Source organism: Colossoma macropomum, unplaced genomic scaffold, assembly GCF_904425465.1.
Source record: "Colossoma macropomum unplaced genomic scaffold, Colossoma_macropomum, whole genome shotgun sequence".
NCBI lineage: Eukaryota > Metazoa > Chordata > Actinopteri > Characiformes > Serrasalmidae > Colossoma > Colossoma macropomum.
The window spans coordinates 1-69,898 of NW_023495341.1; the positions used below are offsets into that span (position 1 = coordinate 1).

Here is a 69,898-nt window from a genome sequence, read left to right on the forward strand (position 1 = left end):
GGGTCACTCATGCTGGTGTTTGTGTCTCTGAGGCCTTGTCAGGTTTCAAGTCAGCGTTGCTCGGCCCCTCCCCCCAACATCAGCCACAACTGATACTATTATAGCTTCAAAATAGAGGCGTGGTCCACATAGATGTTCCACAATCATGAGATCACATCTCTTTACTATAAAGAGGCAAGAGAGAACAAGAAGCAACACCACAGAAAGGAGAGCTGATAGTTAAAAATAAACACAGAAGACACAGAAGAGGACATGTGATCAGAGCTGCCAGACGTGGTTTTAGTTCTCACGCTTTTAAACATCAAAGGGTAAGAACTGCTTTAACAGGTTTTTTTTTTTTTTACTACAATATTAAATCAGCATAACACTGCTGAGAGACGTCTACATAACCATATGTGTAGTGTTTGTATATATAATGTAATTTCTAATGCACAAAATTGATTGATCTGCCCAATACAAACAATCATACCTACATACGTACATACATACATACATGCCCCACACACACACACACACATACACATATAAAGCTGACTACACACTCTACATCATGGTCTGTCAGGCAGTAAGGAGGACTGAAAGAGAGCAGAGGAACCACCAGTAAAACATTCCTGGAACAGCTCTCCTAGAAAACCTGCAGAACTGGAAATTATAAAGGAAAAAATAGTAGATATGACACTTTTACACTTTTTCTTTTTGGATGCTGGTATGCTGGTCAACCAGCAGTACTGTAGTAGATGACTAGCTGATCCAGCATCAAACAGGCACTAGACCAGCATAAACCAGCTTAGACCATTCACGTTAGTCTGTGCTGACTTTTTCCTTTTTGTGAGAAAAAACAAACAGGTGTGTTTCTTTAGGACGTTTCTTTATTTGGCCACTTGTTGCTCTGCGAAATGAGGCACCACAAAACAGGAAACAGTAGGTGTTCTCAGAACTCAGAGACCCCTATGTCATTGTGTGGCTTTCCATTTCTGAAGAAGCTGCTGATAAAACCTCTAAAAGTCAGAAGAGTTCCGGTCTGATTTAAACACAGCTCCTGTGAGCTGCACGGACATTAGAGTGGGTTAGACTCCAGTGAAGAGCTGCTGAGAGAGCTGTGTACTCAGTGTGGTATACAGGGCTAGTGTAGTGCTGGGTGTGGAGCTGTCAGTGTGCTGTGAACTCAGTGTTGTTTTACTAGTGAGGATGTTGCTGACTTTTTATCTTCTCTTCATTGGGCTTCATGTCTCTGAAGGTGAGTGTCTTTTTTATTTATATATATATATATATATATATATATATATATATATATATATATATATATATATATATATATTATCTTGTTACTGAGTTGCTGATGTCATGCAAATCTAAATGTATATAGCAGTCAAAAATTACAATTTGCACAAGTTCAATTTTTGACAATAAACATGTCATATACTCCGCTACATACCCACTAAATTCTATAGTTCAGGGCAGTGAGCAGATTAAACTGATAGACTGATGTAGAACTGGAGGAACAGTGGTAGAACTGGTGAATGTGGAGTGACGGGCAGGATAAAAATGATTTGGGCAAGTCTTTATTCAAGACTCTCCGACTGATAAGGGTGTAATACTTACAAGCACAAACGGACAAACAAGCAGCACAACAGTCTAGTATTTAGGCTGGACTAATCTTACCTCAGAGAGACAACATGGACGGTACAAAGAAAAAAAAATCCAATTCCAAAACAAATAAAACTAAAAAAAATACCTTGAACTGTATTTGGGGTCTAGCTTAACTACCAAACACAGAAAGCAAAACTAACTAACTACACTAGGCTAATCAAAAACCTAGTGTGTCTAGACAGCAGAGTTTACCTACGTGGTGGAACGCAGGTGCACACAATCTAACCTGTTCTCAATCTGAGGGGATTAACATGAGAAAAGGGGAGAGCGAGAGAGCGAGAGAGAGAGAGAGAGAGAGAGAGAGAGAGATAGTGTTGTTGTGTCTCTGACCCCTTGTCATGTTTTGAGTAAACATAGTTTGGCCTCTCTCTCCAGCCACAGCTACACTTGATATTATTAAAGCTACCAGAAAATAGAGATGTAGACCACATAGATGTTTCACAAGCATGAGATCATCTCATTACCATAGAAAAAAGCCATTATATATATATATCCAGAAAAGAACATGTGATCAAAGCTGCCTGACATAATTTTAGTTCTCATGCCTTTAGCCACAAGCTCTCCCTGAATACCTGCAGGACTGGAGACTTTAAAGGAACAAGTGGTAAATGACAGTTCAAGGTAACCAAACATGAAAGCAAACAGGCAAAGACAAAAAAATCATTTCTGCTCTAATTTTGGAAGAACACATGAGAATAATGAAGACGTGTGTGTGACTTTTATATATTTGGCTGTTTCTCGTGTTTACTTGTGTGTACTATGAAATGATGCACCACAAAAGAGGAAACCGTAAGTCAGTGTCATGACTCAGAGACCACCATGTCATTGTCTAAGACAATGCTGGCCTAGCTTGGACATAGACATTAGTGCATGTGTGGGCCTGTCGCCCAGTTAAGCAAATGGTGTATTTGTTGGCCTGTTGTACAACAATCGTTGTACATGTATGTAGTGTGACCATGTATGTGGTGTGACCATATACATAGTGCATGTGTCTTCAGCCAGATGGCAAATAGGACACAGCCCTACTAGCTAATGTTTAAGTATAATTGTGCTGCTACTCCTTACTCATGGGCTAAGCATGGATTCATTGTTCTCAGCAAGCTCCTAGTGGTGTCTAGGCTACGGCCTGTAAGCACTTGTGTGCTTAGGGATCTCTCACCTGTAAAACTTGGAAACTATAAAGGAAAAGACTTAAGAGGCGAGCATGAAGCTAGAAAAAACTTTAACTTTCTCACACTCACTATCAAATCTCACACTCACCATCAAACTTCTCACACTCGCCATCAAACCTCTCACACTCACCATCAAACCCGCTCACACTCACCATCAAACCTTCTCACACTCCTATCAAACTCTCTCACGTTCACTATGAAACTCTCTCACACTCACCATCAAACCCTCTCACACTCGCCATCAAACCTCTGACACTCACCATTAAACCCTCTCACACTCACTATCAAACCCTCTCACACTCACCATCAAAGCTCTTACACTCACCATCAAACCTTTGACACTCACCATTAAACCCTCTCACACTCACTATCAAACCCTCTCACACTCACTCGGCATTTGGGGAGGCATCATTACGTTTTATAGGTGTTTGTATATTTGATGCAGCTTTTCTATCAGCAAAAAACTGAAGCGATACGGGAAAGAGACCCTACAGGACTCCCGCCATTTAACAGCGAAATCAAAGAGGAATGAAAGTCACTCTGCCCAATAATGATGAGAAAATTCACTGTAATGTCACATCGTCAGATGTGAACTTCGTTATAGTAATTGTGTTACAGCTCCAGACTTAAGAATTAAAGCTGTGAGCTCCTCACTGCCCTGTGTTCATATTGTTCATATAATACTGGGCGGCTCTGGTTTTGGGAAGGAGCTTTTGAGGCGCGTTATGCGGAGCTGCGCCGTGGTGTGTTGTGGTTTAATGATTATGTTATGTTAGTGTTAGTGTTGTTGTTCTGTTTAAATGTATGTGTGTGTGTTGTGTTATTATGTAGCTTCTCCCGTGTCTCCTTCTTCACCAACACACTCAACACTTATCTCCAAGTGAGGCACCAACAACCAGCGCCTTCAGTACATTAAATTAAACTCTCACTGCGAGACTCTGTGTTTGGCTTTAGGTCCTGATGTGCTGTTTGCTGTGAAGGAGAAGCAAAGATTAACCGTTAACCGTTAGGATTTACAACACAAACAACCGAATCGCGAGTATAATCTGAAGTGTCCGTATGCCTGCGAGAGGCGCGTGCACACGAAGGGGAGTAAGGATTCTGCACAACACCGAAAAACAGACCTGATTTCAGTGATTTCTGAGTTTCTGAGACCAGACATGCGCTCTGCACGTCTACTTCAGGTTAAAGTGATAGATTTTTAAAATTTGGATAAGTAATTTACAGGTCTTTATTCCATTGTCGTTTGTTTGTTATTATTATTATTATTATGCTTAGTTTGTGAAACAAAGCTATTTCGTGATTTTTCCACTGACAATAACAGAATAAAAGCCGAGAACACCCGGACCGCTACAGCACCAAAACGACTTCAGTCAGACCATCTACAGCACATTGTCTATCAATCTGAAGAACCATTTCACCAGGCAAAGAGCTCTTTAATCAGGCAAATGGTTCTTTTTGAGTTCCTAGTTCTACATAGAACCACCGTCTTTACTAAAGGACCTTTGAAGAACTATCTGTTTTTTAGAGTGAGCTACCGCACGTGGGGGACGGGCATATTTGACTATGAGCGACTCAGAAACTGCTAATTTAAATCATAACTCTCTAGGCCAATCAGAAAACGCAACCATCAAGTAGTTTCATACACTCTATCAAGTTCTCTCACACTCACTATCAAGAACGCCTTAGAGTTTCATAGTGAGTGTGAGAGAGTTTGATAGTGTGAGAGGGTTTGATGGTGACTGTGAGAGGGTTTGATAGTGAGTTTGAGAGGGTTTGATAGTAAGTTTGAGAGGGTTTGATGACGATTGTGAGAGGGTTTGTTGGCGAGTGTGAGAGAGTTTGATAGTGTGAGAGGGTTTGATGGCGAGTGTGAGAGAGTTTGATAGTGTGAGAGGGTTTGATGGCGATTGTGAGAGGGTTTGATGGCGAGTGTGAGAGGGTTTGATAGTGAGTGTGAGAGGTTTGATGGTGAGTGAGAGGTTTGATGGCGAGTGTGAGAGAGTTTATAAGTTTATTGATAGAGGTATATAAACACAAAGCAATCGATTACAAAGGTATATAGGCACTAAATATTGGATTACTAGTTATGGAAAGAAACCAGAGATATTGAATATACTGAACAAAAGTACTAAAATTAGCTGATTTTCCAAATTATGTGGCTTTTGAGCAGCACGCAGAACAACCCTAACACTAGTGTAAAGCTGGCCTAAGTGTCAATAAAGAAAAGCAAAATCACAGTGAGACTGAGACCACAAAAGGGCAGCGCGAGTGAATCTACGACCTGGATGCCTCAGAGCTGCGGGGATGGCGTGTCGCGTTGAGGGGAAGAGAGGCCGCTGCTGGCACGGGATGGAGCAGGGTCCGCAGGTCAAAGGTCAAAGCTGCTGGACGCCTCAGAGCCGTGTTGATGCGCGTGCCACGTTGAGGAAGAGAAGCCGCTGCTCACACAGGCTAGGAATGGTCTGCAGGTCAAAGGCAAGGCCTCTAGAGGTGCAAGCCCTTGGTCAATGCTTTGGACTGGACCCCACTGGCAAGGCAGGCTTCCGGCGACGAACAGTCTTTCTGTTTCTTCTTCTCGTTCTCCTGCCTGTTTCTTTTTCTTGCTGGCTTTAAAGAAAGAACTTTGAGGGGTGGACCTAAGGCAGAGCTAAGGCAGGGAAAAGGTTTTGGTTGGTTTGTTAGGTTACATATAATGAATATGCAATTTCTTTGAATGCTGCTCAAGTGTCACATAATCCTTTGGAGATTCTGGGTGTGGTTACACTTAAGTAAAAGAATCTCAGAAGCATGCAATTTCACATATAAAACATTATTGTTTCCACAGTGACTATTACAAATGACTATGGAGCTTACAGATCATTATCTCTTAACATATACCATGATATGGTTACATACAATAAGTTGAATCCTTAACCTTCTAGTCATATAAGAAATAGGAACTACTTAGACAAACGAATTAAATTGTTAAGAAAATTTCGAGGTTATACGTCACATTACTATTTCTAAACAATACTTACATGAACGGTTACATAATAACTCAGAGTAAAATAAGTGAGTACATAATCATCAATAATTCTGTAGATATGTTGGGAGAAACTCTATGATTAAAGTGTACATAGTCACACAAGCTACAAACTTTAGAATCCTACTTCGAATAACACTACAAGAAGACTTGCAAGAAAAGCAGATATATAAGATTAACAGTGATCACGAAACATATGGGTTGTTTCTCAAACAAAAGAAAAAGAAAAATTATATAATGGGTGAAATGAACATAGTTGTGAATGCTCAAAGATCAATACAATAACCTAGATCAGTGAAGAAGGGTTACAATTCAAGAATCAAAATAACCACTAATCAATTCACGTCTGACAATGCAACATGTTAACAGTAACAGAGGTGTTCTTCACAGTTTGATAAAGGAAAGGCATTTGATTGATACTTGATTAAAGATCACATTGTGAATAATTTGCCACAAAGCAGGGCTCTCAGGAGCCTAGCCTCTGCACAGACCCCAAATTTATGATACTGAAGGAATGCACTTAAGAGTATCTGGCCACACTGAGGGGTCTGCTCAGGGATTCATGAGGTCTCAACAGTCCCCTCACCCAGGGTTGATTGGTGGGCCATGTTTGGCCTTTGTTTTAGGTTAGATGTCTCTCTTTGAGGGGGAAGGTGAGATGTATGGGTGTGAGACAGAGGGAAGGGAATTTTCAAAAGTCACAATTTATCAGTATCCCAAAATTTACTTCAGTGATGTCCAAAGGTCTCTTCAGGATGTTTATAAAGGGGTGGCATGACGTTCCATTATGTTGGCCTTAAACTGTCAACAGAAAAAGAAAGTCTTCAGACCTCTGGGTCAAAGTAGGTCTGTTCTGAGGTGAGCCACCCCCCTCCCCACTTCTGCACCAGGTTGCCAAAGGTGGGGGGGCAAATGGGGGTTGTGAGATGTGTTTTTAGCAGTCAGCCATAAATTTACTATTTGTCCTTCTAAACATCCTGTCGCATGCAGATGCAGATCTCACTTTGCTTTAAAAAGTTCTGATCAGTTTATGAATTAAAAACAGCAAAGCACGCTACATGAATAATCTTTTTTTCTACTTTTAAAATTATTTTATGTGTGTATTTGTGTGAATTTTCTGTTTCATTTTACGTGCTTTTTTGCTCGTATTACTTGCATTATTGTTCTTTATTATAAGTATTTTTTTCTTTTGTTTTGTTTATTTTCTTGAATGTTTTGAATAACTTTGTAGCTTTTCTCTGGAAAAATGCTACAAAAATACAAATGTACTCAGTTATTATGTTACTGATGTCATTCAAATCATACATATCTAAATGTATATGCCAGTCAAAAATGGCAGTTAGTACAAGTTCAAGTTTTGTCATTGAACATGTAAAATACTTAAACACAGCATTAAATTTTCATGTCTTTACTGTCAAAAAAAAAGCATCTCCAAAATGGAAACTTTAAAAGAGAAATAAAAAAAACATTCTTTACTTTTACTTCTAATGTAAGTAATTATTATTTTTTACCTTATGACATTTCGGATCATTTTCTATTGGTCCACTTGTTATGAAATTCTGAGAAAAAATAAACAATGGCTACTGTGAGTAAATAATGCTGTAAAATAAATACTGAAAAAGGAAATCATGATACGGGGGGCGGGGTTTGGACAGCAACAATGTGCATCTGATATAAATATTATGTTTAGGGTTTTCTACCTTATTTATAAAGACATTTTTGCATTTTGATTGATATCAAAAAGTGATAATTGCTGTGGGTTGACATCAAATATTTAAAATAAAAACTGTAATTATGATGTCATACAAATAACCTGATCTTACTGATGTGTGTTTTAGAGAACCAGTAATGGACTTCTAGGTCTTTAGTGCCAAATATTTTTAAACCAGCCCTGAACCTTATAACGTTACACAGGGCACACTCACTCAATTCTCCAACTGAGAGAGAGAGAGAGAGAGAGAGAGAGAGAGAGAGAGAGAGAGAGAGAGAGAGAGGGAGGGAGAAATAGTGTTAGCCCATGATAATAATGCAAGAGAAAAAATATGCAAGTACTTGTAATCTACTACAGATTTGCCTGATTTGTAGAAATTAAAAATAGAAATTGTTTTATAGAAATAAAAAATATTAGAAACATTACAAGTACTTGCATATTTTTTCTCTTGCATTATTTTCACGCACTGACACTATCTCTCTCTCTCTCTCTCTCTCTCTCTCTCTCTCTCTCTCTCTCTCTCTCTCTCTCTCTCAGTTTGAGAATTGAGTGAGTGTGCCCTGTGTAACGTGATAAGGTTATAAGGACAGAGAGAGGAAACGTATGAAGGTTTATAAGAACAGCGCCTCTTTTTTGCCACATTTGTTTTTCTGTTACAAACAGTTTTGTCACTCTTGAATATTTATTTATTTATTTTTTGTCACTATGGGTTATTTTATGATTTTGTTTGTGAGACATGTCAGTCAACAGTTCTGAGTCCATGTCCATGTTGTTGATGTGTGAATCCTCACATTAAATAAAGTAGCAGCTGCACATTTTACAGGTTCAATTAAAAAATACTGCAGGAGGATGAAATCCAAAACTGTTCTGTAAAGAACTGAGTCCTGAATCTTTACATGTCCAGGAAACAGCCCTGAGTATTAGTCAGAGTGTATGTATTAGTCAGAGTGTATGTTCAACTGTTAGTGAAAATCAGAAAAAACAGGGAAGAAAATTAACATCAAGAAAACTTCCTGTTACACAAAGATACTGTACAAATACACTCACAGTATTAATAAGTGCTTGATTTGCAGTGACTATCAACATCATCAATCATGTCATTAATATTAATAAATACAGAAAATCACACTGATAAACAGAATGTACTCCAGAGTCCTGAACACCTAGTTATATAGATCATCTGGCCTCCAAAACAAAGTTAAAATAAAGAAGAGACCAGACTTTTACTGTCTAAACTCTGAACTCTCTTCTTCTGGACATTAGACTGTCTGTTCACTGCAGGTTATTAAGACTCGCCTAAACATGAATTTGTATTCTCTTACCTTCTTCGGTTTTCACTTATAAATAATCTTTTTTTTTTCTATTTTTAAAATTATTCTATGTGTATTTGTGTGAATTTTCTGTTTCATTTTATGCTTTTTTGCTCTTATTACTTTTATTATTGTTCTTTCTTATACGTATTTTTTTTCTTTTGTTTTGTTTATTTTCTTTAATGTTTTGAGCAACTTTGTAGCTTTTCTCTGGAAAAATAAAATAAATAAAAAACGTTCTTAACTTTTACTTTTAATGTATTTTATCCCATGACATTATGAAATTTTAAGAAAATATAAAGAACAGCTGTTGTATGCAAATAATGTAGTAAAATAAAAACTAAAAAGGAAATCATGATACATGGAGGGGTTTTTTGGACAGCAATAATAATAATAAATATTATGTTTAGGGTTTTCTCCCTTTTTTATAAAGACATTTTTGCATTTTGATTGATATCAAAAGGTGATAATTGCTGTGGGTTGACATCAAATATGTAAAATAAAAACTGTAATTATGATGTCATACAAAGAATAGATAAATAATCTGATCTTACAGATGTCTGTTTCTGCAGGCTGCACTCTGGTGAACAGCGAACAACTACTGAGTATCTCAGCATATCCAGGAGGGTCAGTACTGCTGCCCTGCTACTGCACTGACCTACACACCAAACCTGAGGGATTCAGCTGGAAGAAAGAAAACAGATACACACACACACGAGAAGAGATATCCAGTGAGAGTGGTCAGTACAGAAACAAAGTTCAGCTGGTTAATGGTCACTCTCCAGGAAATCTCTCTCTACTCATATCACACCTGACTGAAGAGGATGAAGGAGATTACTTCTGTGCTGTTAAAGGTGCACATTTAACAATCAGACTGACTGTAAAAGGTAAAACACTGTCTCACTTTTCATTTATAGAGAATTTCAAATCTTATAATTAAATGTATCTGCACAGAAAACCAGCTATGAGTTTGTAAACATTCCACTCCCTCATCACTCTTCACCCACAGTCATGTACAAAAATGTGTACACCCCATTCAAATGACAAGTTTTGTTAAGTTTCACTTATTATAATAATCCTCCACAGAGAACACATTTAATGTAAAGTTCCTGTTTTTTTCCTGATTTTAACATATTGAGAGGAAAAAAAAATAACATAAAATATGACCTGTGTAAGAGTTTGAACATTTCTGTTCAAAGTGTTTAATCTACACTTGTTTACTTTGTGATTTATTTGTTTGCTTGTTTCTTTGTTTGTTTGTTTTATCACTGCTGTGATGAACGGCCTTTCCAAATGTTCACACTTGTGGTTTGTGTTCATGTTCATGTGCTTCCTGAAAAATATTGGTGTGACGCCCCCTGTTTCTATAAACTTGCAATAGCACACTGTGACTAACTATAATAAATACATAATAAACACCTGCTGTTCTGAATAATGCACTGAAGGAGTATTAGTCGAAGTATGTGTCCCTTAGCTCGACGTTTAGTGCAAATCAGAAATAACAGGGAAGATAATTAATAAGAAAACTTCCTGTTACACAGATTCAGTACAAATACACACTCAATATTAACAAGTGCCTGATCAACATCAATCATGTCATTAATATTAACAAGTACAGAAAACCACACTAATAAACAGGATGTACTCCAGAGTCCTTATCGACTAGTTATCTAGATCATGTGGCCTCCAAAAACAAATTTAAAATAGAAGAGCCCAGTCTTTTACTGTCTAAACTCTGGACACTCTTCTTCTGGACATCAGACTGTCTGTTCACTGCATGTTAGTAAGACTCGTCTAAGCACGCATTTTTATTCTCTTACCTTATTTAGTTTTCTTATATGAATAGTCTTTGTTTTTATATATTTAGAAACTATTTATTTAGTATTTTTTATTATTTTATAATGATGTGTATGTGTGGATCTTATGTGTCATTTTAGGTGCATTTTTTGTTCCTATTACTCCCAGCTTTGTTTCTGGAAAAGTGCTACAAAAATGAAAATGTACTCACTCATTTAATTATGCTAAAATAGTAGATAATCCAGTTTGAGTTGTGTCAACACGTCAAGTTAAAAATAAAAGACATTTTCCAGACTTTATTAGTATTCCAGACTAATATTAATAAACTTATTAATCTTTCAATTGAGTTGAAAATTTAAATTTACAAACTCGAGTAGTGTTAAAAGTTTCATATTCCTTTGACTGTGTATCTACAGTGAGTTCTGTTCTGTTCCTGCACTGACTGTCAAACTCTTCTCTCTCTACAGAGGGTCCACCTAAAACTACAACACCTACTGCAGTGGTCAGTGTACACACCAGTCCAATCACTTCAACCAAACATTCATCTCAAACCTCTGACAGTACGTACAGCACACTGACTGATCAGGCATAACATTATGACCACCTCCTTGTTTCTAAGCTCATTGTCCATTTTATCAGCTCCACTTACTATATAGGAGCACTTTGTAGTTCTACAATTACAGACTGTAGTCCATCTGTTTCTCTGCATACTTTGTTAACCCCCTTTTACCCTGTTCTTCAGTGGTGAGGACCCCCATGGACCCTCACAGAGCAGGTTCTATTTGGGTGGTGGGTCATTCTCAGCACTGCAGTAACACTGAAGTGGTGGTGGTGTGTTAGTGTGTGTTGTGCTGGTATGAGTGGATCAGACACAGCAGTGCTGCTGGAGTTTTACAAAATTTACAAAATTTTCACACAGAAGATATCCTGTCAATGCATTTCATCAATGGTCATCTACAGTGTATGCAAAAGTTTGTGCACCCTAGTCAAATGACGTTTTGTTGATTTCCTATGTTAAAAGAACACATCCACTACAGATCAACAATAACCACACAACACTGTTTATTTACTACTGAAGCCCCAAAGAGTTATATGAAAAAAAAAGATAGACCCTTCCTTACTCTGTGTTCCACTTTATTTATTTTCTTTGCCTGTATGTCACACCAAAAACAGCCTTCCAACATCAGAAATATTTCTAACATAACATATAAAATTTCAGCTGATAGATGAACCTCAAAGACATGTTTTCTCTCACTTTTTTTCAATTACTGTATTCAAAATTATTTAAATAAATAAATAAATAAATAAATAAATACTGTTTCACCCGCTTTGGCCAGAAAGAGTGGCTGTTTTTTCCCCCTTACCCTTTGGGGACAACACAAAAAATACTTAGCATCAGCATCCTAATTTTTGGCAGGTTAGCTCCACAATATGTTTTTTTTCACCTGGTCCCCGAAGGATAAAAAGCTGGTGTAACATTAAAGTGTTTTTTCATATGCTCTTTATGGTGCATGTTGGTAGTGGAAAAAAAAAAATCATGAAAGGGAAGTGGAACAAACACACTTCCTTTTTTAACCCTTCTGGGCTTAAATAACTTTACTGAGGTAAACACATCACAAAAATCAATGTTTTTAAAAAAAAATTACTCCCTGTGAAACTAATGATATATTTTATATGTCTTTTTTTTCAACTAAACGTTGCAGAAAAAAAGTCATATTTAAGTTTGTAGAAAATGTGGTCACTTATTTTCCCTACTTGAAAATCAAGTAAGATTTGATCAGGAGTGTTCAAACTTTTACATATGATAATATCATATATTATATTATATTATATTATATATTTACATATCATAAATTTGTTGATTTGTTTGTTTATTATCTAGTATCTCTTCATTTCTGCTCCACCCCATTCTTTTTATTTGCTTATTGTTAAACATTTACTCCATATTTATTTAATTATTTATTTATTTACTTACTTATTTAGTTATTTAATCACTTCTGTGATGAACGCTCTGACAAACTTCACACTTGTGGGTTTTGTATACTTACATGCATGTTCCTGTACTTTCTAGTAAACGTCTAAGTGTATCTTATTTCTCAAACACACTCTGAGCAAAATCCTATTTAAAAATATATAATAAACAAATTACCACCAATGAACATTATGATCAAAACATTATGAACAAAAACAAAAACAAAAAATTATGAAGAAAACATTATGAGCCACTCACAGATGAAGTGAAGAACGCTAATTATCTCAGAAAAATGGTGCATGTAAGTTCTGGGATATATTAGCAGATAAGCGAACAGTCAGTTCTTGTGGTCAATTGTTGGATGTGGGAGAAATAAGCAGGTGTGAGACCTGAGTGACTGTAACAAGGGCTATTATGGCTGGATGACTGGGTGAGAGTATCCCTAAAATAGCAATGCTTGTGTGGAGCTTCTGGTCAGCAGTGGTGAGTACTTACCGACAAAGATCTGCAGAGGGACAAACCACAAACCGGTGACAGGGGGTTGGGCACCCACACCTCATGGATGCACAATGGCAACAAAAATCATCCCTTCTGGTCCAAACCAAACACCATCAGTTGCTGCACCCACTCCATTCGTAAGTCAGCTCATCTGAAATGGACTGATGAAAAGTGTAATCCAGATTATAACCAGTGCAAAGTTCAAAAGCCATTCTGCCTTTTCAAGGAATGTCCATTCTTACATTAGCATTGTTTATACTTTGTATATTATTTATTTATTTTCTATTTATTTATTTATTTATTTTTTTTTGTGTCAAATTTCCTCCTAAATTTTGTTGTGTACAGTTCCACCTACTAGTTAGGTCTCTCCCAATCACATGATACCACCAGGGCTAAGAGGGTGGAGGCAAACACAAGCTTCCTCCATGTCATATGCAGCCAGCCACCACATCTTTTTGAGCTGCTGCTAATACAATGGCATTAGACAGCTAAAGCGCTCTTAGAGGAGAACACTACCCACCATTTGTGTTGAATCTTCCAACAGATGCCACGCTAAGTCATGCGGGAAGAGGAAGGGACATCCTGATAATAGGGCCAACGTTTGGTCAGTTGTGCCACTCGAGATATTATTAGTACTGTGTATCTATAATGAGCTGCCCAGTGATAATCTGTTCCTGCACTGACTGTCAAACTCTTCTCTCTCTACAGAGGATCCACCTAAAACTACAACATCTACTGCAGTCGTAAACAGTCAAACCATGCTGAGGACTTCAACAGCAAGTTCCTCTCAAACACCTGATGGTAAGCACAGCACCCTGACTGCAGCTGAACCTCAGATTTTACAGCTTTATTTTATTTAAATAATCACATTTCATCAACATTTCTGAACATTCAGGGATTTTTTTTCACATTTACATACAGTACACTGGAGGAACATTTCAATGCGTAAACGTGATCTATTGTGAGATAATGCTGTATTTAAGATATATCCTACTTCCTCTCTCTCTCTCTCTCTCTCTCTCTCTCTCTCTCTCTCTCTCTCTCTCTCTCATATGCGCACACAAACACACATTGTATAGAAATATGTAAACATGTTCCCCTCTTGTTTCACATTTCTTTGACACAGATTATTCCTTGTCAGTGCATTTCTCCACTGTTCACATACAGTCGCATGCAAAAGTTTCAAGTGGTCAGAAGACATAGTGTTGGTTTCGTAAGTGATCAGATCATCTACATAAAACATACCTGTGCTCATTTTAATGCACAATTACCATTAATTGTTTAATTTAACATAGTAAGGAATTAAACACAAAATGTGTACATAAATGAGAAATTGCCATATTTTTGTTAGCTTTTTGTGTGTAGAGGATGTGTTCACTTATTTTCACCTTGTGTCTCTGCATTAGCCCTGACAATCATACATATAAATATGATTCACTCGAAAGAGGCCCTGAATATTCTGTTGTAACTCCCGTTAGGATGAAGCAATCTGAACCAAAAATCTGCTACATACCTTGATGTATGTGTAATCAATTGCATTACATGCCAGACACATGAAGAGGTATGGGGGTATGCACCCGGAAGTTGCAAATGGAGGTTAAACGTTGCAACGACTGTCCGGCGCCTACCTCATCACTCCGACGCAGGGTATCCCGAAGTTCCATTTACTGAAAAGCAGAATGCACATTGTTTCGTTCAGACTGATTCTTCTTAGTGAGAGTTTTCAAGTGAATATTCCTGTATACGTAGTTGGACCTTAAAACTATTGTTGTATTTTTGAGGTTACATTTACATTATCTGTTCTGTTCCTGCACTGTCAAACTCTTCTCTTTCAACAGAGGGTCCACCTAAAACTACAACACCTACTGCAGTGGTCAATGTACAGAGCAGTCCAACCACTTTAACCACACATTCCGCTCAAAAAAAAGCATGCTGATTGCTGCTAAAAGCAGAATGTCACAGCTTTGTGTATGATCCCTGTAAGAATAATTACAAATAAACACAAGTAATCGAAATAATCACATTTCATCACGTTTTCCAAATATGCGGTTCTCTTGCACACAGACGAACAGGGTAAACACTGTAAAGTTAAAAAATGTGATTTATTGTATTGCTGTATTAAAGAAAATTTTCTTCTTCTTTAAATTTCTTTCTCTCTCACACAAACATATGTAGAAGTATGCAAACTTTCTAATTTCTTTCTAGATACAGGTTATTCCATTTATTTCTCCATCACAATTCTTGTTCTTCTTCTCCTGCTGGGACTCGGAGGAGTCATCTACTGGAGATTCAGAGGTATAAACACACACACACACACACACACACACACACACACACACTATTGTAGGTATGTGCAGTGTCTGTGCATCACTTTGTATCATTTCATTCTGCAGGGACGGAGACGAGGACAGACAGAGAGCCGAGAGCAAAGAAGGATGAAGACGAGAACAGAAAACACAGGTGAGTTCATACATCACATCAATCTCATCAAGTATCTTACTATCCCATCACATTCCATCATATCCCATCACATATCATAACATCATATTCCATCATGTGACATCATAACTCATCATATTTTTCACATTCCATTAGTTCCCATCACATTCAATCTAAATATCACATTATTCCCATACTATCTTATATACACATCCTATCATATCCCATAATATCTCCAGATAGCCTTTCTTATGCCATGTTTCATTAGACAAAAATCTAGAAATCTAGAATCTAGAAATCTCTTTATAACGGTCACTAAACTAGCTCATGTTGTTCATGTTCAAATGAACACATAACTAATATGAGAAATGCTGGTCTGCCTGATTGAGTGAGTTTACCTAAACTGGCACTCAGTGCATATCTGTATATCCTATTCCTACTGAGGAAGAAGCTGCTCCTGGTAGTTTAAGTCAAACTTGAAGTGGTTTTAAAGGGTCAGTGTTTTGTGTTAATTATCTTTATGATCCTCTACAGGATGAAGTGATGTACTCTACTGTAGTCCACAGTAAAACACCCACAACAACAACCACAGTTACTCACACTGGAGAAAAGGCAGAATACGCCACCATCAGAGTGAAGTAGCAACACCACTCACCCTCTTAAAAATGTATTCTGTTTTGTTTTATGCTTTTTTCTTTTCTTTCTTTTCTCTTTTCATATTTGTAAATGCATATGTTTGTAAATAAATTAAGAGGTCTTTATAATGAAATTTCATAAATCATTTTGTTTTTCATATTTTTTTTATTTGTGCATTTCAGGTAGTATTTTGCAGTTGGGTTGTTTGATTAATTAAAACTAATTTAACAAAATATAGGTAACTTACAAAATGAGCTTATTTTAAAAATTGTTTTCATTTATATTTTGTTTTTTGGCAAAAGCAGATAACACAAATGGTCAGTTCATGTTTTAGATTTAAACAAAGCCATGCAATAGATAAAAATATCTTTTATATGCAATATTTAACATTTTAACATAAATCAAGCAGGTAAAGTGCTGAAAACTGCATAAAAGAATAATGGGCAATAGTAAACATTTATGATATCAGACCTCTGATGAGAAAATCCTAAGGCTGAATCTCAAATGGCTCACTGCTCCCTATATAGTGCATTACGGGAGTTATGAAATTTTGGCTTTCATACCCAAATACTGCACTTTATGTCCAGTATGAATTGTGCACACATGGCTGAATCCACAGTGGTTCTCTGTTAGACACACAGAGCTCTGTTTAGATACAGTAGCCGTTAGTTTAAGACATACTGTACATGCTGCACTTTGTAGGGAAAAGGGAGCCGTTTGAGATTCTGTCTGAAACAGTGTTGCATCACCTGACCTGAATGCTGCTCAAGAACAGTGCTGGAGTTTGACTGTTTCTGCTGTAAAATGTGAGCTTGCAATGCCTTGATAATGGACAGTAATGGCTTTTGTGACAAAACGTATTAGGGTTCAGAGAGTGATGTGTGTTAAGAATAACTCACGACCATCAGCTCATTTTTTTAAAGGATGCCGTTTATTGTTTGTGGTAAATGAATCTTTCAAATAAAGCTTTTAATGAATTTTATTTATTTGGTGAACTGAGGGCATTGTTCCTAACTCTGTCCAGGTTAAGCAAATTATTCAGTGTCATATACATTTCAGTTGTATATGAATGCAGTTCGACTTACCCAAAGACTTGTATTACTGCATGGCAGTTTTCCAAGAATGAGAGTCAAATCTTTCTAATCTTTTATATGCAGGGTGATTGTGTTACCCACTGTGTCATCCTTTACAGTCCCCTCACCTCTTCTGCACGTCTATAAGACCTCGTGATATCAAGCAGAAATTCCACAGTGTGGGCTTTTCCTGCTTGCAGCTTTACCAGCAAGCTGATTGGCTCTTTTTACTAAAGGGTGGGACTTTCTCCATGAACATATGCCATGTTGAGCATTACAAGCCTTTCTGTTCATTTCTCAGCCATTTAATTCTCCCCTGCTCCTTTATAATGTGTCTGCTCTGATCCTTTATTAGTTGATGAGGAACATTCTACTAGTTAGTGCTGTTGTGTTTGTTTGTGTCTCTCACCCTTCGTCATGTTTCCAGTAAACATAGTTTGGCCTTTGTCTCCGGCCACAGCTAGACTTGATATTCTTAAAGCTACCTGACAATAGAGACGTAGACCACATAGATGTTTCGCATCCATTAGATCACATCTCATCACAATAAAAAGACCAGAGAGAACAAATAGCCAGACCACAGAAAGGAGAGCTGATGGTTTAAATATAAACACAAGATGCAGAAAAGTACCTGAAGTCAGAGCTGCCAGACGTGGCTTTAGTTCTCACACTTTTGAGCATCAAAGTGTAAGAACTGCTTTATCACCATTTTGACAGACAAGATTATTCACTACAACAGCAAATTAATGTACTGCTACAGTGAAACGGCTACGTAGCCATATATGAAGAGTTTTGTGTATATATAAATCAGTTTCTAAAGCATGTAAATGTATTAATCTCCCCAAACATACATACTACATACATACATACATACAGATACACATATATGTAGTAACTACATCATGAAGTGCCAGGCAGTTTGCAGGACTGCAATAGAGCAGAGGAACTGCCAGTGGAACATAGCTGGAATCTCTCATCTGTAAAACCTGCAGGACTGGAAATTATAAAGGAAAAGACTTAAGAGGCGAGTATGAAGCTAGAAAAAACTTTAATCCTCCATAGGATTTTACAATTTGAAACTTGAAATTGAAATTCTTTGTTGCAGGCCCGACTGTTGGCCCAGGTCTGCTGTATAGGAATGGCATTAGCAAAGTCTGCTCCCTGGACAACAGGGTGAGGACCAAACCAGTGGTGTTGGGAATGAAGGAAGGGAACATCACAATGTCCACACCAGAAAGCAGCAAAACAGATGTGTAAGCAGAGTCATTTTAAAGACAGAAGGTGGCTAGTGCTTGGACAAAGTAATGAGTGGTGTAGCATTGGAGTTGCGAAGACATAACATGTAAAGCTAAAGACTGATGGCTGTAAAATGGGAAAATCATCCCTGCTAACAGCACTTAATGTGTTTTGGATGCTGCTCAGCATCAGGAATAGAAGTTTATATGCTGGTCACCAGCAAAATCAGCACATTTTCTGTTTTGGATACCAGTATGCTGGTCAACCAGCTTGAACATAGTGCTTGACTAGCTAATTCAGCAACAGAGCAGCATAAACCAGCTTCGACCAGCACTGAAGTCATGCTAGTCTGTGTTCTTTTTTCTTTTTTTTCTGCAAGGATGTGAGAATGAAGAGGTGTGCATTCTTTATTTGGCTGTTTCTTGTGTCCACTTGTGTGTACTGAGAAATGATGACAAAACAGGAAACAGGAGGTAGGTGTTCTCAGAACTCAGAGTCCACCACGTTGCTGTGTGTGGTTCCCATTTCTGAAGAAGCTGCTGCTAAAATCTCTAAAAGTCAGAAGAGTTCCGGTCTAGCTGATTTAAACACAGCTCCTGTGAGCTGCACGGACATTAGAGTGGGTTAGACTCCAGTGAAGAGCTGCTGAGAGAGCTGTGTACTCAGTGTGGTATACAGGGCTAGTGTAGTGCTGGGTGTGGAGCTGTCAGTGTGCTGTGAACTCAGTGTTGTTTTACTAGTGAGAATGTTGCTGACTTTTTATCTTCTCTTCATTGGGCTTCATGTCTCTGAAGGTAAGCATGTTTTACTGAGCTACTGATGTCATGCAAATCTATAGTTTGCCTTCGACATGTGGTGGTAGTATGCAAGAAGACTGATTGAGAGAGGCGGGGACAACTCTGAAAACTTGGGCTGTAGTTCCAGGCTGCTTCTGCATGTAGCTAGGAGAAATCTACTATAGCTGTAGCAGTACTGATACATCTGTGTTGATAAAGAATATTTGCTATTATTTCTACTAAAATGTATTAATCCAGAGATTTATGATGACATCACATACTTGTAAACCTGTAATGACAATGTCATACAACGAATACAGCGCTCTAAAACAGTATTTGCCCTTTCTTCCCAGTTTCTACTGTTTTTGTTAACTTGTCAGATTTAAATGTTTTAGATTATCCAACTAGTTTTAACAGATAAGATAAAGACAACACAAAACACAGACACAAAATGCAGAATTCTTTTAAATGATTATTCTATTACTAAAGATAAAGATTATTTAGAACCTATATCATCTATGTGAAAAAGTGATTGTCCCCGAACTCTAATAACTGGTTGTGCCACTCTTGGCAGTATCAACTGCAATCAATGTTTGCAACAACTTGCGATGAGTCTTTTATTTCGCTGTGGAGGAATTTGGGCCCACTCTTTTTTTTGGAACTCTTAATTTGGCTGAATTGGAGCATTTTTTAACATGAGCTCCCCATTCAAGGTCTTGCCACAACATCTTGATGGGATTCAAGTCATGACTTTGACTCAGCAAATCCAAAACTTTATTTTTTTGTTTCTTTGAGTCATTCAGAGGTAGACGTGCTTGTGCACTTCAGATTATTGTCATGCTGCATAGCCCAAATGTGCTTTAGGTCATAAACTGACAGGTGGACACTCTCATTCAGGATTTTCTGATAGAGAGCAGAATTCATGGTTCTATCATTTATGACAAGTCATCCAGGTCCTGCAGAAGCAAAGCAGCCCCAGACCATCATACTACCACCATCATGTTTTACTGTTGGCATGATGTTATGGTGGAATGTGATGTTAGCGTTATGACAGATGTCACAAGACCCATGTCTTCTTAAGTTCCACCTTTGACATTCCAAAGTCTTGGGGGTCATCTAGACGTTTTGGCAAATGCGAGATGAGCCTTTGTGTTCTTTTTGGTCAGCAGTGTTTTGCAGCTTGCAACTCTCCCACGGATGCCATTTTTACCCAGTGTCTTTCTTTTTGTGGAAATATGTACATTGACCTTAACTGAATCAGTGCACTCTTGATGAAATTTTGGTAGGCTGGTACTTTTCTCTATTTGTGAATAATGGAGTCCCAGAGCCTTAGCAATGGCTTTATAACCCTTTCCAGCCTGGTAGATTTTGATGACTTTGTTTCACATCAGTCTTTGACTCTCTTTAGAACGTAGCATCATGTGCTGCTTTTTTAGACCTTCTAGCTTCACATTGCCAGAGGGGTTGTATTTAAGTAATGTGTAGATTCAACAGGTCTAGCAGTAACCATACCTGGGAGTGGCTAGTGAAACTGAACTAAACAGTCAATTGAATTGTTTAACTGGTTGACTGAGTAGCTAAGGGGGCAATTCATTTTTCAAATAGGACCAGGTATGGCTGAACAGCATTTTTGAATCGACAAATCCATAAATTAAATCATCATTTAAAAACAGCATGTTGTGTTTACTTGGCTTGCCTTTGTCTAATATTAAAAGTAGTTTTATTATCTGAAACATTCAATTGTGACATGAATGTAAAAATAGATACATTTGGGAATGGGCAAATACTTTTTCACACTGTATATAATCTTTCTGATGTGTGTTTCTGCAGGCTGCACTCTGGTGAACAGCGAACAACTACTGAGTATCTCAGCACATATAGGAGGGTCAGTACTGCTGCCCTGCTACTGCACTGACCTACACACCAAACCAGAGGAATTCAGCTGGAAGAAAGACAACACAAAAACAAACACACGAGAAGAGATATCCATTGAGAACGGTCAGTACAGAAACAGAGTTCAGCTGGTTAATGGTCACTCTCCAGGAAATCTCTCTCTACTCATATCACAGCTGACTGAAGAGGATGATGATGGAGATTACTGGTGTGCTGTTAAAGGTTCACATTTGACCATCAGACTGACTGTAAAAGGTAAAACACTGTTTCAGTTTATATTCTTACTGCATTTCAAATCTGATAAACATATTTAACAATATACAGAACAAACTATGAGTTTTTATGCATTCCACCCCTCATCACTGTTCACCTACAGTCATGTGCAAAGGTTTGTGAACCTTGGGTCAATTTATTATTTTTTTTTAATTGAATGTTAAAATCGATTCACACATCCTCTGGCCTGTGGAAAAGCTGACATATTTTATATATTGTGCTTTATGTCTTTCCAATATGTTGAACTGTATACAGAAATAGTTTGTCCTGTGTAAAAGTAGCGTTCACGTATTTTTACTTTGAAAAATAAAAATGTCATTTGACCAAGAGTGTTCAAACTTGTGTATGGGACTGTATGAGCTGTTAGCTCTGTTAATTATCTTGTGTCTCAGTATTAGCTTAACCCTGTCATTATTAGGTTCATGTTTTATTATCAATCATTTATTTATTTATTGAAGAAAGTTCAATACACTTTTGTGTTTTTGCACTTATTTGTACAGTTATGTGTTTTCTGGTGAATGTCCAAAAGTGTGTCCGTTTGCTAAAACATGCAAAGGGAGAAACAGCAAATTAAACACATGAGAAACAAAGAATGTATCTCTCAGCTCAATGTGGTTGTGACAGTGTTTCAGAAATACCAGAAAAGAAAGTTGGGAAAGCTGCCTGCCCTACAAAGGTGGCATACGTGTTTGCTGACCTGCGGTTTTAATGAGTGCTTGATTTTTATATAAATCAGCATAATCAGTACCATCAATAATATCATTCACATTAATTATTACAGAAAACAATATTTGGATGCACTCAGAAGTCATTCTACTAAAAAAGTAGATAACTCAGGTTGAGTATTGTCAACCTGAAATTTGTAAATATTACAAATGATCCAGACACTTAAAGACATACTACACTTTACTTCTTCTTTCTATACTATTTTTACAATGAAAATACAAAATACAGCTTATATAGCGCAGTAAAAGCCATTTCATGTATTGTAATCATTTTTCTTAAGCAGTCAGTGAAAATGATCACGTTCTAGACATTATTTGTCCATGTAATATAAAAATAAGACATTTCGTGTGTCATACATAGTATTTATACACAATATGGCCAAAAGTATGTGGACTCCTCACTATCACACCTATGCGTGTTAATATGGAGGTCCCCCACCCTCTTTGCGGCAAAGCCTCCAGTCTTCTGAGAAGGCTTTTCTCTAGATTTTGCAATGTTTCTGTAGAAATTTTTGCACATTCAGACAAGAACATTTATTAAATCAGGCACTGATTTTGGATAAGAAGGCTTGGCTCATAATCAATATTCCAGTTATTCCAAAGGTTTTGAGTGGGTCGAGGTCAGGGCTCTGACCACTAGAGTTCCTCCACCCCAAATTCATCAAGACATTTTTATAGAGCTCACTTTGTGCACAGGGACAGTAATCATGCTGGAACAGGAAAGGGTCCTCCCTAAACTGTTTGCACAAAATTGGAAGCATATAAATGAGCCCAAACCCTGAAAACAGCCAGAGAACATAATTCCTACTTCACCAAACTCTACTGTTGGCACTGTGCGTTCCTGTTGGTAGAATTCTCCTGGCATCCGACAAACCCTGATTCATTCATCATACTGCCAGAAGTGTCATTCATCACTTAAGGGAACGTGTTTTCATTGCTCCAGAGTCCAGTGGTGCCATGCTTTACACTTGACAATGTGAAAAGTGGTCTTAGGCTTGCGTGCAGCTACTCATTTCATGAAGCTCCAGACACACAGTTCTTGTGCTGATATTACTTCCATTAGCAGTTTGGAATGATGTGGTGAGTGATGCAACACAGAATAGGCATTTTCCACTATGTGCTTTAGCTTAAACTCGGTGACTCTAGTCTGTGAGTTTGCATCATGTACTGCTTCATGGCCAAGCTGCTGTCGCTCTTTGATGCCTTCATTTCACAATAATTACACTTGCAGATCTAGCAGGGCAGAAATATCACAAATTGACTTGTGGCAGTGCCACATTTCAAGTCATTGATCTTTTGAATTATTATTATTATTTTATTTTTTTTTTATGGAGATTGCATGGCTTTGTGCTTGATGATATGTGAACTGAATAATTAGCAGGGATGTCCACATATTTCTTGCCATGTAGTGTATATGCTGACATGACAAAAGCTTCTCCCTAAAGTGTCTTTAACCCCTTAGAATCCCAGCCTTATCACAAACTAAAACTTATTATTCAGTAACTACAGGGACAATACCGCAAACTGAATGAGCTATTCTTAGGTCACAGAAGTGTGTAATAAAAGCTCTAAGTAAAAAAAGGCAAGCTACACCAATGGCTCCTCCAATATTCGGAGTGAGGCTTCAAGTTGAAGTATTCACTGAAGGATTTACTGAAACACTGCAGCATACAAAGTAAAACACATTACAAGCTTTAAATATCAAATTTAAAATAATGGTGCCATCAGTATTTTACCCAACATGGGAAAGTCAGTGTACACCACGGTTAGCTGTTAGTTATTCTGTTGTGTAGTGTAGTTATTACTGTAATGTGTAGTGATGTTTTGAAGTGAAGTAAGTGGTTAACATTAAAACCAGTGAGCCTCTCACTCTCTAGTCTTCACTGCACAGTAACATCATGCTCAGTGTGATGTCAGAGGGGGTAATAGTGGCGGTTCACGGAAGTGCATTGCACTAATAACTCTGAGCTGGACAACTTGTTTGGGGCCGGCATCTGAATTTTCAGGAATGAATCCCCAAAAGGTACAGCCTTAACAACACCTATGGTGAGAAATAAAATATTGGAAATGCCATGGCTTAAACAAACTTGTCTCACTTTACACTCTGTAGTCGGGGAATGATTTCATGACACTGACACTATAACATGTTATAACACTTCTTATATTGCATTATGTAGCAATTTATAATGCAGAATAAACATGGCTATAAAGTGTAATTAATTTTTCTAAATATTTATAGCCATGTTTATAATGCCTGATGATTATGTTAAGAAAAGTTATAAGCTACAGGCAGATACTGACTTTCATGTTGGAACCACATGGTTCCTGGGTTTGTAACAAATGCATTATAGCATGTTATGAATGGGTTTATAGATGCATATAGACACGGTATTCAAAGAAATTATTACCAAAATCTTGATCTTCACACTACATATAAAAAAGCTTTTGAAAACACTTTTTAAAAACACTTTTGAAGCACTGCCAGATACACCAAAGTCAGCCTTTAGTGTTTCACTCCATATATAATCTTCCCCCATGTCTCCCATAGCTTTTGGGGGCAGAATTGATTATATTCAACAAACATATACCTGGATGTGCTTGGTAATATACAAGATGTTCAGTACTTAATACTTAATACTCATTAGAAACTGAAAAAGTGTGTTGTAGTGCAAATATTAGAGCTAGATCCAGCAAATGTAATACACAACATGAAGACACTTAACACCTACTTAATACTGAAACTTTGTATAGGAGCTCTAGCTAGACGCTAATCAGATCATTATATAGTGAATTAAAAATGTTTATGCTTCAAATATTGCTTTGTAATGGCACACCGGAAAGTAAAGACATCTCTGGTCATTGATTTGATCAGGGTGGGCAGTTATGGCCTTGAGTCTAGGGAACCAGCCTTGTGACCGGAAGGTCGCTGGTTCGATCCCCTGAGCTGACAGTACGTGACTGAAGTACCCTTGAGCAAGTCACCTAACCCCCAACTGCTCCCCGGGCTGTGGATAGGGCTGCCCACCACTCCGGGCAAGTGTGCTCACTGCCCACTAGTGTGTATGTGGTGTTTCACTGCATGAATGGGTAAAATGCGGAGGTGAAATTTCCCTGTTGTGGGACTAATAAAAGTCACTTAATCTTAGTAACTTAATTCACAAAAACTGTGCATGCTTTTGCTGATTGAAACATTCAGGACTATCTAATGGAAGCCCAAATGAGAGAGGTCTGGCTGTAGGTTTTTGTAGCAGTTCAAAGAGATAACATTTCCCTTCACACTTCTTTTCTGATCTCACTTATCTGCTTGAAGTGGCCTTGTCCATCTACTCTGCTATTATGACTCCCTTAAGAGTTGTCAGATCTTTCATACTGATTATTGCAACTTCCCTTTCAATAGCCTCTTAATCCAAACAGTAGTTTACAAATCTGCACAAATCAATACTGTCCTATATCAGCTTCACTGGTTACCAATATCCCTATTTATCAAGTGCACTTCACTTTTAAAGCCTTTTATGGTCTGAACTCTACATACCTTATTGAGTGCCTTCATCACTGCAGTCCCTCTTAGAATCTGAGATTTTCTAGCACTAACTGTCTTGCAGATCCTTGCACAACTCTCATCAGTGGACAGCAGGTCATTCAATGCTAAAGCTCCCAAGTACACCCAAACCTTTTGTGTGTTGCAGCCTGCACTCTGGCAAACAGTGGAGAATCTTTGAATATCACAGTATATACAGGAGAGTCAGTACTGCTGCCCTGCTACTGCACAGACCCACAAACTAAACCTGAGAGTTTTACCTGGCGGAAAGTAAACAGCACAGAAGAGATATCCAGTAAGAGTGGTCAGTACAGAAACAGAGTTCAGCTGGTTAATGGTCACTCTCCAGCAAACCTCTCTCTACTCATATCAAACCTGACTGAAGAGGATGGAGGAGATTACAGGTGTGATGCTAAGAAGAGGGGATACAGAGACATCATGCTCACTGTTAAAGGTAAGTCACCCCTAAAGATTGAGCTCAAAGGCAAGATAAATCTCAATAAACTTAACTTTCTTAATTAGTCTTTTGGATCAAGATATTGATATTGAAAAACTTTTAAAACACTTGAAACTGACTTGTTTGAATGTTGGTGACACTATTTTGTGTGGTCCTTTTTAAATGAAACAAACACTAAACAGACTCTCAGTAACATGTCAAACACATATGAGGGTTAGGATTAGGTCCAGTGTGAATTAGGTTTGGATTAGGTTTTGAGTTGAGGTTAAGGTTAGGATTAGGGCCAGGGTTAGGGTTAGGTTTTGGGTAAAGTTTTGTGTAATGGAAGTAACATACTAACAATACATCTACTTAATGTAAGTAATGTATCAACAGAATATCTACAAGATATTTACTTCAATGTATTTAGATGCTTCACTACTGCTACTGTTATGTTATTGAAGTGTTACTGATAATCTGTTAAGAGTTTATTAATCATCTACAAAGGACCACTTCAAATACAGTGTTTGCTGTAATATATGATCTTTATCATATATTAAAAACTTAGCCATCAGTTTACAGTAGTGTAAAGAATAAAAATATATTGTGGTGTTGGAATGGCAAGGTAATTCTTTTGTTTTTGACGTGATGGTCAAAAGATGAAGATGATTGATCAGAATTTAGGTGAGCAAAAGTGTAGGAACAGATAGTCTTAAAGTAAATTAAGGTAAATTACACATGGTTGCGTATCCCTTGCTTGCAATAACTGCATCAAGCTGATGACTCACTGATGTTACCAGGATGTTTCATTCTTCTTTTGTGATACTTTTCTGAGCTTTTTAGCTCAGCTTCTTTCAGTTCTTGCCCAATCTATGACACTACCTCCACCATGCTTGACACATGAGCTTGAATGATTGGGATCATAGGCAGATTCTTTTTCTGCTCCACACTTTGGCCTTTCCATCACTTTGGTAGAGGTTAATCTTAGTCTCATCAGTCCATATAACTCTGTTCCAGAGTGTTTGTGGCTCAGCTCTGTATTTTTGTCTTTTTTTCATTCCACTCTGACCTTCTGATTCTTACTGCTGATGAAAAGTCTGAATCATATGATATGGCATCTATATTTCTGTTCTTGATGTCTTCTTCAGACAGTGGATCCTGATTCCTTCACTCCTGCCATGTGGAGGCTGATGATGATATCACTGACAGTAGTCTTTAGGTTTTTCTTCACAGCTTTCACAATATTTTGGTCACCAACTGCTGTTGTTTTCCTTTGCTAACCTGTTGAGTTTCTGGTTGTTAACACACCAGTGGTTGCTTTCCTTTTCAAGACATTCCAAATTGTTGTATTGATTGTGCCCACTACTTTTGTTAAGTCTTTGGGCTCGACCATGTGTATTTGGTTTCTCTCTTTCTCTCGTATGCCTCCTCTCCTGTCTGGTTGGTGTCTTTCATAGGTTGGTCAATGTATCAATCATTAGAGGCTCAACATCTACCATTTCAATAATCAGTCAACACACAGACTTCTGGCATGGGAGGAGGTGAGTTTTAAACAAAGCCCAGCAAGGTTCATTGAGGAGGTTGGAGCATTGATGGGCAGATATTCTCTTTCAGAACTTTCTGACAGAGAGTAGAATTCATGGTTTCATCAATTATGACAAGGCATCCAGGTCCTTAAAAGCAAAGCAGCCCCAGACCATCACACTACCACCACCATGTTTGACTGTTGGTATGATGTTCCTATGGTGGAATGCAGTGTTCGCTTTACACCACATGTAACGGGACCCATATCTACTAAATCTTTCCCCCTTTGACTCAGCAGACCACAGAATGTTATCCCAAAAGTCTTGGGGGTCGTCTAGATTTGTTTTGGCAAATGCAAGACAAGCCTTTGTGTTCCTTTTGGCCAGCAGTGGTTTGAGTTCTGCAACTCTCCCATGGATGCCATTTTTGCCCAGTGTACTTCTTATTGTGGAATCATATACATTCACCCTAACTAAGGCAAGTGAGGCCTGCAGTTCTTTAGATTCTCATCTGCATTCTTTTGTGATCTCCTGAAACAGTTGTCAATGTGCTTCTGGTGAAATTTTGGTAGGCCTCCCACTCCTGGGAAGGTTCTCCACTGTTCCAAGTTTTCTATATTTGTGGATGATGGCTCTCACTGTGGTTCACTGGAGTCCCAGAGTCTTAGCAATGACTTTGTAACCCTTTCTAGACTGGGAGGTTTCAATAATTTTATTTTGCATCTGTATTTGAATCTCTTCAGAATGTGCCATCATGTGCTGCTTTTGAAGACCTGCTTCACATTGCCATGCAGGTTCTATGGATGGGACGTTTAGATATAACAGGTCTTGCAGTAATCATGCCTGGGTGTGGCTAGTGAAATTGAACCCACAAATAGAGGTATTGGGAAGGGAGCAAATACTTTTTCACAGCACTGTAGCATGCTACAATACTTTGTTATTTGTACTTTTTTGTCCTTTTTACCCATGCTAGCACTGTACTCTCCTAACTTTAGTATCTCTGCCAGCTTTGTAGCCACATCAGCTTTGTAATCTGTTTTAGCCACATTAAGCTTTGTACTTCTTTTGCCTCCTGTATTCATAGTAGTCTTACTGTCTCACTGCTTTGCATCTCTCTCTCTCTCTCTCTCTCTCTCTCTCTCTCTCTCTCTCTCTCTCTCTTCCCTATATGCTTCCCTATATGTAAACAGCAGGCAATATGGCCTGTTTGTAAATATTGTTAAAAATGTAAATAATCATATTATTGATGGTCTCATTGTAGCATTATTGTAAGTCCACCATAGCATGTATTAAATGGTAAAAAAAAAAACTGGAGCTTTGTTTGTTTATTGTTACTTTGTCCATTCTGCACTTCACATTTATGCCACATGTTCTTGGCTCTACCTTACCCTAGACTGCCAATGGGATTTTAACACTTGTGCAAAGGTTTTGATTAATATTCTTTTTTTTTTTTTCTCAGCTTCAAAATGACCTCCTTTTCTTCTACAGACAGCCAAAATGTTGGCCTAAATGTTGGTTTATCCTTTTCAAACAACAAATGCAATATTCATAGGCAAAACCCAAGATGCAAACAATGAGTAGAAAACAGTTTGAGCTATTGAATTTTAAACAATCATTCTTACACACCTGGGCAACAGGAAACACCTGTCAATCACATGTTTCAATATTTTTGCTCACTTAAAAACCATAACCTTAACCCATGTTTAAAGTTAGTTAACACATCATCTTGCAAATATCAGGAAATTAAAGCTAAAATTCTGATTTATTGTCTCATATCTTTTCGTCTTAAACCAAAATCTCTTCTGTGTATAGCAAAAATGAAAGGATTGGCTCCTTAGATTGTATAAACATTGATAATGATTGGACCAATAGAAATGCCTCAAAATTGCTTGGAATAAAATGTATTTACATCAATTTACATTAAAATTTAATAATGATTTTGGCCTCAATTGTAAATGTACTATTTTGAAAATACTTGACAGAAGTCCTTTACCATTACATTAAACATTTAAATAAAACATTGCTTAAAAAAGTTCAGCTGGTTAATGGTCACTCTCCAGGAAATCTTTCTTTACTCATATCACACCTGACTGAAGAGGATGAAGGATGGTATAAATGTGATCTTGAAGGAAGTGAACACACAGTCATCAAAGTCACTGTTGTAGGTAAAAAAGTCTTCGGCTATTACTTAAAATGTATACTGTTTAGTAGAGATTATAGATTATAGATTATTACCATTATATGATGCTGCCTTCCAGCCACCCCCGTGACCCAGGAGGACAAGTGAGGATGATGATGATGATGATTATGTTGACGTTTTTTTTTGTTTTGTTTTGTTTTTCTTTTCAGTCCCTCCACAGTTTCTGCCCTTCGTCCCCTTTGCCTTGGTGACTGTGATCTTCCTCCACATTATAGTAGCTGTGGTTTATCACACCAAGAGAAACAAAGGTACAAACTACACAATCAAGCTGTTATAACCATAGTAATGTTCTTCTGTGTATTAATTAACATCTGTTTTGCAAACTTCTGTCAGATACAACTAGAGTTTGCTACAGCACTGCTGATGGAGATGGAGTGGTCAGTCTGGAGTAGTGCACATGCCCTTCAGTGGAAAAATGGAAGAATTACATGAGATTCTGTGCATATAAAGGTAAAACACATAATAAACAAATGTGTTGCCAATTTTCACTAAAGTTTGAAAGTTTGTAATTCATCTTTTCATCATTTATTTGATGTAGTATAAAGTGCTTTTATGTATCGCATGTATCGTATTAAAATATAGTTATTAGTAGCTCTCCCATTACATATTTTTTTTAAATAACTCATTAGTTGAATTTAAATTTTAAGCTGTTTTTAGTACTTTTAGTATTCTGATTACTCTTTCTTATTAAAACTATTTTATGTGCAGTACAGCTTATGTTCCAGTTGACAGAAATAATCAGTGTTAATATTGTACAATTTGTCTTTTTCTTTCATGTTATTGCTCCTAAAAGCACCACAGACCTCTAGACTAGTGTCACCCCACATTCATAGCCTGACTGTTATTCATCAAAGTTGTGTAAGATTAAATCTGAATATAAAATGTGTGTTATTCCTTATTCACCAATTTAAACTGATGGTGTATCTGGATGATCAGATTCACTTCTGTCCAGATGGTGTATATATGTAAGCATAATGTATTAACAACCTGAAAAATATTTAAATTCACTAATCATATCAGTAATAACAATAAAAATATAACACAACAATATGATGATGTTGATGCTGATGATGATGATGATGATTATGGTGATGATATTGATTGTGTACAATGGAATGCTTGTACTGAAATGACAAGTAATTCAATTTGAAATTAGTCAACATGTAATTTGTAAAGTCCTTCAGCAGCAGATCATGGAGCACAGTCAATGTTGACTCACTGTTTATTGACTCACATCAATTAATGCATTTCATGTAAAAAACATGTGCATGAAGATAAATTGAGGTGTGACATTTAGGGGACTAGTGGGCAGATTTGTTTCTATGCAGATGAAGTTGATATATCCACCAACTTGCACAGATATTACAGCTTGGACAATTTCCTGAATTAAATAAGGTGTACATGGTATGTTCTGGGCACTCAGATCTGCATTTGTTTCTACCCAGCTTAAATGAATAAGGGCAGATGCCATCAAAGCATTTTACTGCATTTTTCATTTTTCTCTGTGATATTTATTATTATTCTTTTTCATATTTGGAACATAGTTTGAACTCTCCATTTGCATCCGAACACTCTTGGTCTAGTGATGCAGCTGTGCATGAGGGAATATTCACACATTTATGCCAATACCAACAGGCTCTTCTGTAAATATATCCACATATTCTAAACACAAATGAAACACTAATGCAGATATAGAGCCAAGAGCACAAGCTACATTATGAAATTCCAGGTAGGCTGGAGAGCAGCAGGAGAGCAGAGGAGCTACCAGTAGAACATAGATCTCCTGAAACACAAGCAGGACTGGGGAATATTAAAGAATCATGACAACTAGTTTATGGCTAATGGCAACTTAAAGTGACCAAAAATTACACAAAGAAATTAATTAAACAAAAGTATAAAACAACAAGCCAAAAACAGACTTGTCTGAACTTTAGTTAGAGGATGAGAACAGATGGAGAGCCGCTGACCATGGTGTTGAAAATCCAGCTTCCAAATAGAATCGGTTCCGTTATTTTGGAAAGTTTGTGTCCATGTGGGACGAAGGGCAGAGCCTTCAGAGTTCACACAACTGGAGAAAGAAAATGAACAGAACCTCATTTTCACCAACACAGATGCCTTTTATTAATGCCTTGACTGTTCTGGGGGGGTGAGTGGAATCTCTCAGTGGCTTTTTTTTTCTGTTCATCCTTTCTCAAATCAAATGTTGCAAAATTTTAATTGTTTTGAAAAACACAAAAGTATGCCAACTCGAGTGTCCTTCTTCTTCTTCTGACCACAGGTGAGTTCACAATTCCCTTCACATCCCATCAAATCCTATGGCATCCATCATATCCCATCATATCCCATCATAACCTTTTGCCATCACATCCAATAATATGCCATCTGTGTATTCCTACATGTCCCATTATATCCTACTAATGTGGCTGAGGAAGAAAATAAAAATGAATCAGATTTCTCTGATTGGAACCAACATTTTAACAATTTTTTTCTTGTGTTCCAACCACAGCATAACATTTATAAAATATATAGCACAAAAATAAGAACAAGTTGATTATGTTACTGTTATATATAGCTTAATATATAAAGTTACATATACCGGTGAGGGAGGGCTATGTGTGTGAGTTTGTCCATCCTCCACGTGTGGCATGTCCTCCCTGTGTTTCATGTTGGGGTAGTGCTGGGCTGGGCATTTCTAGACTCGATGTTGAAGTAAAGAGCTGTTGCCCATACGTGCAATGTTTTCTGTGCCAAAGCGACACTATTCATTATGATAGCAAATAGGCCTGATATACATGGTTTAATGCAATAATGTTTATATATAAAGAGGAAATGTTTATAGTAAGTTGAATTTACCGTAACTGTGTTGTGACAGCAGTCAAAATGCTGCACACTCTAACATGGCTAGCTACCTCCAGTCATTTACTATCAGTTGCTGAGATGTAAAAACACAGCAAGACTATGCAACTACACATCAGACTTATACACAACCAGTAATTAACATTAAAGAATAAAAACTTCTTTAATGTTAATCAATATTTCTGGAATTAAGCACAAATATTTGCAGTATTTCTTAAAACAACTAAAATGATCTGGCAATGGAATAAAACACATTCAGTGGATAAAATGACTTACACAGAAATAAGTCAAATGATATAATATTCTTACAAAATATGATAAAGAGAAAAAGTCACTTGCTTGGATATCATTTTTTTGTGGTGTGCGCATACATCACATACACAACTTTTACTCCAATGAAGATGACAAAAGTTGAAAAAAAATTAGTTACAATCAAACAGCTGACAAATAAGACAGAAAAGGAGGAAAAAGAGGAAAAACAACAGCAAAACTCAAAACTTAAACACTCACTGAGCACTTTATTCAGGAACACTGCACTAATACTGGGTTTACTAATACCTTCCTTTGCTCTCAAACAGCCTCAATTCTTTATGGTATGACTTGCGGACCTCATGTAGACTATGACTGAATTTACTTCCTATTTTCTGTATTAAACTAAATTTCCTGTACTGCACTTCCTGTGCTGTATACTAGGGGTTGCTATTCTGGCAGGGCCAGAACTGTCATGTTCATGAAACCAGACTGAGATGAATTTTGCCTTGTGACATGGAGCACTATCATGCTGGAAGTAGCCATTAGAAATCAGAAGATGGTACATTTTGGCCATGAAGGGATGCACATGGTCAGCAACAATACTCAAATAGAATGCAATGATGTGAAAATCATGTAAATCATTTTTTTAAAGGAAAGTACTACAAAGACAACATATTGAAACTTAAAAAATGTATAATTAAATGCCCATTTTGAATTTGATGCCAACAACACCTTCCAAAATAGTTGGGACGGGGCATGTTTACCATTGTGTTTCATCACCTCTTTTTTAACAACACAAATGAAAACTGGCTTTTGAACTGTGCACTGCTAACAAGCTGAGTGGTCTTTAGCCTGGAGGACATAGTGTCCATGATTTCTAAAAGGAATTTCAAATGTTGATTTGTTGACTTTTCCACTTCACTTCAGTCCATTTTAAATGAGATGGTACCCAGAGAAGGAGGCAGCATTTCTGAATCCTGTTTATATATGGTTTTAACTTGCTTTTGTGGATGCAGCGACAAACTGTTTTAACAGACAGTGGTTTTCAGAAGTGTTTCTGAGCCCATGCAGTGATTTCCTCTACAGAATCATGTCTGTTTTTAATGCAGTGCTGCCTGAGGGCCCAAAGATCACAGCCACCATATATTGGTTTCTGGCCTTGTCCCTTGCATACAGAGATTTCTCCAGAGTCTCTGAATCTTAGAGTACTGAACCCCTCATCTTTACTTCTGAAAGACTCAGTGTTTGTTAACTGTAACCTACCATCCAAAAGACTGTCAGACACAGGTAGTCAATAGAGTGGAGACGTGTTCACCATCAGGAGGTGTATGTCTCATTAAGATAGGTCAGATATGCAGCAGGCAGGGGAGAAAGTGGCCGTGAAGTGCAGGAATAGTGGCCTCAGTGTCTGAGGCTCAGTAAGAAGACCAGTAAGCTTGAGGACAAATGACAGAATAGAAACTCCAAAACGACAGTAGTCCAGTTCCAAAGGTTAGTTCAAAACAGTCCATTTCAAAGTAGTCAAGAAGCAAAGGCAGAAAAAACCCTCCAGTGAGAAGTGGCAGCCAAACACGTTCAAAGTTCTCTCACAGGAAGTGAGATATTATCATGCATGTGTAAATAAAGCACTCTGGGTCGCTGGTGTGTGAGTGAGGCCTCATCAGGTTTCCTGTCAGTGTGGCTTGATACCTCCCATTGATTTATAGCATCATTTGATACTATTATAGCTACAGGAAAACAGAGACATAGACCATATAGATGTTTACCAGCATGAGTTCACATCTCATTCTCTTTCTCTAGATATAGCAATTCTTACGCTTCAAAATCGAATGATCTCCATAACGCATACATACATACATACATACATACATACATACATATGCAACACTACCCCACAAAACACACACACACACACACACACACACACACACACACACACATATACATACAAACAAGAGTGGATGTAAAGCTGACTAAACAGACTAAAAGCAGAAAGCAGAGAAACCACCAGTGGAACATACAGTGGGACATTTCAATGTAAAAAAAAACATGAAATCAAGCAAATTAAAGCATAAAATTAAAAGTTAAAGTTTAATACAGATGGCTATAATTTGGGCTATAATCTGTTTTGGATGCTGGTATGCTGGTTAACCAGCATAACCACAGTGGGTGACTAGCTAACACATCATCCTCCAGCAATAGGTCAGCAAAAAACAGCATAAACCAGCTTAGAACAGCGTGGAATTCATATTAGCCTGTGCGTCTTCTTTTCTTCAAGGAAGTGAGACACCAGAGAGTCTTTATTTGTCTATTTCTTGTGTCCAATTGGGTGAACTGCAGAAAAGGAAACAGTAAGTGTTCTCACGACGCAGACACCACCACGTCACTGTGTGTGGTTTCCGATTCTGAAGAAGCTGCTGATACAATCCCTAAAAGTCAGAAGAGTTCCGGTCTAGCTGATTTAAACACAGCTCCTGTGAGCTGCACGGACATTAGAGTGGGTTAGACTCCAGTGAAGAGCTGCTGAGAGAGCTGTGTACTCAGTGTGGTATACAGGGCTAGTGTAGTGCTGGGTGTGGAGCTGTCAGTGTGCTGTGAACTCAGTGTTGTTTTACTAGTGAGGATGTTGCTGACTTTTTATCTTCTCTTCATTGAGAAGAGCTTCATGTCTCTGAAGGTGAGTGTCATTCTTTACCTTGTTACTGAGTTACTGATATATATTAAATCTAAAAACAACCCAGTCAAAAACTACAATTAGCACAAATTCCATTTTTAATGTTCTGTAATGCACTCACACAGCATTATATGATCATATTGTTGCCAAAAAAATAAATAAATAAATAAATATATATACACATATATATATATATATATATATATATATATATATATATATATATATATATATATATATATATATATATGGCTCTCCAAGAGAAAGCAAAAATATTCTTTACTTTTAATGTAAGTCAAAAACAGTGTTTTAATTTAGCTAAATTGGAGGGTTTTCAAGCATGATCTGCCTGTGTAAGGTCTTGGGATTCAAGTCAGGACTTGACCAAAGAAACACCTTAAGTTTGGTACTTTTGAGTCATTCAGAGGTAGACTTGCTTATGTGCTTTGGCTCATTGTCCTGCCACATAATTTTACTGCGCTTGAGCTTTAGGTCACAAACTGATGGGCAGATATTCCCCCTTAGGATTTTTTTGTAGAGAGCAGAATTCATGGATCCATCAGTTATAACAAGTCATCCAGGTCCTGCAGAAGTATTGCAGCCTCAGACCATCAGACTATCACCACAGTGTTTAACTGTTGGTGTGATGTTTTTATGGTGGAATTTGGTGTTAGCTTTACAACAGATGTGGAGGGGACCCATGTCTTCCAAAAAGTTCCACCTTTGACTCACCAGTCCATGGAATACGATCCCAAAATTGGGTTATCTAGATGTTTTTTGGCAAATGGAGATAGACCTTTGTGTGCTTTTTGCCTTGCAACTCATGACATTTTTGCCCAGTGTCTTTCTTGTTGTGGAATCATGTACATTGATTCGCTCTTGGTGAAGTTTTGGTAAGCCAGCCTCTCCTGGTAAGGTTCACCACTGTTCCAAGTTTTCTCAATGTGTGGATAATGGCTCTCACTGTGGTTCACTGGAGTCCCAGAGCCTTAGCAATGGCTTTGTAACCCTTTCCACACTGGAAGATTTTATTGACTTTGTTTTGCATTGGTATTTAAATCTATTTAGAACGTGGCATCATGTGCTGCTTTTTCAGGCCTTCTAGCTGCTTGACATTGCCAGACAGGTTCTATTTAACTGATGTTTAGATGTAACAGCTCTGCCAGCAATCATGCCTGGGTGTGTCTGAAGAAATTGAACCCAATATCCAATTGAATTTCATTAACTGGCTGATTTGGTAGCTAAGGGGGCAATTACTTTTTCACATAGGGCTAGGTAGTGCTGAACAGCATTTTGTCTTCAATAAATGAAATCATCATTTAAAAACAGCATTTTGCGTTTTGGGTTATCTTTGTGTAATATTTAAAGTACTTTGATGATCTGAAACATTAAAGTGTGACAAATTTGCAAAATTAGAAGAAATTGGGGAGGGGCAAATACTTCTTCATGGCAATGTAATTAATCTGATCTTATTGATATTTTTATCTACAGGCTGCACTCTGGTGAACAGAGAACAACTACTGAGTATCATAGCACATACAGGAGGGTCAGTACTGCTGCCCTGCTACTGCACTGACCTACACACCACACCTGAGGGATTCAGCTGGAAGAAAGACAACAATTACACACAAGTACAGGAAGTGATATCCAGTGAGAGTGGTCAGTACAGAAACAGAGTTCAGCTGGTTAATGGTCACTCTCCAGGAAATCTCTCTCTACTCATCACACCTGACTGAAGAGGATGGAGGAGTTTATGTGGTGTGAAGTTAAAGGGTCACATCTGAAGATCAGACTCACTTTAAAAGGTAAATCACTGTCTCTCTTTTTAATATATTACAAATGACTGTTATATATTTAACAGTATATAGAAGCATTTCACCCCCATATCACTGTTTACCTGCAGAGGGTTTTACACCCTGGGTCAAATCATATTTTCTTGATTTTTAAGTTAAAATACATTCGCACATCCCCAGAGAACACACTTCTGCACAATAAACATTAAACAATTAGTGTTTTTTTTTTTGCTTGTTTTGCTAAATTTAATATTGGCCCAAAAATTTAACATAAATTGTTGCATGTTCAGAAGTGAAGACACATTTTATATTTCATGTTTTATTTGTTTGTAATAAGTTAAAATAGAATATGCAGAAAAAAAAAGATTGGTGTAGAGGTCATTTGATAAAGGGCATTAAAACTTTTATATCTGACTGTATGTCTCGTTACCCATGTTTATTTCCTTGTGTCTCTACAATAATTGAATATTTATTTATTTTTCATCACTGCTGTGAAGAATGGCCTGTTCACACTTTTGTTTACACTTTTGACTGTACTTTTTTGGTGTTGTGTATTTGTGTGTGTGTTCATGTGTATTCCAGTAAATGTGTTATCATCATATTTAAAAAAAAATAAAAATGTTTTAGAACTTACAGGCCATGGATTTGATTGCAGTGATAGTGTCTGAGAAATTTGAGCATGAATTTTATGCTCATACCTTTACCAGGCTCTGAGAATGTTTTCCTTCTTTCAGAAACAAAATTACATCCTTTTATAATGGACATAAAAACAGTGAAGGATAATATGATCAACACGCATGCAATTTCAAAGTTATACTAGACTGCTAAACACTCATAATAACGACTTCCTTCTTGCTTCCTACTATAATGACACACTGCTTACAAGAAGTTAAAACAGTTCTGTTATGTTGGAAAATATTATATATATATATATATATATATATATATATATATATATATATATATATATATATATATATATTATTAGGGGTGGGAATCTCTAGGCACCTTACGATTTGATTCACGATTCAATTCGATTACGATTCAGAGGCTGTGATATGATTATAAAACAATTATCAATGCATCTTGATGCATCTTTTTTTCTACACAGGATTTCTTTTTCTGTGACAACTTTGTACTTTTAAAGCAAAGTATTTGTAATTGTCTAATGAATTTACTTCTTTTATTAATAAAACAAATGGAAGTGGTTTGGCAGGTAAACTGGAAGGCTCTCATTCAATGCTTTTCTTTGGAGCACATGAGACGGTGCTGCCACTCATCTGCAATAAAATGCGCAGTCACGGTGACATAAGATCCTGTAGCAATGGATGTCCACGCAGCACATTACAGCCATCCTACCCGTTTAATTCAGTGATTTTTCAGTTTTGGTCTCGTTGTGGGGGGGATCGCTGAGCCAATAAAATATGTTCAAGACGGGACACTATCTCCAAAAAGCTCCAAAGTGGGCAGGATAGCAACTTCAGCCTCATAGAACAGTCGAACGTTGAGAGACATTTTACAAGAAACTATTCAACATTTAAGGAAAATTTTCCTGTCGGAAAGGGAAGGAAAGCGGCTATAACTAAAGCTTGAAGCAGAGCAAAGTCTACGTTTTCATTTATATTTTTTAGCCTATACTAGTACATCAGCACATGCTGAGACATACTGGACATTAAATGTTGTGGTTCCCAAGGTGGTTTGATTTTTGTTGAAAGGACAAAATGGCTCCTCTTAACATTTCTGTTGTGACTCCTGACCTAACTTGGCTTTTAATGCAGAGGGAGCTGGTTGGATTTCTCGCTCATCCAGTTGTGTTTTTGTTATGCACCGTCACAGACTGGGTGGCCACTGCACTCCTGCACTTCCAAGTTCCACCTTTCACGTTCCGTCAACATTACGTTATTGTTTTTTGACATCTGTGAATCGATTCAGAATCATCCACGTCTGCATCGTGATGCATCTAAGAATCGATATATATATATATATATATATATATATGTATATATATATATATATATATATATTGTTTTAAAGTTCATGAAATTCTGATTGGAGAAAAACTGGTTCAGAGAAAAGAATGTTTGTGGGGGTTTCAAGAGGGAACCAGATTTAACCCTTTTAGTAAACTAATGTCCATTACCTCTGGAGGCTGGAGCTGTTATCAACCTTTTTGAACTTTGGTTACCAAACCTGGAGTTGGCTGAAAACCAGCTGGAGCCACTAGAAGAACATATAACTAATTTGTTTTTCTGCAGGCTGCACTCTGGAAAACAGTGAAAAGCTACTGAGGATCACAGCTTATTCAGGAGGGTCAGTACTGCTGCCCTGCTACTGCACTGACCTACAAACCAAACCTGAGGGATTCAGCTGGAAGAAATACAGTAGAAACAGATGGGAAGAGATATCCAGTGAGAGTGGTCAGTACAGAACCAGAGTTCAGCTGGTTAATGGTCACTCTCCAGGAAATCTCTCTCTACTCATATCACACCTGACTGAAGAGGATGGAGGACTGTACTACTGTGCTGTTAAAGGTTCATATACAACCATCAGACTCACTTTAAAAGGTAAAACACTGTCTCAGTTTATATTCTTACTGCATTTCAAATCTTATAAATATAACAGTACAGAGATCCAACTGTTCATAATTTTAGGCGTTTCACCCCTCATCAATATTTTCAAAACTGGATCAGTTTGTGTCTTCAGTCCACAAACAAATATTAAGTGTTGTGAAAATGAAAGCTGATGTAACACAGCGATATAAAAAGCTCCTGTCCCCACTTTTTTGGAACGTACTGCAAACATTAAATTTGAAATGAGCCATGTTTTTGTGACAATTGTTTATAAATGTTCTTCAAAACAATATAAATTCATCATCATTTCTGAATGTTCAGTTGTTCCATCCAGTAATAAACACACCCTTTATTGTATTTGTCAGAGTGCATATAATTCAATTCAATGTGGTGTTGACGCTGTTTTGAACTATGTGACTGAGGGGACCCAGTTGACCCAATAAGGCAACAGCTGGGTTTTTGATGTGTGGAAAAAAAAAGCTTGTGTGTTATAAAGCCTCTCAGCTTTCGGCTTTGGAACACTGAACCAGCCGCTAGAGGTGCTCAAACTTAAGAAATTAAAATTACACTAATTCAGTCAGCCACTGTCCATGGTGCTGACACTGCATCCTCCAGCTCATCCTCAGCACTAGTGATCTGGACAGTGATCTGCACATGGCAGGTAAAAACATGTCTATCTCACTGGAAAAGGAAGCTCCCTATGAGGTGAATGGAACATGGTACAGCCTCACTTTTCCCTGTGTGTGAGATTAATTAAGTACTGCATTTTTTAAGGTGGCGAAACCAATAAATGCAACACCTGGTCTTCACTAAAAATTTCTCTGGAAATTTCAATAGAGGAAGGTTTTGTCTTTGGCTGTTTTGACATTGATAGCTGGTCAAGAAGACATTGATGTAAAAAGTTGTCCAGGTTGTCTAATGTTCATTGAGGCAGAGAGCTTTTCTATTGACATATAACTCTTAAACAGAAGCATTAAAACAACACATATTTCCTTAACCAGACATATTGATGTGTTTAGTAATCGATATTATATTTTGTGTTACTTTTGTTTTAAAGTAACACCAAATGTGTTAAAGCAGTTAACACAGGTAGGTGTGTTGTTATCAGTTTTTTACAGTGCAGTCTGTTAGTAAGTTTTACCAGTGAGTTAAAGTAATGGGGTTTTGGCAACATTGACAGCTGGATGAAGAATTTAATGCCCTGATCTGTGATGTGTTGTGTGCTGTGTAGAAAAAGTAAAATGTTGTGTGGATACTAACTGATTATATATATATATATATATATATATATATATATATATATATATATATATATATACAGTTATGTGCAAAATAATAGCAGTGTGTTTAAAACAACTGAGAAAAAGCTCAATCCTCATAATAGCATTGTTTTCCATATACACAAATCACTGGGAGCACTGCACATTCAACTCCAAATGAAAACATGAACAAAATATCAATTTTTAAACTGAAAATGAAGAAAAAAGAATAATAGGCTGTTAAAAAAATAGCATTGTCTGCATTTTAATTTACAAAGTCGAATATTTACAGTATAAACTGAAATTTGTTTACAGATTTAGCTTTTCTGTTAATCACTGAACTAATATTTAGTTGTATAACCTTTATTTCTGATAACTGCTTTACATCTGTGTGGCATGGAGTCAATTAACATCTGACACCTGCGAACAGATATTCCAGCCTAAGCTGACTGGACTACATTCCACAGTTCTTCTGCATTCTTGGCTTTCGCATCAAAAACAGCATTTTTGATGTCACTCCACAAATTCTCAATCGGACTAAGGTCTGGGGATTAGGCTGGCCATTTCATAACATCAATCTTGTTGGTCTGGAACCAGGATGTTGCCCACTTGCTGGTGTGTTTGGGGTTGTTATCCTGCTGTAACACCCATTTCAAGGACATTTCTTCTTCAGCATAAGGCAACATATATTCAAACTGGTCCATGGTAACTGGTATGCGATAAACGGGCCCGACTCCAAAGTATGGGAAACACCGCCAAACCATTATGCTTGCACCTCCATGTTTTACAGTCTTCACAGTGTACTGTGGCTTGAATTCAGTGTTTATGGGTCGTCTCACAAACTGTCTGTGGCCTTTAGACCCAATAAGAACAATTTTGCTCTCATCTGTCCATAGAATGTTGCGCCACTTCTCTTTAGGCCAGTCAGTGTGTTCTTTGGCAAACTGTAACCTTTTCAACACGTCTTTTTTTCAGCAGTGGTACTTTACGAGGGTTTCTTGCAAATAGTTTGGCTTCACGTAGGCGTCTTCTGATTGTTGCAGTACTTACAGGTAACTAAAGATCTTCTTTGATTTCCCTGGAGCTGATCATTGGATACTTCTTGGCCATTCTTGTTATTCTATGATCTACGCGGATGGTAGTATTTCTTTTCCTACCGCGTGTTTCTGGTTTTGTTTGCCATTTTAAAGCATTTGAGATCATTTTAGCTGAGCAGCCAATTATTTTCTGCACTTCTTTATATGTTTTACCCTCTCCAATCAACTTCTTCATCAAAGTTCTTTCTCCTTCGGTACAATGTCTGGAATGACCCATTTTACTCACTGAGCAAGGGCTAAAACCAGCAGGTACAACATTTGCAGCCCTCCTTCTTTAAATAAGGGCTATAATTGACACCTGTTTCTTCACAGAATGAATGACCTCACTAATGGAACCCCACACTGCTATTAATTTGAACACACCCCTTTCATTAAATGAGTCAATTACACCCAATTAGCAGCGTGCGTGTCATGACTGTTGATTCTGTTGGTTGCCCATTAGTCGGCTACACCTAATCATGATTTTTTTTCCATGTTGTATTATCTTTACTGCCAAAATCAGTAATTAAACACATTAGTGATGTTAGACTGCTGTTATTTCGCACAAAACTGTATGTATATGGTCGGAAAAAAACAAAAAAAAACAAAAAAAAACATTCGATATAAAAATTATAAGAAATAATAATAATAATAAAAAAATATATATGGTAAGAGTGGATCTTGACTATCACCTCTTTTGGCCATTCAAAAATCATGTGCATCAATATGGAATTGCCCCCTCCACATTTGCATGTCTAACAGCCTCTTCTGTTAATGCTTTCCACAAGATTTTGGAGTGTGTCTGTGGGAATTTGTGCTCGTTCAGGCAAAAAGCATTTGTGAAGTCAGATGCTGATACAGAACCAGAGGACCTGGTTAGCAATAGACATGACAATTCATCTCAAAGATGTTCAATAGGGTTGAGGTCAGGGTTCTGTGCAGGCCACTGAATTTCCTCCCCACCAAACCTTTGTTTTTGGACCTCGCTTTGTGCACAGAGACACAGTCATGCTGAAACAGGAAAGGGTCTTCCCCACACTGTTACTACAAAGTTGGAAGCATCAATTATCTAAAATGTACTTGTATGTTGTAGCATTAATATTACCTTTCACTGGAACTGAGGGGTCCCAGATCATTATCCCTCCTCAAACTTCACTGTTGAAACTATGCATTCCAGAAGGTAGTGTTCTCCTGGGATATGCCAAACACAGATATGTCTATCAGAGTGCCAGATAGTAAAACACAATTAATCTCTACAGAGAACATGTTTGCACTGCTCCAAAGGCAGGCTTTGTATCACTGTAGCTGATACTTGGCAGTGCGCATAGTGATCTTAGGCTTATGTGCAGCTGCAAGAACCATAGAAACTCATTTCGTTAAGCTCCCAGTGCATAGTTCTGGTGCAGATGTTGGTTCCAGGGGCAGGTTTTAACTCTACAGTGAATGATAATAGACAAGTTTCACATGCTACACACTTCAGTACTTCAGGGCCCTGTTTCATTTTATAATCTAGTTTACTGGGGCAGACCTAACATGTGCAACATAAAATCAAATGAAACAGAGAAAATTAGTTTGTAACTAGCAAATAAAGTGAATCCATTTCCCAAATCAAACCTTTATTCAATTCAAATAACTACATTGAGCCTGATTATCTTTGTCTTATAGACCTTTTAGTTAGAGACTGAACAGCCTATTAAATCTCTAAGTAATTAGCATTTTAAATTTAGGCTTATTATATGGTGTTAAACATCTTTATCATTTGTTTTCATCTCAAGATTAAAATTGGTCTGAGCTGAGTCTACATGGTTTTGCTAGATTGATGTTGTGGTGTGACTGCATTGAATTACAATTGCTGTTCTGGTACAATAAATAGCTTTAATGTTGTGTAGCTACAGTGAGCTGTTAGCGAATGTCCTATTGCTTCACTCACTATCAAACCTTCTCTCTACAGAGGGTCCAACTACAACATCTACTGCAGTGGTCAACACCCTAATTAGTCTAAGCATCTCAACCACAGCAGCTTCTCAAGAGATTAATGGCAAATGCAGTTAAGTGTACACAGTAAAACTGTCACTAACACACTCACTGCATTTAGGACGTCTGTAGAGATGAAGTTATTGACCAAACTGAACATCTGAGGTTTGTTATGGAGAGAAATCATAAGCCATATTTTTTGATGAGAATATGTAGATGAACACATATGAAGGTCATATAAATGCTGTTAGATAAAATGCATAACATGATCCACTTCTTGTTGCAGTCTCTCCACAGTCTCTGCCCTTCGTCCCCTTTGCCTTGGTGACTGTGATCTTTCTCCACATTATAGTAGCTGTGGTTTATCACATCAAGAGAAACAAAGGTACAAACTACACAGTCAAACTTTTACATTCATATGAATTTCTTTTTGTGTCTTATCAAGTATTCTGTTTCTATCTCTGTCAGATCCTGCCAGAGTTCACTACAGCACTGCTGATCGAGATGGGGTGGTCAGTCTGGAGTAGTGCAGTTCTGCAACACTGAGATGAATTTACCATTTGGCAGCCAAATATTTAAGAATTTCTCCACATTTTTATGCATAGAGGGGCAAAATATACATGTTGAAAATCATGTTTTTTACTTTCCCTCTTTTTCTGCTTTTTAACTGTAATTCATTTAAAGTACTATCAAATAATGGCTGATGAATAAAGTGATTAGTGTAGCAGAGATTGCGAGCCAGGCCTTCTCGTCCAACATCAGTGTCTGACCTCACAAATGCGCTTCTGGAAGAATGGTCAAAAATTCCCATAAACACACTCCTAAACCTTGTGGAAAGCCTTCCCAGAAGAGTTGAAGCTGTTATAGCTGCAGAGCGTGGGCCGACATCATATTAAACCCTATGGCTTAAGAATGGGATGTCACTTAAGTTCATAAGGCAGACGAGCGAATACTTTTGGAAATATAGTGTATGTGTATTGACGAGTAACTGCCAAACTACAAAAAGCAAAGAAATCAGGAAACTTCCACTGGAGTTCTGGGTTTTGAAGATCCAGGATCCAGATTGGTGTGTAGGAGTGTAGAAGAAGAGTAAGCTGATGGAACACATCTACATTTTCCGAAACAAGATCAGGAAGACGAGAAAACGTTAAGCAAGTTTAGAATGTGAAAACTGGTGCTTTTTGGGTGATGTTTGTATTTTATTAGACTGCAGTTCATGAAGATCTGGGTCAGAGTCAATTTTTTTTTTTACAGTGGTGGTGATGGGAACCAGACGTCTGAAGTGTTTAATGCCCCTTAAAGCTACTTCACAGAAACCTATTACATGAAAAACCTCACATTGAGATGCTTAGCGTTCACACAAATGTTATGCTTCCCCAACCACCTCTGAAAGTGGTTTGAGTGATTGGTTCACAATGTGTCTCAGAGTTGTACATCGCTCACATCTGTACCTGGCTCCATCCAGCTGTGATCGGATCTCCCAGGATGCATGTTAATGCTCATTTAGGTTCACTGGTTATTTTGGATAGCAAATAAAATGTGTATATTTGCATTGTAGGCATTAGGACTCCTGGTTCCTATCAAGTCCCTAAGTTTCTCTACAGTGAACCATTTTACAATAAAGGACACTGAATGACTTTTCTTTACATCCTAATGAGTGAATTATGCAGAAATTATGAAAAATCGATGGAATTCCCCTTTATATAAGTGGAAATGTCTGATTAAGATCACACTGATAGTTGGCACATTGTGGGTGTACAGGGCCAACAATTTGAACAGTCTGCTTGGAATGAGTAAGGGTCAGCATTTGCAAAGTATTGTGATCTCTTTCATGCTTAACCCTTGACTTGATCACCACCATTCATGGGTCAGAACTATTACATAAGGTATGGACCAGCAAAAAATCATTACATCAAAGACTAAATCATAACTCAGTGAGGCCGTCTAGTCTCAAAAGTAGAAGACACCTTCCAAATTATCTCTAAGAGGAACAGTTCAGACAGGTCAGGACCTGTCCTGGATGGGTGCTCCTCTCAGACATTCTGCAGCATAAGACTGGATCTCTCTGGTGTTGTAGAGGAAGAAGGACAGAAAAAGACAGAGAACGAGAAAGTAAGAAGGAAAATGACTGAAATAAGTAAGACTTCAAATAGAAGTTTGTTTAGCATGTCATATATGTAGAAATAAAGCACACTGAGTCACTCATGGTGTTTGTGTCTCTGAGGCCTCAGCAGGATTCTAGTCAGCATGGTGGCCCCTCCCCCCCGACAGCAGCCACACTTGATAGTATTATAGCTACCTGAAAATAGAGACATAGACCACATAGATGTTTCACAATCATGAGATCACATCTCATTATCATAAAAAGGCAAGATGACAGAACAGAGAGTGAATAGTAAGGAAAAAAAAAAACACTAAATTAAATGTGGTCAGAGCTGCTTGACATGGCTTTAGTTCTCAAATGTTTAACCATTAAACTGTGATTACTGCTTTAACACAGTTTTGAGAGAAACAATTATGGACAATAACTACAAATCAGCATTAGAAAGGGGTTTTGTGTATATATCATAAGCTAAAGATGGCTCTGAACTCTAAAAGCATAGACCAGCATAGAGCAGCATAGCTATTCTGCAGAAAAAAAACAGCATATGTTGTGCTTTGGATGCTGGTATGCTGGTTAACCAGCATAACTATAGTGGGTAACCAGCGAAACCAGCATCAGACAAACAACAGTTTAGCATAAACTAGCAAAATCCATCTTGCACAAGCATGGAATTTGGGCAGGTCTCTGCTGTTTTTTTCAGCTGGGGTTTGAGATAAACAAATAGATGTGTATGACTTCTCTTTATTTGTCTGTTTCTCATGTTCAGTTGTGAGTTCTGTGAAATGCTGCACTACAAAACAGGAAATAGTAAGTGTTCACATGACTCAGAGTCCACAATGTCATTGTGTGTGGTTTATGATTCTGAGGAAGCTGCTGATAAAATCTCTAAAAGTCAGAAGAGTTCCGGTCTAGCTGATTTAAACACAGCTCCTGTGAGCTGCACGGACATTAGAGTGGGTTAGACTCCAGTGAAGAGCTGCTGAGAGAGCTGTGTATACAGGGCTAGTGTAGTGCTGGGTGTGGAGCTGTCAGTGTGCTGTGAACTCAGTGTTGTTTTACTAGTGAGAATGTTGCTGACTTTTTATCTTCTCTTCATTGGGACTTCATGTCTCTGAAGGTGAGTAACATTTTTATTTTATTCATGGGCTACAAATGCCTTGTATATCTAAATGTTTGTACCAGTCAAAAACTGCAATTAGCAGTTCCATTTTTGGATGCTGAACATATAACATTCTCAAATACAGCATTATATGTTCATATCATCACTGTCAATAAACCCAGAGTATCTGCTAAAAACATAACTTTACAAAAAAAGTGCTCTTCATATAAGTCACTGAAATGGGATTATTTTGTATCATGTCATTTCCAACCATTTCTATTAATATCAAAAATGGATTTTTTTTGTTTTTGTTTTTACTGTCAGTGGAAAAATCAAGAAATAGCTTTGTTTTATAGTTTCATAAACCAGTCATAAAATCATATATCAAACAAGCAGATGTAGAACAAAGGGTCATATTTTACTGATCCAAGTTTAAAATTTCCATAACTTCAGGTGTAAATAAAGTGCAGAGCGCACACGGACACAGAAGCTCAGAATACACATCTGTTTTTCTGTCATACTGATAGACTATATTATGTTTTATGTAGGTGTTTGTATATTAGACATGCACATCTTTGCTCCATCTGCAAAACAATAAAACAACATGGAAAAGGGACTCCGGTATTGGACTCCCGCCACTTACTGGGGGCTTCCTGCCATCCAGATCAGTTGTTGGTGCGCTTAAGTTCAAGATTATAAGTATTTTGTTGATGTTGTGATGAACTCCCCTTCTCGTGCAGGTGCGTTACACAGGCATATGCACACTAGATTATACTCACAATTTCAGTGGTTTCTGTGTGTTAATAATGGTTAATTCTGACTTTTTGTTCACAACAAACAGCAGAACAGGCCTAAAGCCGAGGGTGCTAGGGGGTGTTCAACCCCACCTTCCCCTGAAAATGGTTCAGCATCCCCATAAGCACCCGTCCATTAAACAACCTATTTGTGTTTTAACTTTAATTAGTCCATCATAGTATAACACCCAGATCTGTCGCTCACTTATATTCTTGATAAAATGTAATATCAAACTTATTGTTGAATTACCTATCAAAATAAAACCCTCCCAGAAATAAACTGAACTGACCCACAGAGACCAGCAATTTGCAATCTACAATTCATTTGTTTAGTGCGCACCTGAGCACAGGTGAAGTGTTCACACATCCTATCATCACACATCAATGTACTCACTGTACTCACTTGCGCACTAAACACATGGACGGTGGAACCGAGGGTCTCGGTTCGCTTCCAAGTAAACATTGCTCCAGTCCACTGCTCAGTGGGAACACATTTTGTTATGGTTGGCACCAAACAAGAGAATCAACACCAGAGGGTCATTGTGTTTTCTTCTAGTAGCATTTCAGCACATAATCTGTCTGTTTTAACTTCTGACTCTTTACAGATGCTCATATTGCTCCTGCAGAACGAGCTGCTAACGATGGCGGACGAGCAATAATATAAAACAATAGTGAAGCAATGCACAGAACACATAGTAGTAGAACATATTGCACCAGTGACCTGATTGGTTACATTCATATTGACAAACCAATCATAAAGAGGCAGATATGAAGTGAGGATCATTATTGTTGCTGTTCTTTGACTGAGATTCATAAAGAGTTTAAGTGTCTCATTTACATGCAAAGTATAACTTTTAGCTCATATGGTGCCAAAAGAGAGAGGGAGAGCCCTTTAGCTGTTACAGTGTAAAACCAACTGTACCAAATGAAAGAGATTCCGTCCCCTGTTCACATATTGCCTCTGTCACAATAAGCACAGCAGCCCCTTTTTATGTTTCAGCACCCCTCTAGCCCCATTGTAAAACATTCCTGGTGCTGCCCCTGTCCACACCCCCACACAGAATAACACACATTTTAGAGTAACACAACAACAACATTAAACTCCAACAACATCCATTTTTTATGGGGGTAATAAAGCCCACTGCTCAGCTCTCCATAATGTACCTCTAAAGCTTCTTTCCCAATACCGGAACCCCTGCAGCTGGGGTTAACTGGTCTTACTGATGTGTGTTTCTACAGGCTGCACTTTGGTAGGAAACAGTGAAACACATTACCTGTCACTGCACATATAGGAGGGTCAGTACTGCTGCCCTGCTACTGCACTGACCAACACACCAAACCTGAGAGACTCATCTGGAAGAAACCCAACACAAACACAAATGCAAGCATATGGGAAGTGATATCCAGTGAGAGTGGTCAGTACCCAAACAGAGTTCAGCTGTTTAATGGTCACTCTCCAGGAAATCTCTCTCTACTCATATCACACCTGACTGAAGAGGATGGAGGAGATTATATCTGTGATGCTAAAGGTTCACATATAACTAGTGATGGTACCCTTAAATCTGAAGCTTCGAGGCGTGTGTCAGAAAAATGACACCCATTGCTTCGAATCACTGTGTCGGTGCTTGATTCGTTCTACAATGATCATGTGACCAATGACGTCCAAAGCTTCGTTTCTGCACACAACCACGTGACTGCTTCGGGAAAAGATTCAAAATATACTATACATCAGATACTGAAACACAGACGAATAAATTAATTTTTAATATATCACTGTTTTATGTATTGTAACAGAACACATTATTCATCCATCAAAGTTTTCTGCCAAGCCCTGGATGTGTGGACCCAAATCAGCAATGAGATATTGATGACGCGCACAGCAATTTAGTTTTATTGGTTTATTTTATTCAAACAACAAATTCCATGGTTGTGATGCGCTCGAACAGTTTTAAAAGCTGTAAAACGGATGGTCGCCAGATACACGAAGCACTTTGAGGTTTTGGCCACCAGATGGCACTAATGTGCACTGCGTTATTAAGCTTCGAGTAATGAACCATTTTTCGACACAGGAGAACAGATTCAGAGCTTCAGAAAGCTTCGGTTTGCCATCACTACATATAACCATCAGACTCACTTTAAAAGGTCAATCACATTATATTTTCACTGCATTTCAAACCTTATAAATAACTTTAATGGTATCGTGTAACGTGTCAGAAGGATTCAGACGCTCGCGGTTAAAAGGAGAAGAGGCTTTACTGTTGTAATCACAATCCAGGTTCGTGGTCAATAAACAGGCGTAGGTCAAATCCAAAAAAGACATCCAACACAAAATGACACACATAACCAAAGGCAGTAAGACCGCTCAGTAGATCTAGAAAAATACAATACCTCACAACCACACTATGGTAAAGCCCGGGCTTATATACTAAACTATCATGGTCATATGACAGACAAGACAGGTGAATCACGTTAGTATTCAGCTGAAGGAGAGCGCTGATTGGGGAGTGAGGAAAGTTCAGGAGTCACTTGGGTCATGTGATCTCCCAGAGGATTCTGGGAGATGGAGTCCGAGTGTGTCTCAGAGCCAGAGGGGGAATGCATGACATATAGAGAATCCCCTTCATCACTGCCCGTACAGTCATATTTAAAAGTTTTTGCACCCATGGACAAATTATGTGGGGTTGATTTTTAAGTGAAAACGAGTTTGTGTGTTCTCTACACACGTTTGCACAAGTTTTCTCTCTCAGTTTTTTAAACTATATGTTAAGATGTTAAACTAAAATGCCATATTTAAGTTTGTTGTGTGTTGAAGAATTATTTACTTACTTTCATTTTGAAAATAAGACTGTATGTCTTGTTATCTCTGATTATCACCTTCTGTCTCTACATTAGCTTCACTCTCAGTACAGTTTGCACTTGTTTATTTTAACATCACGTCATTTATTTATTTATTTATTTATTTATTTATGTAATTGATGCTAAGAGAAACAGTCTGTCAAGTTCACACTTGTGGTTTGCTTTACTTCCACACAGGTTGCATTCCTTTCTGGTAATTGTCTGTGTCTCACACTAAATACATAAGAAACACACACTTGCCTGAAGAGGGTGTGATCATTATATGTTTATTGTGAGACACATTTGGAGATCTGAAGAAGTTGTAGTCAATCCCTCAGCTAAATGTGCTGTTTCAGAAATATCAGGGAGGAAAGTTTATATCAGGAAAACTGATTCGGATGGTGCAGACCTGTCCAACTTTTTCTTTGTTCAGTTTTGACATGCGACTCAACCCACATTCAGATCTGCACCAAAACACTGAACCACACTAATTCATGAGAGAATTCAACACCAGAGTACATTTTTTTCTTGCTGCTTTAACACTGCACTCTTGTCTTATTTCTATTTTCTGTTTTTCTGTTTTCATGGTGGTGAATGTGAGAGTAACAGGGCGCTTCCATCTCTGCAAAATGTCTGATCAATAAACAAACACTAATTTAGTCCACTTTAGCCCTTGCAGTCCACCATCCGAGCTAAAGTAAAAGTATCTTCCCCAAAACAACTTCAGTAGAAATACAAAAGTAGCAGGTTGAAAATATACTTAAGTTCTGAGTTCTGCAGTGGAACTTCTACTACATCCAGGATTTGTCAGCACAGGAAGTGAAGATTGTGCAGCTCTGCTCTTCAAAGTTCCAAAGTCAGAGATGTAACCAATCACAAAGCAGAACAATATTCCCACCATCAAAACAAACTGAAATTAAACACACAAAAAAGGAATTAGTATCTAAATACAAATGGCTAAAATGTAACTGAGTAAAAAGATTCTTTACTCACTTCAGTAGATGGAAAAGTAATATGATTTGAAAAAACTCAGGAGAGTAAAAATCGGTATTTTACTGAAGTACATGTACTTGGGTAAATGTAACTAGTTACTACCCGCCTCTGAATAGGTTTATAAAGACGACATTAGCATGACATGAAAGGCACTCAGCCAGCTGCTTTTAACAATATGTTTTGCCCCACCACAGGTGTGACACCCCCCCACCCACCCCCGAAAACAATATTCATGAAAAGCATGTACTCAGGAGTCATTATGCTAAATTGGTAGATAATTTTGCTTGAGTACTGTACATGTATCTTTTGCAAATGTTAGAAACTTTCCAGATTTTAGAAATATTCTAGATTTAGATATATATTATATTATTATTCATATTAATTGAGTAGTAAACTTTTTTTTACTAAAATTTAAAAACACTTGAGGAGTTGAATGGGGGCCTTAATTTTAATGCACATTAACATTCACTAATGCTGAAACAATTAACTTTCTCTCTAAAAATATACTACACTTCTCTTACTTTTTATTCTGTTCATACAACAAAAATACATAATATAGTTTACTATGTGTAGTAAAAGCCATCTCACATACTGCAATACTTTTTCCCAAGCCGTCAGTGATTTATAAAAATAATCTACACAATTACATCATTTTTTCATCTGATATAAAAAGAAGATATTCCATATTTTATGTAAATGATGTGTAAATGAGGGTAAATTGTGGTGAGGTTACAGAATGACCTTACAGAAAGTGACCACACAGACATCAGACTCACTGTTGAAGGTTAAAGATTATTTGAATATGTATTTGTACTGTCATCTCAAAACCATACTTAATCTGATCCAACTGGTCATTTGCATATACATATTCATTATACATGTCTCTGCTGTTTAGTTTTAATCACATTCTGTGGTCACATGGAATGTTTGTCTAAAACTTAAACAAACTGTACATTTGGTCAAACATTACTGTAGTGGACCGCTATAGATGTTCTACAGACACTTACATTATTAACAAACTTTTGGTGACATTGGTGATTATGAACACAATTCGGGTTAGGATTAGGACCTGGTGTAATTTTTGTTTTAAAGTTAGGGTGAGGTTTAAGGCCATCGCACAGTGAATACATTGCATCTCGCCTCACAGTGCAGTCTCGTGTAGCATCATGTAACAGTGCACTGCTGTGGAATGCAGGCAATGAGAGCATTGATAAACATCACATTCAAGTTTACTTTTATTTTCTACTCATATAAATGTAATGAAATAAAAATTCATCATCATTTATCTCGCTTGGCATCCGTTTACTACCTCTTCACAAACTTGCTGTTTTTGAGCTAAAGATAACAAAGTGAAAAAGACTACACTGTAATGTTAGCTGAGGTGACAGACCATTAGCTATTATCTAAAAGACTGACTTTCTCTGTAAATTTCAAGCCACGTGATCTACTGTGACTTTTTGTGGTCTCAATAAGACTTTTATATAATGTAGTAATGGCAAAATGCTGAGTGAAATTCTGTTGCATTCGGAAGACATTTAGATAAATCTTACTCGAGAACAGACAGCGTCTACAAAGCATCTACAATGGACATTGCAATGGAGGCTGTTCTGGTACTTCACAGTAGAATGTGTTAATGTTACTGTTTATCTACAGCGAAATACCCACTGTTCTGTTCCTGCACTGACTGTCACACTCTTCTCTCTCTACAGCAGGACCATCTAAAATTACAACACCTACTGCAGTCAGCATCCATACCATTTCAAGCACTTCAACTTCAAGTTCCTCTGAAGTGCCTGATGGTGAGCACAGCACACAGACTGCAGGTGAGTCTGATGATGTTATTGCTTTCTTGTATTTTTGCAGGACCTTTTTATTTTGTTCTCTAAACATTCTTTAAAAAAAAACTCACATTTATTGTTCTATAAAATCTTGATTTCTATTTTCTGACTGTGAGAGGATTTGGTAGTTTTAAAGCAAAGTATTTGTAATGATCCATAACAAATTTAATTACAATATCTTTTATTAATAAATCACATGGAAGTGATGTGGCAAGTGAACTGGAAGACTCTCATTCACTGCTCTTGTTTGGAGCACATGAGACGCTGCTGCCACTCCTCTATGATAAAATGCGCCGGTATGGTGAAATAAGATCCTGTGACAATGGATGTCCACACAGCACACATTACAGCTATTCTACCCGTTTTCTTTAGTGATTTTATAACTTCGGTTTTGGTCACATAGCAACGAAGTCTCACCTGGCTATTCAATAACGAAAAGGCAAAGAGAGATTTAAAACAAACATTCGGAGATGAACGGACTTACATCTATAAGCAGCGCATTTGGTTTCCTGGTACGTTAAATCTGCAACGAGAGACTGTCAAACACTAAAAGTGGCAAAGCTGAAGTCAGCTTCTCTTTCGAATTTTCCCGTTACACCTTAAATGGTGCCACATTTACATTCAGCACTCAGTCAGAATTTAAGGTGGACCGGGAAAATTTGAACAAGAAGCTGGAGAATAAGAAGCAACTTCAGCCTCGTAAAACAGTCGAACATTGAGAGAAACTATTCACCTTTTGAGGAAAAGTGTCCTGGTGGAGATGGGAGGAAAGTGGCTTTAGCTAAAGCTTAAAGCAGAACAAAGTAAGTCTGTGTTTTTGTTTATATTTTCAACCTATTCTAGGACATCAGCCCATACTGAGATATATTGGAAAAAAAAATATTTTGGCTCCCAAGGTGGTCTGATTTTTGTTGAAAGGACAAAATGGCTCTTCTTAACATTTGGGTTGTGACTCCTGACCTAACCTGGCTTTTAACACAGAGGGTGCCGGTCAGATTTCTCGCTCATCCAGTAGTGTTTTTGTTATGTGCCGTCACAGACTGTCTGGGCGCTGCACTTCCGCATTTCCAAGTTCTGCCTTTTGCGTTTTGTCCACATTACGTTATAAATAGGTACACTAAACTTGCTATATTAAACTATGAACTATTCAACTATTTAGGTTTATTTCCTGCAGAAAATGTATTCACTTATTTTCACCTTAAAAATCAACAAAACAATGGTGTTCCAACTTTTCCATGCAACTGTAAGTCTTATTAGCTTGTGTATTTCTATTATCTTGTGTCTCTGCATTTTCTTTATTGCATTGTTATGTTGTGTTCACTTGTTTATTGTTAATCATTAGGTCCATGTTTTATTCATTATTTTGTTCTTTATTCATTGAATTTTATCAATGCTGAATGGGCTGTTCCAAAGTTTACACTTGTGCTTTAAAATACTTGTGTACCATGTTCTCAAACATGCAATAGGACTCCATGTATATGTCCCTCAGGTAAATGCATTTTTGACACTGTTTTAAAAATATGAGGGAAGAAAGTTAACTTCAAGAAAAATGCTGTCCCCCAAATATATGATGCTTATGCAAAAACCTGCAATATTAATGAATGCTTGATGTGCAGTTCAATAATCAAAATCACTGTTAATATCATCAATCATATCATATTTTTAATATATACACAAAATAAATAAAATTCAGATAAATAAAGTTCAGATAAAAATGTGTTATCAGTGTATCATTTGTAAATGATAGAAATTAAAAAATATCCAGATTTGGATATGTATTAGCTTATTATTCCTTCAGTATTTATACTGCCATCTCAAAACTAAATTTGATCTGATCCAGCTGGACATGGTTAGTACAGATTAACATTTGTATATTTTAATGAAGGCTGTTCTGGTTATTTATCAAACTCTTCTCTCTCTACAGAGGGTCCAACTAAAACTACATCATCTACTGCAGTGGTCAGTGTACACACCAGTCCAACCACTTCAATCAAACCCTCTTCTCAAATGCCTGATGGCCGTACGTCATGTCTTTGTTGTGTTTTTGTGACAGATGTTTCTGTTCTCTGAAAGTTCTCCAACACCCAAATGCATATCTGTAAATATGCAAACTTGTTTCTGATTTCTTTCTTAACACAGATTCTTTACCCATGTATTTATTCATCATCCTCATCATCTTTATCCCTGTTCTTCTCCTGCTGGGACTCGGTGGAGTCATCTATTGGAGATGCAGAGGTACACAAACATACACACTAGTTCTCTTTTGAGATATGTGTACTATCTGTGTCTCACCCTGTTTGGTGTCATTCTGCAGGACAGAGACAAGGGCAGACAGAAAACCAAGAGCAAAGGGGGAAAAATTAGAGTGAAGAAATCACAGGTGAGTTTATACATCCCATCATTTCTCAACCCACCTCATTCGATCCCATCACATTCAATCATATTCTAGCACAAACCCTTCCAGCACATCACATCCCATCACATCTCACAACGTCCCATTATGTCACATCTACATATCACATCATTCCAATCATATCTCATATACACTTTATATCACATCCGTTAATTCTGTCACACCTTATCCTATCCCATCGTACTCCATCATACCCTATCACATTCTTTCCATTTCCACATCCCGTAGTATTCCACCATAGCCAATCATATTCCATCACAACACTGCAATACATTCAAAACAATACATTCTATATACCCCATCATACTCAATCACATCTAGTCTCATCCTGTTGTAACCCCTCATAACCCATTATATCCCTTTACATGCCGTCACATCCCTGCATATTTTATCTGCACATACACTGAGATACAATCATATCCCTACACATTCCATCATAGCCCAATGACAATCTATATATCATGTGCTCAATATTCTATTTATGTTTCCTGTCTACATATCCCCTTATAGAAAGATGCACACTCAAAAGTAAATAATACACAGTTTCCAGTTTATTAGGCATGTAAGTCTTGTACTATTGTGGAATGTTCATGGAGCCCTTTTCATTTCATGCTTTGTGACATGGTGTGTTACTTTATACAACAGTTAGTTCCGGCCACACAAGCTGATTGGTTGAGAAGCGTTCTAACTGTGCTGATATTTCGCCATAACATCACAGGTTTATCACAAACATTGTATCACTCCACTGAGACGCCATTGCTAAGCAATGAGTTTGACAGCTGTAGGAGACGCTCAAGCTATTTGAATGTTTTTACTTCTTACTTTGCCACAAACAGAAAATGGATACTTTTAAGATCACATTTGACCGACAGCCGATTTGCTGTGACAGAAGAACAGCTAAACAACCTGGAATCAGCCAGAAATGAACCCCAGACCATTCGCCAAATGTGTAGTCTCGTCTTCAGAGTCTGACCAAATCAGACTGAGCTATAAAACTGCCATAATAAAAAACAAAAAAGCTGCTCAGTGGTGATGACAGTTTCGGAATTTGGTGTAAGGAGCTGGAGAACAAATTGCCGGCTATGCAGCGAGTGAGCGGAGTTCGTTACTCTGACGTAGCAACTTGTTAAGGAACTATAATTTGGTGGAAGGAACTGCGAACATTAAAACATATAAACGCTGCGTTTTACGGCACAATTTATTTATTTCTTACTTTATTTATTTAACTGTTGTATAAAATCAGTAGAACACTCAAGGTCGTGTCTTATCGCTGTAACATCACGGCTGTGATGATCTACAGCAACCAAATCGTGTGATGTTATTTCGCGATGACACACTCCCTCTCATGTTCTATTACTTAAGAAGTGCATGATGGGAAAGGATTTGAATTGTTTGATTAGACAACTTTATTCCTTTCCTAAGTGGTCCTTTTTTGATGGTCGTGTACTGATATTTTCTTTGATTGTTCAAACCCAATCAAGACAAAGTTTTCAGATTTCTCAGCATCCTTCTTTTCTCAGCATCCTCCCTCTGATCCATGATCTACTCCACATGATTCACACAATCACTGATTATTGATAGGTTTTTTTCTTTGCAAAATCCCTAGAAACTCTAGAAATAGTAATAGAAGTTACTCATGTTGCTCCTGTTCAACTTGACACTTAAATAATATGAGAAATGCTGATCTGCCTGATTTATTCTTCACACTACGGTCACGTCATTGGAATGTACCTAATAAACTGGCACTCAGTGCAGTGCTGTTACTTGAGTAATTATTTGCTTGAGTACAAGTAAAAGTATCACTAACGGAAATTATTCAAGTAAAAGTAAATAAGCAGTTTTTTTTTATAGAATTACATGAGCTACAAGTTATGTTTTTATTTATCCAATTTATTATTACAACCCAAAAACTTTTCGGAGTTGACACGGCTACACCACAGGAATCAATCTGCACAGATAAAACTAAAGCAAAACCTGACATTACCTGAACAGAAGTTTTGAGTGCTGAGACTGATCACACTGTGCTCCGCTAGTGCAAGGTTAACTGTCTTTCTTTGTACTATGTAAGAACAATGTTTCACAGTTAGATGATTATATAAGGCTTCCTAGTTTATGTTTCTAATAAAGTAGGAGATTACTCAATTAATAACGTAATTTATGTTACAGCCCTACTGACCATTAGCTCCCTGAATATTAGCTCACAGTACCTTAAAGGTGTCAATCTCTAAAGACAGTAAACATGATATTTAAAGCTATTTCTACTATTAAAATCATTAGCAACAATAGCAGTTTATGGAGTTCTGATTTCCTTAATTCTGGTAATAATACTAATAATTTCATACACAATTGTTTTTACTTTTTTGACAGCAAAACAACTAAACAGTCTCTTACACAGTTAAAGACAAACACAAAGAGAGAGAGAGAGAGAGAGAGAGAGAGAGAGAGAGAGAGAGAGAGAGAGAGAGAGAGCTGAGGCAAAAACAAAAGTCTCTGATGATGTAGTTTTATCTGTAAGATGAAATTGAGGAGTTAATGTATTTTTGCAAATGCATTTCTAAGTAAGTGAAAGTCCAGGTGTGGTTACAGTGATTTCTACAGTTAGACTGAACAATGATGTGAATATTATAACACTGTTTAAACTCTGTTGAAGTATTGCTCTGGTTTTGTTGGTTTCAAAACTTGTCAAACTTGTTTTTGACATGTTGCTGAGAGTCTGTTGAGTGTTTGTTTGTTTGTTTTAAAAAAGACCACTCAAAATGAAGTGTCACTGAACTTCATGCCACAGTCTGATCACATTTATGTTACTGTTTGGTCTATCAAGACTTAAAAACACAACCAGAATGTAAAAAAAAAAACAAATCTGAGCATCATTGTCCAGAGGTTACAGTGAACTGGTATGAGACTAGATTTCCCGTATCCCAGCCTTATATGGCTATTTACACCCAAAACTGCCCAAAAAACATATTTTATATAGATAAACTATTCTGATTGACACTGCTGTTAACTTAAGTTGCTAACCACTAGCTAACAGACACTCACAACAAAATGCAAGTTCATTTGTGAAAAGTGGAGATCTCGGCAGGTTTCATGTTTAGAAGCTGATTCATCTGAAAACAAATGAAGATGACCATTTGAGTAAAATTCCTCCTGTGTGTCGTCTCTGTGTTGTTGTTACAGCTGGGATTTGCTCTTTTTTTATTGGTGAAATTTTTGAACTTAACTGTGCTTTCTTCGAATTGGTTCTTGAGGTGAGACGCATATGACTTATTTTTACTCTGTAATGTTTTTAAAAATTAGTCAATTAGAAATATTTTAACAAAGTTTACTCAAGTTTGAATAGAATTACTACAATTTCTACTCCCAAAAGCAACATTACAGGGAAAAATCTACTCAAGTATAGTAACGAGAGTGAATGTAATTCATTACTCTCCACCTCTGGGTTAGTGTCATATATTAATTAATATAATTCCTGTAATTCCTCTATAGGAATCTGTAACTCCTCTACAGGATGAAGTGATGTACTCTACTGTAGTCCACAGTAAAACACCCACAACAACAACCACAGATACTGATATTGAAGAAAAGACAGAATACGCCACCATCAGAGTAAAGTAGTAACACCTCTCACCCTGTCAAAAATGCATTGTATTTTGCCTTGTTTTGCCTTTTCATATTTGCAAAAATACAAACATGCAAATAAATAAAGCTAAAGTTAAGCATTCATTGACTTGTCATTTTTCATCAACACTTTTTTTTTAAAGAGTTAACTTGCTTTTGTAATTTGCTAGATTACACACACACACACACACACACACACACACACAATCTCTCTTATATATTATGTACACTGTTAGAAATAAAGGTTCTGTGCAGGTACATTTTTGTTCATCAAGATACAAACAATGTAACTGTTCCCTCAAAGGTACAACAGTGGTTTAAAGGTCCAATTGTGTACCTTAAATAAGTTTTTCCAGGTGAAAAGTACATATTTGTACCTTTTTATAACAGAACAGTAAAATAAAAAGGACTGGAGATGAGACGGGGTGTGTGGAGTTTTAGAAAATATGATTTCAATTAATTATGGTACAGTTATGTTCCCTGACTAAAGTGTACTGAGATGTACCCTTGAAGGTTCCACCCCAGTGATAAAAGGTGTTTATGCCTGATTGTAGAGAGAGCTGAGATCATTCTGAACATTTTGATATGTAATATCTGTGTATCATGTTGTATGCAAGTGCCTTTAGCTGACATATCAACAAGCTGACACATATAAACACAAAAACACAAAATTAATTGAGTGTAAGTGTCCCATTGCAGCTATGACAACTGTTTACTGTATCTAGGGTGGAAGCCTGCATTTCCAGCCAGAATTTGGTGAGAATTGGGCTCCTCCCAAACAATAAAAGCTGTCCATGATCATGGGAGGAGCACCCACTGGAGGGAAATGCTGGCCGTCACTCAAGATACAGGAGACTGAAGAAGTAAAGTGATACAAAGACAATAAAAGCCCAAAAAAGACTCAAACAGAGCAGACATTATTTGATATGCCACACATTTGTAGATAAAGCACTCTGGGTCACTCACACTGTTGTTTGTATTTCTAAGGCCTCATAAGGTTTCAGGTCATCGTGGATGGCCCCCACCCCCCAGCAGTGGCCACACTTGATAGCATTATAGCTATCACAAAATAGAGTCATAGAGTCACATACATGTTTCACGGCCATGAGGTCACACCTCATGACCATAAAAGAGTCACATTGAATAACTGGTCAGACCACAGATATGAGAGCTCATAGGTAAAAAGACAAAAAAAATAAAAAAAACACAAGACAGAAACAACATGTAGTCAGAGCTTTTAGTCCCAAAGCTTTTAAAAGTAGTGGTTCGAGGCAACCAAGCATGGAAGCAAGCAAGTTAAAACATTAAATGTAAAGCTGAAGACTGATGGCTGTAAATTGGGAAAAATGTGAGAAAGACAAAGAAGTGTGAATGAATTCTCTTTATTTGGCTATTTCTTGTGTCCACTTAAATGATGCACCACAAAAAAATGAAAAAGGCGAGTGTTCCAATCTTTTCTTCTAGCATGTCTTCCTAATGGTTTATTAGCATTGCGGTTGCATCTTTTTGTAGTTTTGGAGACTTGTTGGCTCCAATATACTACTACAATTATGATCCTTGTAGAAGAGGCAACAGTGCCTGTCTATCCAGCCTCCTCACTATGTTTATGTAATGTAAACATCAATGTTATTATGTTAATGTAAACATGTGTGTACTGCCCCATTGACAGTCTAATACCTTTTTACAGCTCAAAGCTGACACATGTCCTTACAATGAACACAGTTTGTTAATTTAGCATAGGTGTCCCATTTTAGCTATGACAACTCTATACTGTGTGTTGTGTGGTGGAGGAAAGGCGTAGTCACTGTATTTCCTGCTAGCATTTGGTGGGTTCTCCTTCCGAATCATGCACAGGCGGTGCTCATTTGGGGAATAGCACAGGCAGCGTAAGACTAGGTCACTCTGGCATGGTAGATGACAAAGGACAGACAGAGAAAGAGGATGAACGAGTAAGACTTTGAATAGATGATGGTTTGGTATGTCATGTATATGTAAATAAAGCACTCTGGGTCACTTGCACTGGTGTTTTGTGTCTTTGAGGCCTTGTCAGGTTTCCAGTCAATGTGGCTCGGCCCCTTCCCCCAGGCCACAGCCACTCTTGATGCTATTTTAACTACAAAAATAGAGATATAGACCACAGAGATGTTTCACAACCATGAGATCACATCTCATTACCATAAAAAGGCCAGAGAGTACAGCTAGGGACACGACAGTAAGGTAAGCTGAAAGTTGAAAAAAGAAAACAAATGATGCAGAAGAGTTCATGAGGTCAGAGCTGCGTCTTAATCAGAGCTGTGGTTTTAATCCTGCTTTTATCCATCAGAATTCAAGAACTGCTTTAACATAGTTATGAGAGATATGATTATGGACTACAACAACAAATCAGCTCAACACTGCAGAGAAATGGCTACATAAAATAAGTGTTTTTGTAAATATATAATGCAGTTCCTAATGTTCTTTAAAATCATCTCACCAAGGAAAGGAAAAGTATATGTAAATGACCGTTCAGCATAACCAAACATGAAGTCAAGGATGAAAACAAACAATCTAGGACCTGAAATGCAAAACTAAATAGAGATAGTAAATTGGGAAAATTATCCCTGCTAGAAAAAACAGCATGTGTTGTGTTTTGGATGCTGGCATACTGGTCAACCAGCGTAACCATAGTGGGTGACTAGCTAATCCAGCATCAGATCTGCACCAGACCAGCATGAACGAGCTTAGACCAGCAAGGAATTCATAATAGTCTGTGTCGTTTTTCAGCAGGGGTGTAAGAAAATGAATAGGTGTGTGTAACATTTCTTTATTTGGCTGTTTCTTGTGTCCAGTTGTGTGTGCTGTGAAATGATGCACAACAACAGTAAGTGTTCTTACAACTCAGAGACCACCATGTCACTGTGTGTGGTTTGCGATTCTGATTAATTGTCTTATTTTTCCTTCAAGGTTCATCTTCTCATCTCAAAACTAAATTTAATCAGATTCAGCTGGACTTTGTCAGAATATCATTACATATGGCTCTGCTGTTTAGCTTCATTTACCTTGTCACATTGGACTGATATATACTGTTGTAGTCAATACTGAGATCAGGACTCTTCGAGTCCAAGTCAAGATTGAGGCCAGTAGTGGTCAAGACCAAGACAAAATTAAGATTTTCTTTTTCAGAATATAAAAATAAAAATATAAAACATATATACTATGTAGTATATTATAAAATATACCAAATACATCATACACAATATATTCTAAAAATGAGATGTAGCCAAAAACATGATTAATTATCATCATATTATAGTCTTAGTTAAACCTCTCTTTGTAACTGGAAGCAGTGGTGAGGTTATTCTCTGTTTGAAGTTATCCTTTGTTCTCAACATCAACAAACTAATAATTCAGTTAAGCCCCCCAGGAAAGATCAATTAGATCCTCAACCAACAGATTTAATTTTAACATATAAAACAGTGGTTTTCAACCACTGCTGGTACTGCATGTTTTTACATTTCTTTAACACAAAAATTCATTACAATACAAATATAACCACATATAATGTTAAATATGATAAATAGTGTTGATTACTTGAAAGAAAATATATATATATATATATATATATATATATTCTTGCGAAATGTGATGGATGGAGTAGGGCAGTTCTGCAACACTGGCCTGAATTCACCATTTTGCAGGTAAATTAACTAAAAATAATCACAAGAAAATGTTTAGAAGTTTCTCCACAGGCACTTTTGATAAAAGGAGAAAATATACATAAAATTTTAAGCATTTTTTGAACTTGCACTGCTTTTATACTTTTGAAACTGTTATTTATTTAAGTTGTGCTGGTAATGATATTGTTACAAAATTCATAAAGTACTCTGGGCATTATATTTTTTCTGCTTTATATATTCACCTAATTTCTCTCTCATGCATCATCAATGATCCACAGACTGTAACTTTACTACTAATTAAATCCACATTAACTATGCAGAATGAGAAATCAATGAAACTTCAATGTCCATACAGAAGCCGACAAAGCCAACCAGAGAACTTGTAGAGAGGGAGACTACCACTCTGTAATGACTTCCAGGTTTCTCAAACGCTAGAGGGCACTCCAGAGTGAGTCCAAAATGAATGGGTTAATATAGAGCTTATGAGCAAAGTCAAAGTTTATATATGCTTAAACATTTTTATTGTAAAAAGAATGCATTCATTTTGTGAAAACAGACCAGGATTTTAACACCAATGTTATATTTTTAGAGCATTTAAACTCAAGTTATAGAACCTTAAAATGTCACCTCATGCACATTCATGGCATCAGTGAGTGTGACCAGCCAATGAACTGCTCCACTCACCAACCAATCAGCACTTAGTAGCAATATTGCATCCTGCTGCCCCAAACCCATTTGCTGTAGAAAACAGAAAACATACAGATCATTTTTAGCCGTTTAGCTCCTTTCACCCCCATTCACTGAGAACTTGCTTGCGGGTGCCCTCTGGTGATTTGTCAGTCATGTTTCTGACATAACAGGGGAAATAGGAAGAGGTCAGGCTCCTTATACTGGCTCTGATGTACATTTCGGTCGATGGTACTATGTAAACCTGATGTTTACAAGCTCTGCAATATTACTGTGGAAAAATCTCAGATAGCTTTCCCAAATGATGATTTATACAACATACACTTTAGGAATGAAATAAGAGTTTTCCAGTGACTTTGAGTTTCATTTCAACATTGGCATTGGACATGGACAGTAATTGCAAAACACAAGTCCTTAATACCATGTAAACATTACATAGGCATACAAATTTCCAGGAATAAACTGCATCTGTTTTTGAATTGAGCTAAATTTTAAAACATGAAACAAAAAAAGCTGCACTACAAAAAGTCTGGGTTTATTTTGGAGTACTGAAAGAAATAGTAATGTAATAGGCCTAACAAAATTCCTTTCACCTAATATCCAACACTCTGTGCATTTCAAAACACATACAGTACTTATCAGTATTAAAAATAGGAAAAATGTTTGCATTTTGTCATTATTGTGCCAACTTAAAATATGATTTTGCGCTTAATAGAAGAGAAAATTATATTCTCCCATAGTAAACAAAGAGCACACATATTAAACCATAAATATCATCCACCATAGTCAATATGTGAACATATACAGATATAATTAACACACTAAAACAGAATCAAAATATTGAATAAGGTCCATGAAAGAGAATCATGTACACAAGTCATTCACCCCCAAACTGAATGTTCTGCAGTAGATAGGTGGAAGAAGTAACAATGCAAATACAATGAGCATTATGGCACAGTGCAACAGATAAACAGATCTGTGTGTAAATGTGGGGAGAAACTCCAGGTTTATATTTCAGATGGTACAAGTACCGTTGAATGATGGACTTTGGCAGGGTATTGCACGCTATAAGCAATGCTGTGGTCACAGAGCCACTTCCACAGATGTGTGAAGGCTCAGTTTTTCTTGAAGAGGACTGTAGACCTAGATGATTGAAGATCATGATGCTAAGTGAGCTCTTTCTTCTCTGGTGCAGCAGTAATGATCCTAACTGTGTACTTGTTGTACAGCAGTTGAATGACAACAGCCCATGGCTTCTTCAGTTCTGCAGGCTGCTGCTGGTGTGCTCGCTCAACTTTGAATGGCTGGTCTTTTTCTGTTCCAAGAAATTTAGGTAGCCATTCTTCCAAAATGAGACTTCCTTCTTAACACCATCTGGAAGCCAATAAGGAGCAAATTCTTTTGCCTACAGCAATTTTTCAGGTCAACTTTGTCTCTCAGCACGTTCATTTCATTTTTTATGTATGTTGTAATGTCCATGCTGTCTTGATGTAGACCTATCATGGCATTCTCAAGATCATTGTGGTGCTTTTTGAACTCACTCATTTGCTGCCTTATTTATTGGCAGTCGCTGACATCTCCACAGACCCTTTTATTTCATTCAGGTAACCATCCATATTTCCATCTTAGCCAAAAACTGTGGTTTTGTCAGTTACAAAGCCAGTCCTTGTGAATCACTGTATGAACGCTGAGACGTGCAATGGTCACGTACTGGTAAAAAGGTTCTGCATCATTTATACATGTCTGCGGTCATTGTTCCAGGAGTATTGTTATCAGAAAGTATTATTTTAATGAGTTTTCATTTTCCTTCCTTAGTAAAATGCTATTAGGACTTTTTAAATAGAACCTTGTACAAGCTCTAATTTCAATATTTGATGAGCAGAACATTAAGGGGCTGAATATTTTGAGTGGACAGCAGAATCAGCGCTATGAACTGCACTTTGAAAATAAAAAAAAGAAAAGCATGGAAAACATTGATGGACAGTAGCTGGGTTAAAGTGTGTTTAAGACATTGTTGATTGGAACATCACAAAAGAGAAAGTAGCAAGTGTTCTCATGACTTGTCCTCATTTTCACACTATCATGTACACCCTTGGGTGTGTGCACTGTGAGCGCACAATGCTGGTGGTTTTCAGAAGCCAGTAAACAACTCTGCAGAAGTGCTGATGAACAGAGTTTGCCTTTGTGGTATCAACATTAAGGCATGGTCCTTATACTGTGAGTGAAGTGGGACAGATGCATGTGCATTATGTCTCTTGTTTCTTAATTTCTCACTGTGGAGCAGTGGTGCAGTGGTGACGCACCTTGTCACAAAACACAATTCAACTCTAACTGGTTCCGTAAACATGATAGTAAATTCATTGCCCTTCAGTAGCCTCCCTAGTCACAAGATCTGAGTCCAAAAGAGCACCTTCAGGATGTGGTACAACAGGAGATTCACAGAGTGAATGTACAAAACTGACAAACAGCTGAAGAGCTCTTGAAGAACTTCACTGCTTCATCCACCAAATAACTCTGGAATTCCATTTCGAGATTCGGACACTAACATCACGTGTAATATTAATCTAATTGCAAATAGGGATCCATTTCAGTCATATCCAGAATCAAGTGAGGTTATCACGTCTTGGGAGTGACAGAAGAAGCTTCATGTCAAAGTTGTTCTCCTACCTACTTAGTATGGTGTTCAAGTGCATTTGTTACTTTTTTAGATAGACTCCAGGTAGTTATCCAAAAAGCCTATTAAATAGTTCAGTGGAAGCTAGATCCTCTCTATCGCACTAGAAAAAGTCATGTATACGTAATCCTGTGAGGTAAATGAAACATGAGACACTTCCTTACATGTCTCTGTCTCTAGCAGACTCTGAAACTTCTTTGGCCCACTAATGGAACATAATCCACCATTCAGCATCCCTCTGGAGAGAGCCTATTCCCATCAACACTTTGGCTTGTATTACTGCTGATTTTAGTTTCCAATGTCCAAAGTAGGGTCTAAAGATAAGTGCTAAACACAAATTAAGTAGGTATACAATAGTCTCAGTCTCAGACCCTCAGCCACAGAGGCACAGCTGGTCTGATAACTATTGAACATTAAGCTGACCAAAACTATCAGGATATCGTCAGTTGCATTCTGACTGGCTTTCTGCACTTGTTTGTCTACAAAACCTTGTGCTAAATTTAAGCATTTATATAGACCTGGATTACCCCATGGGTTTTATGGTCCCATGTGTTGGAGCCACAAAGGGACCCCTGCAAGCAATTATGAGAAAATCTAAACAGCTGTTTTGACTTGTGGTGAGAACTTTATTAGCACCACAGCAAAAAAAATAAACAAATTTTAAATTTGTCAGTGTGTTACAGCTAATCATAATCCAGATGCTCGTAGCATTTTTCCTATATGTTTGCTTTTTTTTTTTCCAATTACCTCTTTGCAGCTATTAGACTATCAACCATTACTTTGGTCAAGCTTTCAGGTTGATAGTAATGAGATTGCTCCTTTGATTGTACTTTAAATGTAAAGCTCCAGACATTCAAAAGATGTTCCCAGCAGGTCTGTAGAAGTAAGACCTGATACTTTGACGGAGTAGAAGATGCCCAATATTGTACAATATTATAGCCACGCAAGGTAAAGAAAAAAAGTTGCATCATTCTTGTCAGTAGTTATCTGTGAACTGATCAGTACTGCACTATACTTCAGTGCACAAAGTCATCAGAGGTAACATATAAATAGCAAAAAATCTGTGGCAGGATACTTGACTTTTGAAGTTTGCTGCTTACTTCTGTCTTTATTTTGTAAATTTCAGTTGTGTCATGTAGTCTGGGGAGACTGCACTTGGACTCTCCCCTGCTCCGCCCACTCACACCTGTATGTGATTCCAAGACTCATTACTCCATTTTATAATTTGCTTTGTTTGGTTTAGTTTTTGAGTTCTGAGCCAGTTTTCCTTTGGTATTTTGTTCCTGTGTTTTACCCCTGATTTGTTATCTGATTTTTTTTATGAATCTGCCTCTTGTTCTTCTCTAGGATGCTTGTGTTTTTTCCTCAAGTGACATCATAAATAAAGTCACGTTTCTGGATTGCTTCGAAAACGGGCTCACAACTGAGACATGATACATGTCTACATACTAACTTCCTCTCTCTCTCTCTCTCTCTCTCTCTCTCTCTCTCTCTCTCTCTCTCTCCCCCTCTACTGACTTGCACTTCTCTTTTCTCTGTAAGAGGATATAAAGCACTGATGGTCTTGTCTCTGCTTATAAAAATCTGTCACATATGCAAAAAGTGAACTGAAAATGTGTTTTAACCTCAGCAAATGCATATGCGTTTTTATTTTTCATGTTTTCTCATCCTGCATCTTTACCCTAAAGGCAAGTAAGACCTTGTTTATACTTATACAATGACATTACAGCTTTTTTCCTGATCTACTTTTGACCTACTTAGCCTCATTCAATTTAATAATAAGGTTTAAAATCCTGTGTAATAACTGCATCATAACTGCAGAATAAACCAGTTTTACTATGGGTTGTACAATATGTCTTAGTTGCCACTAGGGAAGATTTAAGGATGTGAATGTGCCCTCAAGGTTTGGACAAAACATTTTTTTGGTTTGTGTACATGCAGGGTTGTGAGTACACTGAACATTATTATTCTTTGATTTCATGGATGATTGCTTTATTCACCTATCAATGCACATATGCATTGGGTGCAATGCAATGGGTAAATAGTAGCAATTGCAAAATATATCCTTTGAGCTTGTCTATGCATGAATCTGAATTTCAAATTGACCACACCATATGGCTAAATTGAGATTTTATCACATATATTAAAGTGGTTTGGTCATATACAGGGACACAGGAAGGATTTTTAAGTGCTGAAATTTTGAGCAGCATATGAAAATATTTTTCTTGGTCACATCATGGGAATACTGATTCTTAGTACAACAAAAACAATCTAAAGTTGATTATGAACAAACGTATGACAATGATAACCATAATCAAATTCAAATGGGTAATGTTAGATAGTCTTCTGTTGCATAACTACAAAACATTTCCTCATTTTAAACCAGGGGTGTCAAACTGGGTTTTCTCTGCGCCACAGTTCTGACGAGTTTATAGTTCCTCCTGATTCAACTCATCAGCCAATAAGAAAAGTCTTTGTAAATTGAATATAAAGTAGTAGAACAGGAAAACAATTCTAATCTTTGCTGACTTGTGGCCTGGAAGGACCTTACTGATCAATTTGAATGTTTCCTTCTCATATAAAATTTTATTGGTAGATATGAATAGATTAGTTCATATCTACTTTAATGGTGATAAAATTATAGTAGGTCAAATTATAGTAGGTCATGTTTTGAGTCCAAAGGCAGTGGGACTAACTGGGGACAAAATAATAACCAAAAGTGTACCATATTATATCTCATATGCAGTTGATAGTACAACTACTATCTTAAATGCATTTAACATTAGCATGTTTTGTTGACCCTATTAATAATGACTTAATCAGTCATGTTTAAAGGCAGATCTGTTGCCT

At 37.3% G+C, this 69,898-nt stretch overlaps 1 pseudogene; it reads left to right on the forward strand.

Annotated features, from left to right (window-relative positions):
* The first annotated feature begins 19,072 nt into the window (after positions 1-19,072).
* LOC118801821 lies at positions 19,073-44,864 on the forward strand (annotated as a pseudogene).
* The last annotated feature ends 25,034 nt before the right edge of the window (positions 44,865-69,898 follow it).